Genomic DNA, 72089 nt, shown 5'->3' with positions numbered 1-72089 from the left:
TCCTCCCAGCCCTGGAGTTCCCCTCCCTCTCTCCACCCAGACCCACCTCACTTCCTGCCCCCAGACTCCCCTGCTACCTGGATAGGGATAGGTGCTATGTGCTCCCTCTTGGGGGAAATATGGCTCCTCTAATAAACCTTATAATAATCTTTCTTCTGTGCCTGCCTGCCTGCCTACCTCCGCATGGTCCCCTGGGATAGATGTGAAGGATCCTTTCAAGCGTCCCAGCCTCCTCTACGTAGCTATATCCTAAGTCTGGAAAAGTCACTTTGCATTGTTTCCATGTGCTGAACTTGGCCTGTGTACCTAGGATGGCATGGATTAGAATGTTAAAACCCTTCCCTGTCCTTTTGTGTTCTGAAAAAAGATTCTTACACATTCTGAGAGGAGTCTCACCACCTACCTTTCCTCAAAGTATCAGGTAAAACCCATCTTCTCCTTCCCTCAGTGACTGCCTCCTCAACCCCAAGATGTTCTTGACCAGTCTGTAGTTTTTGGAAATATATTTTTATTTTCTTTAGGTAGTTATACAAAGGAGTTTTCGTTCCACAGAGCAGTTTATTAACTGACTAGACAGTCTTAATTTTAGTGAGTTTCTTTCTCACTACAAACCCTGACTTCCTTTTCTTCCAATCATTTTCTTTTTTCAAAACTGTCCATTATAACACCCTCCTGTCCCTCTTTGAACTGTAAAGACGGCCTCCTGCTGTCTTTACAGTTCAAGAGATGCCTTTTTATAATATCCTTGAAAAGCTACCCCAGAAAGCACCCCAACTTCCAGGCTCCATAAAGAGTAGATCCCTCACTTAGATGAGTGCCAACTAGCAAACACTGTGCCGAGTTACCTTGACCAGCTTTCCTGGGAACTTTCCAGAACTTTCTACTGACTCAGCCCAATGCTGAAAACCTCCCCTGCCTTTTGTTCCAGTGCACTGAATCCAGCATCTGCCCTTCTGCAAGAGCCTTCAATAAAGTCTTTTTTGCTGGTTTCATTCATCCACTGTGATTTCTCACTGCTCACTAATGAGCATTCTCCCCGAGGCAGGTGACAGGAAAACTAATAATAAACACTAAAGGGCCAAACTAAGAAATTACAGCCAGAAAATAAACTTTAAAAAAAAAAGTAGAGCAGCAAGCTCTCTTCCCTTTTCCTCTTTGTAGGTAAGTTAGAAGAATAGGGAGCCTTATATGGTGCAACCTACATCTTCCTTTCCCTTTAAGAAGCTGCTGTTCCTTGAATGGCTGGAGAGATATCAAATGGGAGGTAAGTGTCTGATTTGGATAGGCCTGGGTCACATCTCCATGTCTTAGAAGAATGAACAATACCCATCTTGGCTACTCAGAACATTGTCTCTAGATACTAGGGGCAGGTGATCCCCAGCTCAAACCATAGAGAACTCATGAAAAGTCCATTACTTTCAAGCTCAGCTCCCATCCCTGCATTTCAAGCAGGAGGTATTTTTCTCTCTCCCTTTTCATCCCTCTCTGAAGTAGACACAGTTAAACCCAGGGTCCCCCCTCTCTTGGGAGCCATACTTCTTTCTGGCATTAGCTTCACTTGAGTTACCTGCAATAAGCTTCTTTCTCTTCTCTGTGAAGTGATATTGATCTGGTCTACAATGCTGTAACATCTCTAGCTTATTCTAATACATTAAAATAAATCTTTGCTAAAAGTTCTACCTTAGGAGACTCCTTTTGGGAGATTCCTTGAAATTCCTTTCACTGTAGATCTCAAGTTCCTGTGATCTTGGGGAAAACCATCTCTTTAGCTGTTCAATGTGTTCTACCTCACACAACTTCTTTGTAGGGCTGGGAAGGTGTCTCGGTGGTAGAGCGCTTGCCTTGCATGCATGAGGCCCTGGGTTTGATTCCTCAGTACCACATAAGCAGAAGAAAAAATCAGGAAGTGGCACTGTGGCTTAAGTGGTAGAGTGCTAGCCTTGAGCTGAAGAGCTGAAGGACAGCGCCCAGGCCCAGAGTTCAGGCCCCACGACCAGACCCAAAAAAACACACACACACACACACAAACTTCCATGTCATCACGAAGAAAAGGAACTGTGGTTACATAAAGCAGAAATTTGGGGAGACATGAGAAATGGAAACAACTCTTCTCTTACTCATGCCCCTCCCCGCAATAATGCTATAATAACAACAACAACGAAAAGGAAATGAACATTCTTTCTATCACTATACATTACCGTTCATCCCACCTGAAGCTCAGAAAATTTGTGGAGTTTTTAAAGCTCCTTTCTATGATGAAGTTTGCTGGATTACAATCAGTCCCTAATAGTCTTAGATTAGTAGTGGAGGCAGGAAACTTTTATGTCCACATTCTAGATGACAAAATTTGGAATATCAACTAAAAATTCTAATGGATCCATTTGCTGGATCAGATTACTTGCTTACTTGTGAGAGACACCTATCATTACTCATAACACATCTTTAGACACAAGATAATGAAGTCTTTGATGAAATGTCAAGAGTAAATGAAGTCAAATTAGGCCATGATTCAATGTATAATTTTTTAATTGAAGAAACAAAAACTGTTCTCTGTTAACCCTTAGTGACTAGAATTGACTTCTCTTGCCAATCTTAATTAACAGTAAAGCTATTTTCTGTTGATGTGTTGCAAAGTTAACAAGTTTATTCCTTAGCATTGTTGTAAGGTAAATCATTCCAGAAGCCACATCTTAAAATATAGAATATTGTAGTCTTTATTATACAGTTAACAGGCTGCTGGCTGCCAGTTGTTACAAAGGCCTGCAGCACACAAATATACAACACAGCTAGGAAACATGCTAAAGAGGAAAGAAATAACAAAAACAATACCAACAAGCTGTCCAATGGAGAGCTGAATTGGGACTCCATGATGACTGGAGAAAAGCCAGGAGACAGGACACAAGACACGATCACAGAGACCCATGTGGAATGGAGTCCAGCGGCTAGGCTGGTCCTGGCCTAAACAGGTCAGTGCAGGGCACAAATCCTCAGGAAATTCCCAGTCCCAGGCACTGGACTGACAGATTCACTAACCTATCAACCAAGTGCCTGCCCCTGCCTCCAGGGGTCCGGGCACGTCCATTACCAGGGAGGCAGGTGATTGGGGGAGGAGGGTTCTTTCCCCCCCAGATGCCAGACCCATAATCCACCATGTGGCCAATATGGCACTAGCCAGACCTGCCCTCCTTACTTCAGTATCTTAATGAAGAAATGTTCTGTTCAATGACTCTTGGTCTAGATTTCATTATTATATTCAGTTAGCAGACACTTGAGAAAAAAATAGCTGTTGTCTGTTTTTTGGCATTTGTAAAGCCGGAAGTTAGTAAATACATTTAGCAACTAACAGGATGGAGAACGAATCACTTTTATGCTCTGTTAACTGAATCACAATTTTCAGTGCTAACAACACCAACTCTAAACTTACCTGAACTTGTATCATATTTTCAGTTTCCCTTTCAGAATTTCCCTTCCTTGGTGTGCAACATGTTTAACTTTAAAAACTTTTGTTATCTTAAAATTCAAATCTCTTTAATGGAGAGTCTATTGTTTCCTTAAGGGTCTTTTTTTTTATTTTCCGAAGATCTTAAATGATGTCCTTACTTTCCTGGGTTTTTTACATTGTAAATAACTATTTGGGATAGTTTTATTTTAATTATCTTGAAATGACAAAATATTGGGCATCTCCTAGTTTTGTAAGGTAACTTAAAAGCGAAGCCAAATTTTGAAGGATGAAATCTTCAAGTCTTTATTACAACACCAGCAGTCTGCAGGCTGCCCATTGTAAGAAAGGCCTGCAGCCCACAAATACATATAACACAGCTAGATCTACAATATACCAGGAACTCAAAAAATTAAATCCCCCAACAACAAATCCTCAAAGTAACAATTGCCCAATAAATAAGTGGGCTAAAGACTTAAAGAGAAACTTCTCTGAAGAGGAAAGAAGGATGGGCAATAGACACATGAAGAAATACTCAACCTCTCTAGCCATAAAAGAAATGCAAATCAAAACAACATTGAGATACCACCTCACCCCAGTTAGAATGGCTATCAGCAAGAACTCTAATAACAACAGATGCTAGAAGGGTTGCAGACAGAAGGGAACCTTACTGCATTGTTGTAGGAGTGTAAACTTGTTCAACCACTTTGGAAAGTAGTATGGAGGTTCCTCAAAAGACTCCACATAGAGCTCCCCTATGACCCAGCAATCCCACTTTTGGGCATTTACCCAAATGTTCACAAACAAGACCACACTAAAACTACCAGCACGACTATGTTTATTGCAGCATTATTTACCATAGCTAAGATATGGAGCCAACCCAGATGCCCTTCAGTAGATGAATGGATCAAGAAAATGTGGTATATATACACAATGGAATTCTATGCCTCCATCAGAAAGAATGACATTTCCCCATTTGTTAGGAAATGGAAAGTCTTCAAAAAAATTATATTAAGTGAAGTAAGCCAGGCCCAAAGAAACATAGGTCCCATGGTTTCCCTTATTTGCAACAACTAGTATATGTTTGAGACAAGCAGAATGGTCAGATAAGTTGATGTTAGGTGAAATGAAGCCCAAGACAAGGACTCAAATGGTGTTTCTTTCTTGCTATTGTTTCTAACATATTTATATTTCTTTGTTGCTTTGTATGTCCCTCCCCCACAGTATGACCCCTGTTTTCACTGTATTTGATGTTTGGAGGGGAAGGGAAAAAACAAATTGTTTAAATAGGGATCCAGGTGGACCCATTGCAACAATGAGATGTACAAGACGTTATGTTGAAAAACAAACTTTACAACTTTGGCAGGAGGGCGTAGAGGGAGGGGAAAGGGAGGTATGGGGGGAGGGAGGGAAATGGGAAGGGATGGGAAGGGAAACAAAGGAGGAGGCAACAATGCTTGATAAGAAATGTACCTTGCCCATGTAATTGTAAACCCTCCGTATGGTATTTTCACAATAAAAAAAAGACACACCTAGAAATCATAATTCTATGCAATGCTATTTTTATAAATATTCACATGCTTGCAAAAAAAATAACACAGCTAGGAAACAGGCCAAAGAGGAAAGAAAGAACAAAAAAAATACCAGCAAACCAATTCAACTCTAATAGAGAGTTGAATTGGGATTCCATGATGACTGGAGACTAGCTAGGAGATAGGACACAGGACCTTGATGATGGAGACACACGTGGCATGGTGTCCTGGCACCTATGTTGTTTCACGCCTAATAGGGTCAGTCCAAGGAGCTGGGTCACAGGACACTCCCAGTCCCAGGTGTTAGACTGACAGGTTCAGTAACCTATCAGCCAAATGCCTGCCCCTGTCCCCAGAAATCCAGGTATGCCCTTGATGGAGGGTGTCACCCTCCACACCCCCACCCATCAAGACAAGATGACTTGTGCATTTCTCAGAAGCAGAGCCCTCCTAGCTCACCCCCATTGAGCCAGGCATCTGCATTTCAAAGGATGGCTTATCTCACCTCTAGACCTTGGAGCTGGGTGGCCAGCACCCCCATCTCCTGCCTAGCCACCAGGATGGCTGCAAGAAATTATTTAGGCTCAGCCTCCTAACTTCAGCTTCACTACAGAAATAGCATTCTCAGAATCAAGAGACTCATGTCTCAGATAGAACTCCCTGGTACCATAGTATTCTTGCATTTCAAATCCAGTAACATTTCCATAGAGTTGACCCTTGATGTCCACTGCTATCCACTGGTCTTTGAAGGAGACCACCATTGAGGAAACACTGCGAATTCTCGGGATGCATAGCGGTCAACACTGTCCTGTGCATGCTTCATCCATTTTTTCTTGTAACACAGCCCAGTGGTCAATAAAGACACCACAGCTTCCAATAAATCTAAAATTTTTACTTTATCACTTAAACAAAGCACATTTTATGACTCTATTTTTGTTTGTTGAGGAGGGGAGAATAACTATAACTTTTACCTTGCTTACTAGGTACATTTGCTTTGGGGAAGACATTTATACAAAATTGGGGGCAGGCAAACACTGCAGGTCACCCAATGATTTAAACACAACTGACAATAATAGAGTCAATTAAAAACTTCCACAGGAGGCAAGCTGCATAATACCTGGACGGGATTTTTTTTCTTCTGAATTTCTTTTGATTTAAAAAAAATGTATCATGCTTTTTAGCATGCTTGGTCAAAAACCACCATGCAATAAATCTATAAATCGATCTACAAGCTTTCCATCAATTCTTTTGGAAGTCTGTTTTGGAATTTTGTTTGGGGGAAGAAATGTCTATCTAGTTGAAGTCAATTGGTAACAGCAGAATGCCTATTTTTATGTTATCTCTACATGAGTGTAAATAAACTCATACAAGAAAAAGTAGCATGTTGTGGGTCTGTTGGTGGTGAATCAGCTAATGACCTATAAGATGAAGAGTGGTATTAATAACTTATTATCTTTGTAAAATGGTTTGCTTTATATAACATCTAAGCATAATAACAACAATAATGATCCTCTTTCTTTGATCCCTGATGGAAACCTACAGGCTTAATTCTATCCTAATTACAAAATCTGGAGAGAAGTATATGTAGCATATATAAACTATTTATCTTAGCGTATTATTCCTGACTTCTTGAAGCATGAAAACTAGAAACAGCATTAGGCATTAAGAAAATGGTTATATCCCAAAGTGTACCAATACAAAGTTGCTGAATGCTACCACAGATTTTAGTAGAGGTCTTTTACCTGCCTTCCAGATGGAGCTGAGATAATATAGATAATTCAACATTAAAAGAGAAGTCAAGCAAGGTGGCTCATACCTGAAATCCAAGCTACTAGGGAAGTTGAGATTGAGAGGATCATGGTTTGAGGCCAATCTGCGTACAAGGTTGTCAAGATGCCCATCTCAACCAATTAAAAAACCACCAGGTGTAGTGTATACACTTGTCATCCCAAGTATGTAGGAAACATAAAGAAAAAGATCAAGATTCAGGCAAGCTGGGGCAAGAGTGAGACTTATCTGAAAAATAAGTAAAACAATAAGGGCTAGAAGTGTAGCTCAAGTAGTAGAGTAGCTGCCTAGAACATAGAAGCCCCTGAGTTCAAACCAAGTATCAGCAAATAAATAATAAATAAATGAAAATACAATTCAAGAGCATGAAGCAAACAGGAAAAGGTTTAAGTAGAAGAAAAGCAAGGTTTTTAAAGAAAAGAAAGTAAAGGAAGATATATGAGATGAGAAAGGTTAACACTAAATTACACAAGATTTTTTAGGCCTTATCAAGAACTACTGTCAAATGCTCTTAAGAGCAAATATCATGAGCAATGAGCCAAGACCATTAGTTTCAGAACCAAGGAAATCATTGGTTGACAGAGAGTAGGGGATAAAATAACAAATGCAGCAATATAGATAGTTCTTAAAAGAAATTTGACCCGCCTCATTTGGGACAAACTAGAGGCTGATAATGAAAATAACTGAAGTCTTTACGACCAAGAATTATATAGCTAGGGTTGCAATGGTAAGAGAGCTTCATTCAAGAGTATTATTAAAAGCTGGGCACTGGTGGCTCATGCCTGAAATCCTAGCTATTCAGGAGGCTGAGATCTGAAGATAGAAGTTCAAAGACAGTTTGGACAGGGAAGTCCTTGAAACTCTTAGCTTCTAATTAACCACCAAAAAGCCTGAAGTGGAAATTTGGCTCAAATGAGAGTGCTAGCATTGAGCAAAACAGATAAAGGACAGCTCCAAGCCCCAGTACACACACACACACACACACACACACACACACGCACATACACTATTAAAAATCAAAGTTAGCATTTTCTACTTGAAATCTGCCCAGAAAAATCTCATGGAAATGCAGCACAATATAGTCAGTGAATATATATTTTTATTTTGTTTCCTTTACAAAGTTGATACTTAGATGTCCTGGTTAGTGAATTCCATTCTTATATTTTTAAACAGAATCTGTTTACTCTTGTAACAGTTACCTTCACACATAGTTATAAGAAATAGAACATAAGTGAGCTTAGTACCAGAGTTCACCATTGTAATCCTAGCTAATCAAGAGGCTGAGATCTGGAGGATAATGGTTCAAAGCTATCTGGTCAAAAAAGTCTGTGAAATTTCATTTCGATGATGGCAAAAGTGAGGTTGAAAGTGTGACTTGAGAAGTAGAAGACTAGCAAAGCAAACAAGCCAAACAAGCTCAAGTCTCTTACTATCAATCCTCAGATAAAACAAATAGAACATAAGAAATCAATATAGAATCAAGCTGTGATTGGGTATGATCTCTACTTTGTGCATGAAAAGTAAAATGTTGATTCTGACATTTGTGTAATAGGTTTGGCTACTCTTTTCTCATTCTATCCAATTTTAAGAGTCTTTTCAAAAATCACTCTGAGGTAGGATAGATTAAAAAAAATGAGTCATGAGAACAGTATCCAGTATCAATGAATTGCTGTGTTAAACTCACAATACTTTTTTCTTTAAGCCTTATTCTCTCTTGTAAGAGGCCACATTTAATAAAATAAAGAAATACAATCAGCTCTCTCCCTCTTACTTTGTCTGATTTCCCAGCTGATTAGCATCCTCTGGGACTGGTCAAGAATATCTTAAAGAAGGACACTTATGGAATGAGGTGGAGAAACACTTGAGAAAAAGACTCCTCAGAGACCCAAACATGTTTTAAGAATGCTTCAAGAATGGACACTTTTCTTGAAGAGAACATGTAGCAGAATCCTTTGTTTTTTGGGACACCCCCACTTCAAGGACCACAATTTATTGAGCAGGCCAACCTTGACATCTCTGGCCCACGTGAGAAAACAGTGTACCAGCAAGAATGGTGGAGTGTGCTCACTGTCAGAACAATGTTGTGGACTAAACCTCCCTGTCCCCCCATAAATCCTGTGATGCTGAAGCATTCACTGGTTTTGTCAGCAGCTGAGCCTGCACCCATGTCTGGGTTGTTTACTATCTCTGTTTTTACTTTCTTTTCCTTTACTCAAAACCCTTTTTGGTCTCTGATTCAAATTCTGTTTGAAGAACATGAACTCAGAATCCCAGGGCCAGGCAGAGGTCCCCTTCTTTGTGGAGACCTCTTCCCTGGGCCATCACCAGTCTGGTAATCATTCTGGGGCTGACTACCAGGATGAGCATCATCAGCTCCACTAACAATTTGAGACTAGGTTCTAAGATTGAAAATGAGTTCTAAGATTGAAAATGGGTCTTTATATATTCTCTGCAGATGGCCAATCATTTCATTACTTTACAGTTCTCTTATGGACACTTCTTTACTCTCTGAGGACACATGAATATTTTACAACAGGAACATTTCACTTCCTATCCATTCTCAGACACTGTTGATGACTATTCTTCCTTTATATTTGCTTGACATGAACACCAGTTTTCATTTTACCTACTCAAGCTGTGTTCTCAACACTGCCTCATATTAGATTCATTTGTGGAATTCTAACCAATGGGAAAGCAAACAGAGGAAAGGGACTCCAAAAAGCAAGTCAGAGCCCCTAGGCCTTCCCTGGAGAGAATGATCTAGGACTCTAGGGTGGGGCCAGGCGCAGTCAGCACTGAGAATCCCTGCCCTATGTTCTCAAAAAGTTCCTGTCAAGTTTTGTATTGTCAGACATCTTCTTTGGACTGTCATGTCACTCACCCTTACTCTTCCTTCACTCATGTAGGCCAAGTCCCCAGTTACAGTGACACATGAGGCCTTACATCCTTACGTAGATCCACAGACTGCTCCTACCACCTAGAAATGATTTCAAAATAAGAGTCTGACATTTATGCTCTCAAATAGTAATTATATCCAATAATAATACATCTTCTCTGCTAAGTGGTACACTCAGTAACCATTGTTTAAATTATCACAGAAAATAAAAAGTAATTCTATAATTGATCTTCATATCTAAATTTTACTCAGACTCTAGGAAAATGTTACATAAAAATATTAAATATAAGTAATTTCTATAGGAACAAGAAGACGCTAGGGTTGTTTCAGTCAACCTAAATATAATACCACAGATTGATCAATGTCTGCATCAGGATTCAATTATTAAAGTCTATTCTTAATAACAAAGAACTTTAATATATTTTAAGAAACTCTAAGGAAGTAGAAGGGAAAATGTACAAATAGAAAAGGTACATTGAATTTAGGATTATCAATACAAAATTCAAATAGAAAGAAACCACTATTTTTCTTTATATGACCTATTTGTGATGGCCCATGGAAAACATCAAAAGCCACTTCCTCCTCTCAAAATGAATAAAATAACTAGAGGGAGGGTGACTGTCACACACCTTGAAGTTAGGGGCAGAGATTTGTTTGAGGTACTTTGGTCTACCTGCACAGTGCCAACTACATGGTAAATACTTTCTGCTCAGTATCAAATTGCTCAACAAAAGGGCCATGGTTCACCTGATATGTTCTATTTACTTTTAAATACTGCAAGGGCAAATAAATGCAGAGGCTAATTCTTTCTGTTGAAAATAAAGGAAGAGATTCACCTCCACATAACTTTTTCCATGGAACATTTACTTTTTTAAAAAGAAAAAACAAAACGTGTATATGCATGCTGTGATCCTTTGAGATGTCTGGAAATCTTTGTTAAAGTTAAATTAGCTCTTGGTCAGCTTTAGAGCTCAGGAATGATTTCATAATGACCTGGGAACTAACCCTTTGGATGTCTCACCTCAGAAAATGTTAGAACTACTTTGTCCCAATTTCACTGAGAGTGTAAGCCCCATGCTACTTTCCTTGCTTGAAAGCAACCTTTTTCCATAAAATGAGAGCTTTATATTTTTCTTTAGATAAGCCATTAAGCTAACAGAGATAGACACCTCTACTAACAAGTAAAATTGACTGCATGTGACAAATTGTGTGGTCAAATCCTCTTACTTGAGGACTAATTTCTATTTATTCTGAGAGCACAAAGTGGGTTTGATCTGTGTATGGGGCTAAAATTTCCTTCTGCCATTTTAAGTCACTCTGGCAGATTTGCCTGACTTTTTTTTCTCCCAATTTTGGCTTAATGCTTTTTCAATCATATTGTTTCTTTCTCTTCTACCTATGTGGAGAAGTTTTTTGGATAGGGAGATTGTGTGCTCTGATTACATTTTTCCCACAGTACCCATTGCAATCATCACATGATGCCCTCGGTAGTCAGTCTTAGTGAGTAAATCTTCCTTTGTACCTGCAATTCGAGATCAGTTCCAGAGCCCACTTTCTGGCTGTCTCTAAAGGTCTAGCTGGTAAATCAACCTGTCCCTTCACTTGGTGTGTCTTCAGCTGTTCCATGAGTGAACTAGAATTTTAAGTCATCACTCCTTCATTGGGAAAAAAATCTATATGATCTAAGGAAATAATGGTCATTTATTTATTCTTTCAACAAGCCTAGTATTTATCACAAATGCTCTAGACATGATTTAGATACTAAATAGAAACACAAACAAGGAAATACCTCTTTATAAACAACTTGTACTGGGCCTGGGAAGGTGGTTCAGTGGTAGAGTGCTTGCCTTGCAGCTATGAAGAAGGAAAGCAATAAGCACATAATCTAGGGAGCTTTTTTCTTATTTTAGGGATGGCATGGCTGCAATGATCCTGTGAACCAGACAGCAGGAATGAGGTGAGGGTGTTGCCTACCTGCTCAGATCTATTCATATTGCCAATATACCATTTAAGTCCAGTATAATGCTCATCTTATACATGTTGAGATGCCTTGCCATTTCAAGTGTCTTTTTGAAAGCTTATCCTTGAATTGTCTCTGAAATTAGAAGTCAGCCCAAAATACATGGAAGCAGAGCAGTAGGGATGTCACCACTTGGATTAGGAAAGGAGGCCATGTACAAGAGAAAAAAGTGGAAGGATCCGAGACACTAGGAAGACATTGACTACTTAATAGAAATTCCATAAGTGAAAATGTCTGGGTTAAGTTTTGTGGAAATGGTAGCTAAGCTTAATTCTAACCAAAATGGGAAGAGAAACTGAAGCAGCAGTGTGTTCAAAGGTCCTGATGTATTGTTTCCAGATTCAGGAAGGAAGGAAAGGAGGACAGGAAGGAAGGAGGGAAGGAAGGAAGGATAACAAAAATGATGCAGCTAAAAATTAGCAAGCAAAGAAAAAGGACTATAGTACGGTGATGGGGATAAGTAGAATTCAGACCATTATGAATATATAAATGCAAAGGGTGTCCTTAGAGGATTAGAAAAAGTATAGAATTTTTATAAAAATTTGCTCTGGGTGTCCAGAAGGGATATAAGAAAGGCAGGCAAGAGGTATCCAGGAAAGCCATTAGGAGGCTATTGGAGTAGTTACACAAATGATGAAGGCCCAGGAATAAGGTGGCTAGAAAGATAGGTAGGGAATGAAAAGATCAAAAATGGAAAGCTATGTGTCCTGTCAGGACCTCAGCTTTCCTATCTTCAGGACAAAGAATTAAAGCCAGGTGCCAGTGGTTAATGCCTTTAATCCTAGCTACTCAGGAGGCTAACAGCTGAGGATCAAGGTTAAAAGTTATCCCAGGAAGGAAAGTCTGTAAGACTCCTATCTCCAATTAATCATCAAAAAGCTGTGAGTGAGCTATGGTTCAAGTAGTAAAGCAATAGCTTTGTACAAAGAAGCTAAGGGACAGTGCCCAGGTCATGGGTTCAAATCAAATTTTATCAGCAAACACACACACACACACACACACACACACACACAATTGGTAAATTGATTACTTCATCAAATTTCTTTGAGAATTAATTGAGATAATCATGTATGGAAAGTGATTATAAGAATTTTCAGGGGTTGGGAATGTGGCTTAGTGGTAGAGTGCTTGCCTTGTATGCATGAAACCCTGGGTTCAATTCCTCTGCACCACATAAGCAGAAAAAGCCAGAAATGGCACTGTGGCCCAAGTGGTAGAGCGCTAGCTTTGAGCTGAAGAGCTAAGGGACAGTGCTCAGGCCCAGAGTTCAGGTCCCACAATAGACAAAAAAAAAAAGAGAAGTTTTCAGCTCAGAGATCCTAGATGTTTATTACTACCATTAATATAATGAATCATCTTAGAAGTAGAAATTACAGGATTTGCTGTTAGTTTTTATTAAATATATATACTTACAACTATGTGCTATTGGTTCTTGACTCTAGCTACTTAAAAAGCTGAGATTTGAAGGATCGTGGCTCAAAGCCAGGCCAGGCAGAAAAGTCTGTGATACTCTATGACAGAGTATCAGAGCACTGTCAAGCCCAGCTTTGACTTCAAACCCCAGTACTGACAACACACACACACACACACACTGTTACTATGTCTGGGCACTGTTCTCATCAGGGGCCTGTGCCATCTAGAACAAACAGTAGAGTGCAACAGAGTTAAGCTAATTCATTTTATTTGTCAGAGCATGTCCAGATATTTTTATCCAGTTGTTCACTACACTTATTTTTTTCAGATGAAGTCTTCAATTTTCAGAGACAATATTTTGTGTCTTTGTTTCTATAAATCAATAGAATCTGTTGTTAATTGCTACACTGATGATCAGAAAGAACTTTATTATCAAGGTACACCTCAAACTAGTAGACTATCACTGGAATGCAAATATACAAGGGTGGACTGCAAGCCCATGAAGCCCTCCAATACAGAGTATCTCTGCGCCACTCAGATCTATTTATGTCCTGCACTAACAAATAAGTCACAAACAGGCTACAGGCCCCACCCGATACACACCTTAGTCTATATGAGGCTATATTACTTGATTACTTTTCTTCTCCATCCTGCTCTAGGTTTCTTTCCTGATGAGATCATATAAACCTCCAAGGGAAGTCAAAGCTTCCAGTCCCATCACTGTGGTCTATTATAGCTGTCAAGATTAAGCATCAAAATACTCTTCTGGATTCTAAATGTCTTTCTTCTTCACCATATGGTGTAACAACTCCACACACATAATCAGGATTAATCATGTTCACCCAAATAGTAACTCTCTTACTCATCACAGTGGTTCATCAGCATTAGGAGTTAAGGAAATAGAGAATATCACTCCATAAGGAATCCTTGCTATGCTCTTGGGGAAAGTTCCTGATGGGAACCAGGACCTCTGTGCTAGTAGAACTAGGGGATGGCAAGCTCAGTTCCAATATGGTGACTTGGAATAGCCAGAGGTGAGGCTGGTCCTCTCCACCATCTTGGATTCTCTTGCTCACATTACTATTATTGGTCAGTACAATTTACCATGGTATATCAATACTCAGCTGAACACTGCCTTCTAAAGAACTTCTCTAAAACAAGTGGTATCTCTAAACTTACTTCTTTCCAAAATTATCTCTTGTTCTGGGCCCTTTTCAAACTTGAATGTCTTTTAAGCTAATAATAAATGAATCCAGTTGGGCACCAGTGGCTCATGACTGTAATCCTAGCTACTCATGATCTAAGGATCATGGTTCAAAGCCTGCCTGGACAGAAAAGTCTGTGAGACTTCTATCTCCAGTTAACCACCAAAGAACCAGAAGTGGAGCTGTGGCTCAAGTGGTAGAGTTCTCGCCTTGAGCTGAAGAGCTGAAATTGATTGAGTTATCTATTATGGTTATTTGTTACCATCTTGTTTGAAATCTTCACATTTGAAGTGAAAATCAGAACCTAATTTTTTGACACAGAAATCTTCTGTTTTAGATCACTAATGAACTTGAGATTAATGTATAAGAATATATACCCATGATGAAGAATAGGGAATTCTCATACACTGTGGGTGGGAATATAATTAGTGCAGTAATGATGGAAAGTAGTTTAGAAATTTCTCAAATTATTTTAAAAATTAGCTTATGTCCAGGGGTTGGTGGCTCAGATCTGTAATTCTACCTACTCAAGAGACAGAGATCTGAGGATCAAGGTTCAAAGCCAGTCTAGGAAGGATAGTTTCTTAGACTTTTATCTCAAATTAATCAAATCATACACACGCACATACACACTGAAAGAGGAGCTGTGGTTCACATGGCAGAGCACTAGCCTTGAGCAAAAGAAACTCAGGGACAGTGCTCAGGCTTGAGTTGAAGACCCAAGACCAACATACACACATATACAAATCAGCATATTATCCAACAATATCACTTCTACTACATATCCAAATAAATTAAAATTGGCATGTTAAAGAGGCATTTCTCCTGATACATTCATCTCAACATTACTCAATAGCCAAGATATGAAAGACACAATTGAACCTAAATTCTATCAAAAGATGAATATAGAGCTATTCCACAGGCTGAGATCTGAGGATCATGGTGCAGAACCAGCCCAGGAAGGAAAGTCTGTGAGATATTATGTCCAATTAATCACCAGAAAACCAGAAGTGGCACTGTGGCTCAAGTGGTAGAACGCTTGCCTTGAGCTGAAGAGCTGAGGGACAGTGCCCAGACCCAGAGATCAAGCCCCATGACTGACAAAAAAAAAGATGAATAAAAATGTGTTTATATTATACACATACATTTGTGTACATGTGATGGAATACTATTATTACCTTTAGGAAAGGGAATCCTGTCAGTCTCAACAATATGAATACCTCGAAAACATTATTTTAGGTAAAATAAGCCAAGTACAAAAGGATAAATACTCTACAATCTACTTATAGGTGGCATCCAAACTAAAACAACAAAAACAAACAAAAAAGAGAGTTGGGGGCCTGGTTTAGGGCTATTGTACTAGCCTAGTAAGCACAAGGATCTGAGTTCAAACCAAAAAAAAAAATAGATTAAACTCTTAGAAACAAAAACTAGAAAAGTGGTAAAGTACTTAACAGAGGCTGCATGGAGACATGGAAAGAGGTGATATTATTGCTCCAAGTGTTTGAAGTTGCCATTGGATTGGAAGGAATTCATTTTAATGATCTTAGGTATTAAGGAGAGTTCAGAGCATCACTGTTGTCTAACAACCATGGTGACTAATATTCACGTTTCATATTTTCACATATGCATATACTCAAATTGCCAAAAAGATTTACAACGTTCTAACTACCAAAACATGACAAATTGCTAAGGTGAAAGATATGCCAAAAAAGAAAGAAAGTGAGAGAAAGGAGAGAGAGAAAGAGAAAGTGGGAGGGAAGGAGAAATAATCACTTAAAGCCACAAACACCCATTTCATTAGGTCATTTATCAGAAAAAATGTGCTTTAATAATATAAATAAAAATTAGATGAAGGTGTTTTTTTGGACAAATTAAACCCTCCCAAGAATTCATTTCTTTCAGAGTCATTTCTTCATGTCCCCATAGATAACATCTTACAGTTTCCGGCAGCCCCAGCATCATAAAAATCTTCATGATACTGCGTTGGGAAGTGTAAAACTTAATAGCTAATAAAAGAGACAAATTTGACAGAGAAAATAACTTTTAAAATGGCCTTTCTGCCTCTTCATTTTGCTGAGAACTACCGTTGGTCAGGAGAAGCCTGATGATGGAGAAAGGAAAGAAAGGCTACAATCAAATCAGTTCTTGATCGGAAAAACAATTCCTAAAAAAGCCCACCAATTAAATACATCATGAGTAATTCTTGCTGAATATCTAGCTCTGTGCTCTTTCTGAGCCATTCTAATTGCTACAATACCAGACTTGGTCAGCAGCACTATTTGCCTTTTCCACTCACTTTTCCCCATCTGATTTACTAGAATATCTCCATGACATGTGGTGTTTTGTCAATTAAGCCACTTAAGATTATTTCCACCCAGTTTTGGAATCACAAGAAAGCAATCAGCATCTGAAGCATTATGGAGAAATAAGACTAAAAAGAGCACACTGGTGTCGACTTCCAGTTAAAAAAGATAAACACAGTCAAGACAGTGTATTTGGCAGATTGTATAGAGATTTCTCAAGAGGGCACACAAATGAGATGTTGCAATTCTTGCAACATGTAGCTTATCATTAAACACAAATGGTGATGTTGCAAAAGAAGTGATAAACTTGTATGTTGATTTTTTTAGAAGAATGGACTGTCCTTTAACCAAAAGTCATAGAGTCTAAATGTACCTCTGAATGAACTAGTCATCAGAAGTCAACTGAAAAATACTGTTAGATTAAAAATGCCTCTCTGTAAGTGTATGTATATATAAACATGTAATGTTATCTTGACCCAGAGGGAAAGAGAACTTTTAAAGATTTGTCTTTTATCTTGACCCAGAGGGAAAGAGAACTTTTTTTTAATGGAAAGAGAACTTTTAAAGATTTATCTTAGTAAGTTGAGCCTTGAATGGAATATAGCAAAAATGTCTACATTCTGTTTACCTAACTAGATACTCTCCTTGTTTTCTCTTTTAATTTTTTCTCCCTTGTCATACAGATTTTCAATGATTTTACAGACATATTTCTGATAGTTCTTGAATTCTTACCTTTTCCAGTTAGCTGCATTCTATTTTCTGAACCTATTTCATTAACAAATTTTCTATATAGTTGGAGGATCCACTAAAAAGAGGTTGGTGTGGTTTCTTTGTATCTTGGTTGACTCTGTTCATATCATTCATCTTGAATGACTCAATTAATATACATTAAATCTAAGTCCTCTCTCAGGGTGACCACTGAACAAGGTAGGGCTTAAAATCTTCCACCAAAGATGGAAGAGGCACTAGCTAGAAGAGGAAAACAGCAGCACTCATGCAAGTTACCATGTGTTACAGATATGGTGTGCTCCACAAATGGGTTCTCTTAGCCCCACAGCAATCTCTTGACAGACACTAAGCATTGTCAATGCATTACGTGGAGGAAAAGAGGCTTAGAGAGATGAATACACTTCCCAAGGTTGCACCACAATTGGAGCTGGGGAAAAATTTGATCCTTGGACCTGTATATACCACCCTTTCCCTGATCAGTGCTCAGAAAGAGGGCTAGTGCAAAAGCCAGGATCCAGTCCTAGTGAGCTCTATCTGGGCCCCTCTGGACAAGTCACAGAATTTACCTAGGACTCAGCTCTCCTTCCTATAAAATGAAGATATTTTAGATTCAACGGCTTCTGTGAGTTTTTAAGTTTATTACTATAAAATAGCATCAGCTGTGGAATAGTAGAAGAAACTTAAAATATCTGTAAGGATCCCAAAATTTTCCATGAACTTTTTATAATGGAGACAAGTCATTATCGTACTAGTTATGATTTTCCCAACTCCAAGGGCTATTCTTAATATGTATCCAGGTGTCTCAAAAGAAGAATACAGCATGTAAAAAGTACTGTGTCACCTCTCAAAATTGCCTTATAGCATTGGAATTAAAGATTTTTTCCCCTATACTACTTAAAACATCCTGTCTGTGATCATGTAAGGTAATATTTATTTGTAGCTGACAAAAACAGAAAGAGAAAAAGAGAAGAAGGAAGGAAAGAAGGAAGGAAGGAAGGAAGGAAGGAAGGAAGGAAGGAAGGAAGGAAGGAAGGAAGGAAGGAAGGAAGGGGGAAACAAGAGAGGGAGGAAAGGAAGAAAAGGAGAGTACTTTTATATAATACTTAAGATAGGTAAGAAATGTTCAAAAAAAGAAAAGAAAAGAAACAAGACCCTATAGAGATGGGGTTGTGTCCCTTGCTAAAATATCAGATTGGTTTAGCTGAAAAGAACAGTAGAAAAACAGTCTCCCTACTTTGCCTCATTTGCAGTTTGACAAAGTTAATGATTAAAATCTCCATGATTTTTCACTCTATTATTCCCAAGGTATCTATTTGTCTTGATGATGATATTATTTTATCTTTGTTGAGCCAAGGATTCCTGACTGCACCTTGCTTCTATGTACACATTAATAATTGATTAGTTCATAGTCTATTAGGCTTAGTAAAAAAAAAGAACAGGTAACTTTGGGCTTCTGCCTTTTACATGGTGAGCCGCAGGAGACAGCAGGTACTGCAGGATCCTAGTAAAAATGAAGACAGTCTTGGTTCTCCTGCTTGCTGTAGCTTTTGGGAATGCACTAGAGAGAGGTAAGATATCAATAGGGCCATTTATCATAACTCTTCCTAGTTTCATTTTCTCTCACCGCTTAAAATTTATACAAGAGATAACAAAGAACTGGTGAATATATTTGGGGACAGAAGGAAAGAAAAAGAATTCATCAGAGTTCTTCTGATTCCATATAGTTTTGGAGTGTCCCTTCATGCAAGAAAGTAGACTATACAATTCAACATTTGTCCCTCCTTCCCTCCTTCCTTTTTCTGATAAGATGTAAAGAGAATGGTTTGGAATTCGAAATTTCTTAACTGCTGAGAGAAAATGAAACTGGAGGTTGGGATCCACCGCTAAGCGTTTTTTCCAAATGTTTCTCCCTATTGAAAGTAATATGTATCATATCAATAATGTATGAACTTGGCAGAGAGAGTTCTGTGCTCTTCCTCAAGGACTCCTAGAATGTGCAATATTTGAAGATGCATTAGATGTTTTAATGCCATCCACTACTGATATAAAATTGGAATTTTCTACATTGAAGAAACACAATCATAAATAAGATGATTAAGCTATCTTTTGTTTGTGAAATTGCTCTGTAAATTGAGTCTCTATCTTTGGGCAGTATTTTATAGCTTTTGTAAATGATGCAAACTTAGATTATGTGATGTACATATACAATTTTATGAATTCTGAAGCTTGAAACTTTCTGTGTTAATTTCAATGTGCTTTGCTGGCTGATTTTTTAACACTTTATTTTCCAGTGTTAGTATTATTCTATACATTGTTCCTATGAAAAGAATAGTGCCTATCCTCTGAGTTTTCAATGGCCAGTGAAATAAAATTTGTGTTCACAAGAATTATCACTTATTAACTAGGATGTGAGTAACCTTACTCTAAATGTTACCTTACTTTTCCATTCACTTCTTTTCGTGTTAGTGTTGTCCTTCAAATTTCAATTGTGCCTAATTAACCTACAGATCCTTAAGTATATAAGTTAATAGGCCACATCTACTAAAGATTTTGCCAAGGCAGATTTGAACTTGAAAAATCCTTCTCAAGCTGAGGTCCAGATAAGGATATTCAAATGCAAAGAACTTATAATGAACAGGTCCTGGAAATATATGTGGATATGATTCCTAAGATATGTGTTGTCATCTTGCACAGTTGACTCATTAAGTGTACACTAGCTCAACCGCAGTTATAAGTATCCTCTGGAAATATACAAGACATTAGGCAATCTCTATTTTCATTCTTTCAGCTTTTCTAATCCCAGATCAAACATACCAAAAACTCCAATTTAGCAACCTTAAAGTTCAAATCTTTAGTCTTACTACCCAGATTCCTTAGGTCTGATGATATCCTGAGACATGGCAAGTAGATTTACAAGCAATAAACAAGTCAACATTTGTGACTCGAAGTTTCATGCAGCAATCCCCATTCTACAAGAATTGAGCGTGGCCCAATGGCCTAGAAGCTGAGTATGTTGCAGGAAGTTACAGGGCAAGAGTACAGGAGCTCAGCAGTCTCCTGGGTTCATAGTAGCTGGGAAGAGTGACAGCCTGCTTTGCATTGCATATATGTTGTGTTTCTAGACAGTGGATGAACCCATCTCTTTTCCTAGAGCAACAGTTCCAAGTGCATTTTGCCAGACTCATCTTGAAAAATGTTTCCCCTGCCAAACATACACAGGACATTAGTCATTCAGTGGTCCTTCTTTGATTCACAATCAATGCTTTTGCTATCTTGAAGGTTCTTATAAGTCATACAGGAAAGCTGATTTAATTCAATATTTCCCATACACATTGACTCATTCCTAAAATGCCTGAACCTATGGAACTATCCTTTGGAAACTCTAGATCTAAAATAGTTTGATATTGTTAGAAATAACTTGGGATGCTGGAGTGTCATGTAGGAATAAGGACACCAATTTGAAATGAATTTGATAAGGCAAAAGGGTGTGCCATCAACCAAAAATCTTGTAAGCAAGCAGACAGAACAGTCAGACTACTCCCTTTTTATCCCTAACCCAGCAGGTTCGTAATCTGCAAAAGGATGTGGCTTAATTCACAAGATGTAAGGAACACCTAACAAGATGTCTTAATTAAAGTGCAGCAAGAAAAGGATGTATGTAACTAAAATGTAATTAACAAGGGCCAAGCCACCTGGCCAAAGTAGAAAGCCTTCAGAAAAACCATTCTCTCAAGATTAACAGAAAGGAAGTAAACTTCTGTTATAAAAAGCTACTTTTCTCACAGTATTATAGTTAATAACAGTAGATATGTTGAAAATTAAATGCTTTAATTAAAAAGGGGATTTTTTTTGTCAGTAATGGGGCTCGAACTCTGGGCCTGTGTGCTGTCCCTCAACTCTTCAGCTCAAGGCTAGCATTCTACCACTTGAGCTACAGCACCACTTCCAGTTTTCTGGTGGTTTATTGGAGATGATAGTTTCATGGACTTTCCTGCCCAGGCTGTCTTTAATGATCCTCAGATCTCAGCCTCCTGAGTAGCTAGGATTACAGGCGTGAGCCACCAGCACCCTGCTAAAAGGGGAAAAATTTTAATAAATACTCTGTTTTTAGTAACAACTCGATCAGATTCACGCCTGGGTCATTGTCTCTTGATTTATAGGAATCTATTTTAGCAAATATTTTCATTATCTTATAGATGTATTCATCTATAACTGGTCCAGATGCTACTTCATTATTCCATGAAACACTCCAAGTCCACCTTCTTTATTTGTTAATGTGGCACTATCACATCTGAATCATTCACTCACTCCTTTAGTGTTTCCCTGAATATTATTTTATTTTCCACATCCAGTTCTATACTTTATAAAGTTTGGGCTTGTAATAAATCAACCTTCCAGAGTGGCTCCTCTACTTCTTGCACACATCTAGTGCTCAAGGCTGTGGATGATCCCTCTCATACATCCTATTTAACTTTCACACTCTGTTCTTGTTAAACCTATTCCCCTTTCTCCTGGTGATTGCATTGGCTTCCTAACCAATCCTCTACCTCTTACCTCTCCCCAGTCAATTCATATGAATAAGACAATATAAGAGGTGCAGTCCAAAACTAGTTAATTAACCACTTGTGAGATGAACAAAATAGCAGGACAAAAGGTGATCTAGGGATCAAGGGATCAAGCTGTCTGAGTCAAAGCAACCTCAGAGGTGGCCTCTGTTTGCAATCACCTGATCATGTCTATGTCATCGGCATACACATTAACTGGTAGGTTAAAAAAATGGACCTTCTTTTTACCCCCTACACCCAGCACAAAGCTGTCTAGATCCTAATTCCTGAAGCTGTGAACAGGTCACAACATGAAGACAAATTAAAGTTACAGATGAAATTAAAGTTGCTAATTGGCTGACTTATTTTTTTAAGTCGTGCCATATTATCTGTATGAGACAAATGCAATCACAAGAGTCTTTAAAAGGTGGAATGGAAAGGGAGAAAATCAGAGGTATGTCTAAGAGAAAAACAGCAAGAGAGATGTAAAATGGTTGACTGTGAAGATCGAGAAAGGAGGCCTGGAGTAACGCAATGTCGATCCACGATCTATCACAAGATCCTTCTCCAGAACCTCTGAAAGAACACAGTCCTTCTGACACCTGAATATTTAGCCCATGGGAACCTATAGATAATAGAACTCTCTGGTAACATATTGCAAAGCCTCTGCCTTTTGTGGTAATTTCTTACAGCAGCAGTGAAAACCTAAGACTCTGTTCCAGGGTCCTGAGGAGCTGAGACATCCCAAAAGAAAGGAGACAAGGCATGACCTTTCATCATTAGGCTACCATTCCATTGGCCTGATCCAGGGAGACATGAGCAGGGCGACGATGGCGGTACTGAGGTTTGAGAACAGAATCTTGAGCTTACTCAGCTAGTGCTCTAAGGTTTTTGTGGAGACGGAGTCTCAGAAATTTTTCTACCTAGGCTGGCTTCAAACTGCAGACTTCCAGATATTAGCCTTCTGAGTGGCTAAGATTATAGACATGAGACACTGGCATCTGACTAGTCAAAGTTTTATCAGTAAAAGTAATTGCCTGGTACAATTGAATATTGACCATGTGTGTGGACGATATTTCTGTCCTCTCCAGTGCCAACATGCTGAAGCCGTATCTGCACAAGTATGTGGTGGTATTTGTTGGAAGTGGGGCCTTGAAAGGGGATTAGGTTTGGATAAAGCCATGAGAATAGGGCCCCTGTAATGGAATTGGTACTCTTTACTTAAAAAGAGAAGCTCCAAGTCTTTCCATTTCCTAACAAATGGGGCAATGTCCTCCTTTCTGATGGAGGCATAGAATTCCTTTGTGTATATATACCACATTTTCTTGATCCATTCATCTACTGAGGGGCATCTGGGTTGGTTCCATATCTTAGCTATAGTAAATATGCTGCAATAAACAGAGTTGTGTTGGTAGCTTTAGTATGGTCTTGTTTGTGATCATTTGGGTAAATGCCCAAAAGTGGGATTGCTGGGTCATAGGGGAGCTCTATGTGGAGTCTTTTGAGGAACCTCCATACTACCTTCCAAAGTGGTTGAACAAGTTTACACTCCCACCAACAATGCAGTAAGGTTCCCTTCTGTCCACATCCCCTCCAGCATCTGTTGTTATTAGAGTTCTTAATTATAGCCATTCTAACTGGGGTGAGGTGGTATATCTCAATGTTATATTAAGTGAAGTAAGCCAGGCCCAAAGAAACATAGGTCCTATGGTTTCCCTTATTTGCAATTACTAGTATATGTCTGAGACAAGCAGAAAAGGTCATATAAGTTGACTAGGCGAAATGAACCCCAAGATAAGGACTCAAATGGTTTTCTTTCTTGCTATTGTCTCTAACATAGTTATAAGGTGATTGTTGCTTTGTATGTCCCTCCCCCACAGTATAATGCCTGGTTTTACTGTATTTGATGTTGGTATAATTTGTGGAGGGGAAGGGAAAAAACAAATTGTTTAAATAGGGATACAGGTGGACTCATTGAAACAATGAGATGTACAAGACATCATGTCGAAAAACGAACTTTAAAACTTTGGCACGAGGGCGGGGGAGGGAGGGGAAAGGGAGGGATAGGAGGGGGATGGGAGAAGATGGGAAGGGGAAACAAAGGAGGAGGCTACAATGCTTGATAAGAAATGTACTCATTACCTTGCCCATGTAATTGTAACCCCTCTGTATGGTATTTTCACAATAAATAAATAAGAGAGAAGCATAGTATTTCATGCCTGCAATCCCAGCTACTTGGGAAGTATTAGTGAATCATAGTTTGAAGTCAGCCTAGAATATGGCCTATATACACTAATGTGATTTATAGCAATCCACTAGCATTACAAGGAATTTAAATAGCTCAAAGCATGGTAGTACATACCCTGTAATACCAGCATCTGGACAATTGAGTAAGAACAGGAAGTTTGAGGATTGCATGGGCTACATATAGAGACCTCGTTTCAAAACAAAACAAAATAAAATATAAAATGCATTTAAATGGTTCAGAGGCTCTGCTTGACAAAAATCACATATGATGGTAGAAATAGAAATAATACCATACATATAATATATCCTTCCCATTCAATTTTGTGATTTATCTTTAGGTTATATAGAACTTTCATAACTATTTTTGGAGTGTTTAAAAAGTTAACTATCATCTCCCATAAGCAAGACAGCTTCCTAATTAATGCCCCAAGTAAAATTACTATTCTGCATTTACCAATATCTGGGCTGTTTTGAAAAAGTATTACATACCACATCCTTAAAAGGCAATACAAATATACAGACACACACTCACACACACACACACACACACACACACACACATATATATATATATATAACTTTTTCTGAAACAGATGAGACTGTCACTGAAAATGGAAATACAAATGCCAAAGCAAGGGAAATCCCCCAAATATAAATATCCAAGAGTTTCAAAATCTTGTGATTTTCCAGAACACTGTAGGAAAATAGCAACTTGAGACAGCCTCTAGTATCCTATAGAAGCATAAGTTCAAGTCAGTGATACTTAGGATCTGGTCATTGTTCCTAGTATATAAACAGGGGACCCAGGGGCCAATTAGGTTATAACAACAGTGACAGAATCCAAAATACTTTTAAAACTGTACTTATCTCTTTCATTCTTTCCCTCAGAAGGAAAGTTGCATGAGGGTAGGTTTATGTCTACATTGGCCTCCATTGTGTCTGCAAATTCAATAGTGAACCCAAGGCCTGGTACAGTGTAAGTCCTTAAAAAATGTTTGTTGCACTTATGAATAAATGTTGTCAGCTCTGTCAGGAAATGTATGTTGCATGAAGCAATAACGATTTCCTAAAATTTAACTCAACTTTGTTTCTAGAAGTCCAGAATTGAACGTGATTTGCCAGAATGTGTTTCACAACGTAGACTAAAAACTTGATATTGCAAAAAAACATGATATTGCAAAAAAATCAAAATTTTAAAGAAAGTCTTAAACATTTAGTAAGAAGATGTCATTTAATGTGACAATGATTTTGTAAGACTCACTAAAATTATGCCAATATTTACTGGCTCTGACTGAAGTCAAGTCAAGCTCTTTGTAAGTAAATGGTACATTGCAAAATAGAGCATGTCATTTCCAATTCATTTGGGACATAAATGTAACTGTATGAATCACAGTAAACTCATCTGGTACAAAATGTTTATTAAATAAGACTCATTGGAATTTGCAATAATCAAAATACAAATTAAATTCATTATTTATTTGCTGTTTTTAGTCAGATGAGAAAAATGATTAGATATTGATTAGAGATTGTCTTTTGGTAAGAATTTTATTATGACCTAATATTTTAATTTTGACCTTTCCTATTCTAAAGTCCAGCTCTTTAGTAAATGAGGAGCATTCTAATCTTCAGTACCATCTAATACCATCAATGATTAATGAAAACTTTCTGTCTTACTGACCTTTTAAACTTGTTACAATATCCAGCTAGGAAACTAATCAATAAATTTTAGAAAGTGAACTGGACCTGAAAGTTATCTATCTTCTTTCCCTGACCTAGTTTTCGGGGTAATGGTGCTGAATACTGAATGTGAGTTTTTTTCCCATCCTGGCATATTCAATCTTCCCAGAACTGTATATGTTAAAGAGGAGACAATATCTTGGGAATAAAACCACGTGAGAGTAGTTACTGTCATAACCTTTGAGATTACTTTCCCAATATTGGAAGACATGAAGGTCAATCACCAAAAGATGAAGCCACTTAGAAAAGAAACTGGGTCACTCTTCAAATTTTTAACCATTTATCAAAAGGAGTTGGCAGGTCATTTCCTGGACTTAAATACATGGTGAATGAGAGAAGTACACTGATTGACTTCCATGTGCCCAGCCAGTGACACAGGTAGTAGACATGTTGAACGAATGGGTGTCAGCTATTTTGGGAGAATAGCAATTCCCTGCTGCTTGAATGGACTAAAGAATAGCTCATACAATTTTTCTGTTCATCCTTGAATACCTTTAAAAAAGTCCTAAGTTCTTTTTAACCCTGAAACGACAGCTTTGTTTAAGTCATGAGGATATGTCTGATTGTCTTTAATACTCAACAATCCATCCATTCATTGAAAGGTAAAGCTATTCTTTCCATACAGGAGTACTTGAAACATGTGGTAGGAAAGATGGAATTGGACATTTCTCTATTTTTCTCTACCTACTCCTTATTTTTCACCTTCTCATTCTCTGAGATGTTTCTAGAATGTCAAAGGCTAACAAGGAGGGAGAAGCTAGCAGGAGAGATATCAGTTAGTGAAAAGGAATACCATGAGCAGTACAGCAAGCAACTATCATTCTTTTGATTATAAAGATGTGCAAAGCTGGTATGTTCTCTTAGCTGATTCTTACTATCATTCGCAGAATATTCACATACTCATCTGGCATCTTAGCACTCCCTTGAGGACTCTGATTTCTAGATTATCTCCCTCTACACAGAAGTATTTCATTCTTGGATACGCTCCAAATAACCTTTGCTGCTTGCTCTCCATCAGATCTATAGGCCACACCACTACTTTCCATCTTGGACCTCTTCTTTGTTCTCCAGGCTGCTTACCTCTTTCAATATCTCCAATCTGAATCAGACACCTGTTAATATTGTACCCCAAGATCCAGGTACTACCTATCTAGGTCATTATGTGGTTTCTTTTTAAAAGAAAGGCTTAAGTCCTTACTAGCTGTGAGGGGAAGTGCTTTCCACTTAACATGTTTACTATACTAGCAATTTGCCATACTAACAACTTTCTTTAAAAAAAAAAAAAACCCTTGTCTGAAAGAATGACGTCACCTCATTTGTTAGGAAATGGAAAGACTTGGAAAAACATTGTATTAAGTGAAGTAAGCAGGCCCAAAGAAACATAGGTCCCATGGTTTCCCTTATGTGCAATAACTAATATATATCTAGGACAAGCAGAAAAGATCAAAAGCTATGTACATATCACCATATAAGATGATGTTAAATGAAATGAACCCCAAGACAGGGACACAAGTTCTTGCTATTGTTTTTAATGTACTTATAATGTACTATGTGATTTTTTGTTGTTGTTTCTTTGGTATGTTCCTCCCTCTATGTTATAACCCGTTTTCATGATATTTGATTCTGGTGCCCTGCATCTTGTATATACATTGTTCTAATTTGGGGAGGGGAAGGGAAAAAAATGCTTAAATAGGGATGCAGGTTGACCCATTTTAACAATGAGATGTACAAGACACTATGTTGAAAACGAGCTTTACAACTTGTGGAGGGGAGGAGTTGGGGTGGTGGAGAGGGAAGGGATGGTAGGGGAAAAACAAAGGCAGAGGTAACAATGCTCATAAGAAATGTACTAATTACCTTACTCATGCAACTGTAACCCCTCTGTATACTATTTTTGTAATAAAAAAGTATAAAAAAGAAAATGAAAAAAAGGCCCACTTGTCTAATTTCCATCTTTTCTTCAACTGAATAGCTGGCCTTCCCTTATGGGGCCTAAGGTGGCACCCCTCACTCATACACCTCTCAAGTATTGCGTTAGTGAAGCTGACCTTATTTTGTAATGGAAAACCTTTTCCACTTTTTGTCGTTGTTATTTTGCCGGTTGAAGCTTAGGTTAAACTGAGACGATGAAAAGGAGGAAGAGAAAGAAGAGAGAGGAAGAGGAAAGGAAAAGAAGGAGAGAAGGGGAAAGATGAAGAAAGGGAGACAAAATAAAGAGAATAAGAGAGAAATGAGAGAAACAAAAGATAGATCAACAGAAAGGGAGAAAGAAGGGAGAGGAGGAAGGAAAGGAGAAAAAAGAGAAAAGGGAGAATAAGAAAGAAAAGAGAGAAAGAAGAACAAGAGGGAAAGAGGGAAGGGAGAAGAGAAAAAAGAGAGGAAAGAGGAAGTAGGAGAAGAGAGGTGGAGAAGGAGAAGCATGGAGAACCTAAAAGGATGATGTTCATATAAACACATTCTTATTCACTAGCTGACACATATTCGTTGACCTACTTTCAGTATCAGTTCACTTTCTCTTGTTTTTCCTATTGTCTAATTAAATTAATTTGTAATTTTTTAGTTATTGTTGGTGTTGTTAATTGCTTTTGCTTTTCAGATTCTTCTGTCTTTTAGGGCAGGGGCAAAAGAGGGGCACCAAAATGGAGGGAAGAAGGGTGAACCAAAACAATCAAGATATTCAATATACACTATGTAAAAAACGAACTATTCAACTTGCAGGCAGGGATGGGAGGGGGGAAACTGGGGGAAAGCGAAGGATGGGGTGACATTATAAAAAAAGAAGAGTTATACTCATTGCCTGACTTATAGAATGGTAACCCCTCGTACAACACTTTAATAATAACAATAAAATTATATTTTTTAAAGTATAGCCTACAGAGAGAAAGACATTACCCAAATATAGTACATATAGATATTGAGAAAATGCCTTTTCTACTACAGATCAGATGAATGATTACATTATACATATATATTAAAAGGGAAAAAAATACACTTTCCTATTTTTGGTTTCTAGGTCGAGATTATGAAAAGGATAAAGTCTGCAAAGAGCTTGCCATGCTTGGAAAAGAGGACTTCAGATCTTTGTAAGTGTGCAGAATTTACTTGTTCAGTGCCCTTGATTTGTTGACCTTGAACAAAACCAAGGCAAGTTCATTTCCATTCAGCATAGAAGGCTGAATACAATGAAGAAGATAAGCATCAGAGGCATAGAGTCAGGCAAATATCAGTCAGAATTTCCCGTTAGTGCAGTAACCATAGAATTAATCACTAGAAACTTTAGAGATGAGTTTAGAGTGAATATGTACAGTATTTTGCAATAAGTGTGAAATACAATGGTATATTCTAGTACAATGGCAAACAAAGGAACAGAGTCTTCTGGGAAGGTTCAAAGTAGAACTCAATCTGGTTTGATGTTACCTCCAAACCAATTTCTACTGTTTACAAGTAAATTTGCCCCCAACAACAACAAAAAAATTCATTTTAATGTGATATTTTTTTCAGGTCAGTCAAAAGTTTTTTTCAAAAGGAATATATTTTAAAGATGTATTTAAGGGGTATATTGGAAACATTCCATTTTTTACCATTTATTCTATAATTTATTTTTAAAAATTTTTAGCAAAATATAAAACTATCTTTAAGCAGTTGTATAGAAGGGTTCCAACTCAATGTGTCAATTTATGAATACAATGCATCTTGATCAAAGTACTACCTTCCTCTGTTCTCCCAACCTTACCACCCCCTCAAGTGGACATCTGTTTTTTAATATGTGTTTTTATTTGTTTGCAAACTAATCTGACAACTTGAATGCCCTCTGTACCTTATTCTAAGATTTTGTGATCATTCACACATATACAAAAATCAATGACAACATATCCTTGTGAAACATTCCATTTTAAAGTGTAATTTTAATAGATGTCAAAACCTGAAAAACAAATGCGATTCTAAGTAACACACTGACTTGCATCCTCCCCCCAGAGCTCTCGTCTTATACAGCAGAAAATTTTCAAGAGGCACATTTGAACAGGTCAGCCAGCTTGTGAAGGATGTTGTCTCCTTGACTGAAGAATGTTGTGCAAAAGGAGCTGACCCTGATTGCTATGACACCAGGGTAAGTGCCCGTGGCTGCCATCTCTACGGTGGCTCAGAGAAGAAGGTCTTTCTAGGAAACTTTAGGCACCCTCTCTACCTATGTTTGGATCTCAGGTTTATTTCAATGAAGTGTGCCCATTTAATTCATGATTTTTACAAGTTTCAAAGAAGAAAACTGGATGAAAGTTCACTTACTGACTAAAAATGCTTGGCAAAGTAAGAAGAGGGTGTAGGATTTAAATTGAGATTTGACTCTAAAATCCATATAATTTTTATCGTCACTGTAAATAGGAACCTTACACATATATCGACTCATGGATTTCTTAACTTTAAAGCATGCTTCTTCATTTAAAAGCCTGCCTGTACCTTTATCACTAGGTTAGGACTGGTACTGCCAGCTCCAGGATAGTTTAGTATTGGCCTTAAATTGTTTGGAGTGTTCAAAACTTTCCCTATATACATTTATGAGGTTCTGGCTTTTCTCTTCTACAGTTTACATATATAGAGAATTTGAGGTTCTGAAATGGCAGGGTGCTATGTACAGGAAATAACTGTAGAGGTGAAAGCTGGATAGATTCAATAATTCAATAATGCAGCTGACCCAACACAAATGATAAGTGTATTTTACTAAAGGCAAATCAGTCTGCCTTCTCAAGCCTCATAGCTCACAGATCCAGTGCTCCAAAAGTGTAATATGCACAGCTTATAGACAATGAATATGCTTACCCATTAATTTCTTTATTTGACCCTTATTAACTTTCCAAGATATTTATAATCATTTTATTCCACCACCAAGTTTATAAACACCTGTCATTTCATGTGGTCAAAACACATTGGTATTTAATGTCTATTTTCCATTTCTATTTCCTGATGTCTATCTCGATCAGATATGCAATCTATGTGTAAAATTCTAGAGCTAAAGAAAGAGAATTGGCATTTTTTGCATGACACCTTCCTTTCTCGTGTTTATTACCAATTTTTGATTTTTTTAAAAAATTTATCAAAACTTTTAACCCTTTACTTTTATTTCATCATTTTTTTAAAAAAGAAAAACTGAAAAACTGCCAGGGAAATAAATGAAAAGGCAAACAGCGATTGATGGAAAAGGTGTAAAAAAATTAAGGTTAAAATTTTAAGTTCTGAAAGCCTAATGTAAGGTAGGTGTGAAAGGAAATGAAAAGTTGGTTGACATTCTTCATTCTTCACACTGATTCTCTTCAGCGATAGGAAAGGTTTTTATATGCATTACCCCAAAAAGATGACTATAAGGATATCACTTATTTTTTCACACATACTAAGTAGTTTTTTCCATGATGACTATTTCTCATCTTTTTTTTATAGGATATCTATTTCTTTTCTACAGTTGTATCTCAAGGATCAATGTATTCTAAAAATAATATCCCGTTGCTGAAATTTAATTCCTATGCCGGTACTTCCTGCACTCACCTGTATTGGAGTATCAGTGTTGAAGCTATAATCCATATTGGTTTTCAATTTATGCAGTACCTGAGGATAAATCTTCGGAAGAAAAAAAAGATTTTTCCGACCTTATTTTTAACCTTGTGGATCAGAATTGCTTAGTTGTATAATACATGCATTCTCTGTTCTTCTCATACCCTATAAATAATTCCTGTGCAAAAGCATATTCTGGAATTGCTCAGTTAGATGCAAACCGAGGTAGAAGGTTAAAGCGTGTCAAGAACCTGCTCATCTATGAAGGGAAGACAGGAGGGACAGGAAGCTCCTCATACCTCATGACTAACTGTAGCAGAAAGCAAGGGAAGATTGTATTGTAAGAGCCTGCAGCACTTTGTCCAGTGACTCATCTTTGGAGATGCTAAAATCCCCATGGAGATATACCAGCTAAGGTTTAACAATTTAGTGATTTCAATCAGAAACAGGGGCTATGTAGAAATTCTGTGTTTTGATCTTCTTTTAGAAGAGTTGTTTATTGATGTAAATCATCACCTATACTTGCCTATAACCATACAACTTTTCTTGTTCAAAAATCACACCACAGAGCCTTCACATGGACACGAGTACTGGTTGAGACTTTGCATTATGCGCTAAGATAGTATACTGAATGGAGAAATTAATGCCTAGAAATTTATGCCATCTCCCCTCCCCGCTTTATTCTCCTTCTCTTATTCCAGACCTCAGAGCTGTCTGTGAAGTCCTGTGAAACTGACTCTCCTTTTCCAGTGCACCCGGGAACTTCGGAGTGCTGCTCCAAAGAGGGCCTGGAGCGGAAGCTCTGCATGGCCGCCCTCCATCACCAGCCACAAGAATTCCCCACCTATGTGGAGCCAACCAATGAGGAAATCTGTGAGGCGTTCAGGAAGGATCCAAAGGGATTTGCTGACCAGTAAGCTCTTTTCATTATCAGCAGAACCTGTGGCTATTAAAAACATCTGACACGAATCTAATCGAATCCCATACTGTATGCAAAGACCTTGGTAGCAACTCAGATGTGTACAAATAATAAATAATGGGAATTTGACTCTCACCCATCCCATCTCTCTGTTAGTGCTGGGTGTTGAGAGATTAGAACAACTACCCCAAGCTCCCATCACTAGCTTTAGTTCCGTCATCTGCAGTGGAATCAATTGGATCTCCTATTCACCAATCTATCTTCACATATGCTACAGCCCCTGTTGCGACTCCCATTATGTTGGGGAGCCTTGTGTACTCCCTACAGTAAAAGCAATTTTACTCTTGTGCACATTTTAAAAATTTGCCAATCAAGCATAGAAATGAAGACACTTTTCTTCCCATGCTTACACATCTTCAGAAGCAGCATATCAACATGATAGATGCAACTGTGACCTTCTTATTGTTCAGTGTGCACAAGGAGCCAGATTATACTCTGATTATGCTAGTCTTAGAAGGTCATGGAAAAAATGGAGGCAAAATCAATTCATAATAATGAAAAAATTAAACTTCAGAAAAACAATGTCCTTCAAAATGATCATAAATTCATTAAAAAATTGGTTGGCTTGACTATTCCTATAAATTTTCAGAGATTTTTGTTACCATATCGAGTCTCAGTAAGCCCCATAGGGACAGTTTAATTCTAACAATTAAAATGATTCTCTTAAAAAATAAGTGAACTTGTACAGTCATCATCTAGAATAGTAAGCAGAGGTAGATAATGAATAGTAAACCCCTAATTACCTTCACTGGAATTTAACAGCTACTATAGGTGATATACTTGGCTAGACACTGAGTGAATAAAAGGGCAAATAGTCTTTCTCTTCAAGAAGATCCCATAGGATTAAAGAATCTATATTTAATATGGACATATTTCTTTAAAGTTTTAGTATTATTCTTCTCTAAATCCTTAGTAATTCTTAGACATTAAAACTATAAATTAATATAACAAGTATCCTTCAAAATCCATCAAAATACTTACAAAAATTGGCTTTGCTTTCCTACAATGTTTTGACCAATTCTGTTTTCCCCCCACAGATTTTTGTATGAATATTCCAGTAGTTATGGACAGGCTCCTCTGCCACTTTTAGTCAGTTATACCAAGAGTTATCTCTCTATGGTAGGATCCTGCTGTACCTCTGCAAACCCAACTGTATGCTTTCTGAGAGAGGTAGGTTCTATTGTGCTTCTTACACAGTTACATGCTTCTTTTCTCTTCTTGTAATGACATTTCTTTTTAAATGATGGTAGTAGTTGAGGTTTTGCAAAAGTTTCTAAAATGCCTCCTTGCATTTTATTCTGTAAGCTTGTGCACTGTGTATGTATGTGTGTGTACATGCACAAGTGTGCATGCGTGCACACACTCATCTCTACTGGGGCTTGAACTCAGAGTCTAGGAACTGTCCCTTAACTTCTTTTTTGTTTATGTGGTACTAGGCAAGCCCTCTACCACTAAGCCATATTCTCAGCCCTTCCTTAGTTTCCTTTGCTCAAGGTGGGCTTTCTATTGCTTGAGCCACAGTTCAAGTGTGTTTTTTCCAGTGTCTCTTGATCATCTATCTAATGACATTCTATTACTTATTTTCTAGAGACTCCAGATTAAACAATTATCACTTCTTACCAGTATGTCAAATCGAGTCTGTTCACAATATGCTGTTTATGGAAAGGAGAAATTGAGGCTCAGGTAAATATTAAGTGTTATAATCATGTTTAGCAGTTTTGTTCTATACTATCTATTCCTCACATTAGGGTTCCTTAAAGTATTAAAAAAATGAAAACACACACCATAGTCTACTGGAGAGCTACTGAAACACTCTATTGACATTTCCTTTAGTCCTTCTTTTAGTTTTTCCTTTTCATTGAGATAATGTGTTTGCCAAGTTAAACATGGGATTTTATATCAAACTGTATCTAGGGCTTAAGGGTAGAGTGCTTGCCTAGGATGCATGAAGCCCTGGGTTTAATTCCTCAACACCACATAAACAAAAAGCTGGAAGTGGTGCTGTGGCTCAAGTGGTAGAGAGCTAACAAGCACTGAGAGGCTCAGGGACAGTGCCAGGCCCAGAGTGCAAGCCCTAGGATTGTCAAAAACAAACAAAAAACTAATTGTATCTATTGTTTAATTAATCGTTATCTGTACTTGCATTAGGGCTGCTTGAGGTGAACAAAGATTAAGGCACAAAATATTTCTGCTATATTCTAACAAGAAAAAAATAGAAATTTCTTCAATGTCTCCCAAATAGGAAATATTCAAATTATAATACACACATACAAAAGAACATCAGTCTGTCAGAATTATGAGCACTTAACCAAAAGCACAAAAACTGGTAACAGGAATCAAATAATATAGGATAAGTAGAAAGCCATTCTGTGTGGCTTAGAAGATTTAATACTATTACAAAGTCCATACTATTCAAAGAAATCCACAGAATCACAGTATTTCTCTCAAAACCCAAATAGGGTGTTAGACATGTCTGCCACTATCACAAACACCTGAGATAATCAGCTTATAAAGAGAAAAGGATTATTTGAGACCACAGCTTTAGAGTCTTCAGTCCACCATTAGTTAGTCCCTTGCTCTGGGCCTATGGCATAACATCATGGTAAGAACATGGGAGAGAACAAACTGTTCATCTTATTAAGCAGGGGCAAAAGAAAAAAGAGGGAAGTACCAGGGCTCCACTACTTTCTTCAAAGCATCCCCCAGAATATAAAGATACCCCCTGATATGTGAGCCCCATCTGTTAAAGGCCGCACCACCTTCCAATACTACCATCCAACATCAAGCATTTAACACTGAGCCTTTGGAGGCAGTCCTGATCCAAACAACAGTGCCATCCTGAAACAACGAGGGAATTTCAAGGATCTCAAGGGACTCCAAATAGCCAACACAATCTACAAAAGAACAAGTTGGAGGTTTAAAACTTCCTGATTACAGAAGATACTGCAAAGCAACAATCATTAGTATGATGTGACACTGGCATGAAGGCAGAAATATAAACCATAGGGAGTAAATAGGAAGTGCAGAAGGGAACTCTTGTATGTGTGGCCAAGTGATTTTCAACAAGATTACAAAGACTACACAACAGAGAACAGGCAGTTACTGCAACAAATAGTGTGAAGAAAATGGAATTTCATTTGTGAAAGAATTAAGTTAGAACCTTGTACCATATGCAAATGTTCATTCAAAAATAGGAGAAAGAACTAAATAAAAAAATCTAAAACTATAAAATGACCTAGAAGAAAACACAGAGTAGAAGCTTCAGGTTGCTGGGATTTGTCAAGAATCCTTAGATTTGACACCAAACAAGGAAGACAAGCAAAAATAAACAAATGGAATTACATCAAAATATTAAATTTCTGGTCAAAAGACTCGATCAACAGTAAAAGTCAATCTATAGAATGGGAGAAAGATTTGCAAACCATCATGTTTGATACTTTTCAGAATACATAAAGATCTATAACTCAACCACAAAAACAGAACTAAAAATGAACAAAGGACTTGAATAAACAATTCTTCAGAGAAAATATCCAACAACATATGAAAGAGGTTCAATGCCACTAATCATAAGAGACATGCAAAGCAAAACAACAATGAGCTATTACCCACACCCATTAAGATAGACGCTGTAAAAAACAGGAAATAGCAAATATTGACAAGAATACAGGGAAAAAATTAGAATATTTGTGCACTATTAGTGGGAATGGAAAATATCTCAATCATTAAAAAATTTATGGATTCCCCCTAAAATTTAAAAATAGAATTACAGTAATGACCCAGGAATTTTTCTTCAAGTCTTATAGGCAAAAACTGGAAAGCAACTCTCCAAAAGGTATTTCTAATGCTGTATTCATCACTGCATTATTCCCAATAGCTAACAAGTGGAATCTGTTGTGCATTGAGAGATGAATGGATAAACAAAACATTGTATACTTATATAATGGAATATAGCATAGTCTTTCAAAAGACAACCCTGGCTAGCTTTGGAAGAGCACCTTGTAATCCCAGCACTCAGGAGGATCATAAATTTTGTCCCTTACTACAACATAAATCTGTTAGATTAATAATACTGAGAAAGTATATTTAATAGCATTCCTGTTATAGTCAGCGAAAGAACAAAAGAGAATCAAAGGACAAATCCTAGTCATGTGTGTAAGTCTTATAAATACTTAAGAAGTTTTCTACACAGGAAGCATCTGCATTTACTAGCATTGGTGTATAGAGCTATACCTGTTCCATTACTTTTTAAAAGAGCTCTTTAGTTCTTTATTCAACTCAATACGTTTTCTTTCTTTCTCTCTTTTGTGGTAGTGGAGTTTGAACCCAACGCTTCTTGTACTCACTAAACAAGCATTCAATCATTAGAACCACACCCCCTGCATTATCAACTCTTATTTTGCAATTTAAGTACCAAATACCAAAGGAAAAATGTACTGCCACAGCCAGGAAAACATAGAAGAACCTTGTTTAAAACATTGGGGGGGGGGAGAAGGATTGGGACTGGGGCGGGGGGAGGGAGGAAGCTGGGAAGGGATGTGAAGGGTGAACAAAGGAGGAGGCTGCAATGCTTGGTAAGAAATGTAAGCATTATCCTGCCCATGTAATTGTAACCCCTCTGTACAGTATGTTCACAAATAAAATAAAATAAATTAAAAAAAGTTATTAGATAAAAAAAACATTATCCCAAGTTAAAGCTAGAGAAAATACAGAGTGAAGAAGAAACTTGGCCCCAATGTACAGAAACTCTTTTTACCTCTAGTTTTTAATTTCATCTTTTTAAAAAGACTTTTGAGAGGCCACAAAAACAATTTGATCTCATGAATACAAAGATGAAAGTGCTTTCTTCCTCACTGTTTTAGACCCAACATTTTAAAGGCATGCTTTAACTACATAGACCTGGTCAGAAGAGAAACTTCATTTACATACTGAAATGTAGAAATGATTCATTGAGGATGTTGAATTTGGGGTATGTGGCTCTGGCTTACAAGGTCAGATATATTTCATGCATCTTTTGTGGCCAGAGTTAAAACTACAGAATTCCTTTAGGCAGTGTGTTTACGATGAAATCAAGAAAACTAAGAATGCAAGCTAACAAATTCATCTTGAACTATTTAGTCACCTCATAAAACTAGCTCAAAAAGCACCTGCTGCTGAACTAGACCATGTTTTGCCACTAGCTGAAGATGCTACTAACATCCTTGCAAGATGCTGTGAATCTACCTCTGAAGACTGCATGGCTAAAGAGGTAAGGCTATTACCATGTGGTTAGACTTGCTGAGTGCTGAGGAATGTGGACTGATTGGCAGGCATTTTGCATATGTGTTATTGTAATGATTCTTACATGCATCTTTAAAATTCATAAATAGTAATAGAGAGAGAGAGACTGTGTGTGTGTGTGTGTGTGTGTGTGTGTGTGTGTGTGTGCTTATACTATGGCTTGAACCCAGGGCCTCACACTCTTACTTGGCTTTTTCACTATTTCAGCCATACCTCCACTTCTGGCTATTTGCTAGTTATTTGAGATAAATCTCAGACTTTTCTGCCTGGGCTGGCTTAAGCAAGTGATCCTGAGATCTCCACCTCCCTAGTACCTAGGATTATAGCCATCAGTCACCAATACCCAGCCATAAGTAAATAAATACTTACATTTTATGCCAGCCTTAGGGCTTGAACTCAGGGCCTGGTACTGTCCGTGAGCTTTTTTGCTCAAGACTACATCCTGCATTTTTTGGTGGGTAAATTGGAGGTAAGAGTTTCAAGGACTTTCCTGCCCAGGTTGGCTTCAAATCCTGATCTTCAGATCTCAGATTTCCAAATAGCTAGGATTACAGGCATGTGCAACAGCACCTGGCCATAAATGTATTTTTTAAATCCAATTTACAGAAGAGAAAATAGATGAACAATGGTAAATAATTTGAGTCCAAAAGAGTGACAATCAATATGCCATAATTAGATTACTTGATTCCCAGACTTTGCACTACCTGTGCTGTAGAGTATCTGTTAACAAACAGTATAGTTAATTTAATTGTAATTATAATTAAGCATATTTTTATGCAATTTAAACCTCAGTTCTTCAGTCACATTCTAATGCACAATACTACTAGCAGTGCAGATAAATGTCATTATTGCCTGCAACCTTTATATGATTGCAGTGTATTGATGCACTTATTATACATTTTGTCATTTGATAGGCACCTTGAATTTTTCCTTGATCTCCAATTTGTGTGATTCTCTCATATAGAAATAAATTTGAAGAACTACTACTATAGCTGAGGATCAGCTTCCAAGATCCCATTGCCCATTTTATTAAGAGATACATTGAGTTTCTTGCTCTTTCTCCTTCAAAAGTACATGACTGTATTCATATGTTTTATCTATAATCATACATAATGCCTAAACAGGACTCTGTTTTAAATAACTGTTGTTTACATTAAAAACCTATCCCCCAATATATCAGATTTTATTTAATTAATCTTCTTATTATAGTATTAGGTTGCTTTTTTGGGGGGGGGGTCTGGTCAAGGGGAACTCTGGGCCTGGGCACTGTCCCTCAGCTCTTCAGCTCAAGGCTAGCGCTCTACCACTTGAGCCACAGCGCCACTTCTGGCTTTTTTTCTTTTTGCTTATGTGGTGCTGAGGAATCGAACCCTGGGCCTCATGCATGCAAGGCAAGTGCTCTACCACTGAGCCACCTTCCCAGCCCTAGGTTGCATTTTTAAAATTTTAAGTAATACTGTGCTTTATCACCTTCTGTATTTTCTAAGTATAAATTCTTACAAATGAAATCATACTTCAGATACAAAAAACATAGTGTGCATTGACAAATTATCTTCCCAAATATTAAATCAACTTACTTTTTCTCCCAGTGCTGGGAGGGTAGGGATTGAACCCAGAGCTTCATGAGTATTGGACAACCGCTCTGGAAGTACTAGAGTTTGAACTCAGAAACTTGCACTTGGCAGGTAGGCAGGCCCTCTACCACCTGGGCTGTGTGAGGGCCCTTTTTTGCTTTGATTCCTTTTCAAATAGGGTCTCATGCTTATCCTTAGGCCAGAATGTACCATGATCCTCCCTTAGGATGGCAGGTGAATGCTACAGCACCCGGAATTTCATGGTTGAAATCATGAAATTTAGCCTGGGCTGGCTTTAAACCAGTCTCCCAATCTTTCCCTTCCAAATAGCTAGACTTAAGGCATCACCATACCTATCTCCAATTTTCTAATAGCATTCACATTGAATTTTATAAACATGATGCCAGAGCTTGTATGCCTTATTGTTTTCTTAAAAGCTCCAATAAGGAAACTAACCACACACAAATACACCAATAAATTGCACTCTTCTTTTTTATAGCTGCCTGAATACACAGTAAAAATCTGTGACAACTTATCCTCAGTGAGTGCTAAGATTAAAGACTGTTGTCAAGAAAAGACACCCATGGACATTTTTGTGTGCACTTACTTCATGCCAGCTCTCCAACCAGCCCAACTGCTACCTGTTAAGTTGCCTGTAACTCAAGACCTGTGTAATCAACAAAACACCAAAGCTGTGGCTCGGTAAGTAGAGGTGATATGAAATATATTTCTGTTTTATTTTCACCTTGACCAAAGGAATCTCACTACCAGCCAGATTGTGAGAAGGTATATAAGTTAGGAGAAAAGTATACATACATTGCTTGTAGCTGGAAAAGTAGATTGATAGCAAAACCTGCCAGACAACAATGTGGAGAAAGCAGGGCTACAAAGAATGAGGAAATAAGGATGAGATGTGACATCACATGCTTTCAGGAAACAGAAAAGGAGACCCACTAATCAGAAAGCCTTCCCATTTTCACTGTTTAACCCTAGGCCAAGCTCTGTAATGAGGAAGATGGCTCAAGCAGCCCAGACGGCAGACATAAGCTAAAAATACTGCCTTCCACATGACATGTCTATGCCAGAGGCTCTCCATCTCTGCCATATGTCTTTTCTAATGAACTTTTCTATCATCTTTACTTATATTTGCATCTTTCCTGAATTCTCTCACCAGATGCAAGCACCAAGGTTGTTTAGCTATTCTAAACTTTCCACTAACAGACTTGGTGCATTGGCCAGGAACTTAAACACTATGTTTGCTTCTGATTTGGACTTAATCATATGGCTATATATTTTGGTACTGTGACTTTCAAATGGCTACATTAACATCCACCTTAAACTCAAGCAAAGTTTTCTTTACAATTTTGTTTTTGTGGACTTTCAGTATCATATCATATAGCATGGTGACTAAAATGTTATTATTAACTAGTTTCATTTTATTACTTGTAATAATACTATGTCACAAATCAATAGCCTAAACTTATCAAACTTGCAGAAAGTAAATATTTGGTACAAATGAAGCACAGCCAAGATAGAATAATTTTCTTGAAAGTAGCAATATTCATGCCATTGGAAGATAAAAAGAGATTAGCTAGACTTTAGCAGCTCACGCCTGTAAATCCTAACTACTTAGAGGTGGCGATCAGGAGGATCAGAGTTTGAAGCTGCCTATAAAAAATGATCACAAGACCTCATCTCAACTATTAGCTAGTGTTACTGGCAAAGACCTGACATCCCAGCTATGAAAAAAAGCATAAATAGGTGGATGTTAGTCCAGTCCAGCTTGAGTATACATGCAAGATACTATCCGAAAATTTACCATAGCAAAAAGAGCTGGGAGTTAGCTGCCGGCACCTTATGCCTATAATACTACCTACTTAGAAGGCTCGGATCCGAAGATCATGGTTCAAAGCCATCCCTGACAAAAAGGTACCCATGAGACTCTCATCTTCAATTAGCCACTCAAAAAATGAAGTGGAGCTGTGGCTAAAAGTAGTAGAGTGCTAGCCTTGAGCAAAAGTGCTCAGGTACAGTGCTCAGGCCCGGAGTTCAAGCCCCAACAACTGACAAAAAAAAGAGCTGAGGGTGTGGCTTAACTGATAGATTGCCTTTGAGTCCAAGGGCCTTTGAGTACAATCCCTAGGAACACAAAAGAGACACACACATAAAGAGAGAATAAAGGGAGAGCAATAGTGAATTTTTATTTTGTTTTTTTTGTTTTCTGTTTTCTTCTAAATATTTTAACAAGGGTTTATTCTTAGTGTAATAGGCTACTTACTTAGGGAGAAATGAAGGAAGAGTAAGAGAGGTAGAGGGGAGAGAGAGAGAGAGAAACATTTCTGTTTCCCTTGCAGAAAATGTAAGGTAAAGGCTCCAATAGCAGCTGTTATCTGCTGCCTTTATTCTTTTGGAGCTGGGAGAATGTATGTAGTCATGTGATCCAGCAACCTCCAATCAGTAGACAGTGGCTTTGGATGGCCAAGATGGGTGCTGCATATAATAATAAAATATGGAGATGTTTCTGGGCCCACCCAAACCATAAGACAATAGAGTTTGAGGACTTCTTTTCCCCAGGTTTGCTTCCCACCTTTCTGTCTCTATCCCTTTACAGAGAGTTAGTAGACTTTACCATTTCAAAGGAGTGGACAGATCAAAATAGCCTCCCTTAGCACCCGAAAGTATGGTGAGAGGGCACATGAATTGCTCTTTCCATTTGCTTCTGATTGTAACTTCTAGGTTGTCCCTTCTTATATCTGTTTAAAAAAATAACATAATTTTCCCATCTTTTAATCCATCTTCAGCTATCTATCTTGACTCATTTTCCTATTAAACACTTTGGTTCTTTACATCTTAAAAGGGAGGAAGAGAACAGATGGCCCATCTCAGTAACTGCTCCATGTTGGTTGGGTACTATTATTGGCTCTGCAGAATGGACTGTTGGCCTGCATCCCATTTCATATAACTGAAAAAAGAATTGAATACAACATGAGGAAAAAAAAGATTAGTCAAACTGTTTGTTGTTGTTTTTGTGTTTTACAAAAAGCTGCCTAAAATATTTAATAGATGTTATGCATAGGGTCAATTGTTTTACACATCAAGGGTAAGTCCCATATGAACTTAAATTCACAGGTTTTTATATAATTTATAAATATTCATTACACTCTTCCAAACAAGCAACTTGTGCTTTAATGAAAAGATTATTCCTTTTGAAAGCAAGTTTTTACAGCATTGTACTTTGACAAAATATTGTCTCATCCAAATCCCATTGAAATGGAGGTAATTTGGGCTCTCTTTTTAAATGAAGATCCACAAACCGGGTACTCTGCCATTGTACTAGGTATGTCCTGCTTGAAAACATGAACATACACCTTAAAGGATATAGTCTCCATTTCTCTCTGATTCTAGGTACACATTTGAGCTAAATAAAAGGACGAATATTCCAGAAGTGTTCCTCAGCAAAATACTTGAGCCAACCCTGAAAAGCCTCAGTGAGTGCTGTGACTTACAAGACCCCAGCACGTGTTTTAATGATAAGGTACCTGGTCCATGTCAACCACGTAGGTCAGGAGTGAAACCTCTTGTATTACTGATGTATTCCAATTCCCAAGAAAATTGGAATTACAGTTCATGGGCAAACCCTGTCCCACTGCCTGCTTTTCTGTGACCTATAAGTACAGAATGAAAATACACTTTCAATGACTGGGGGGGAGGGGGTGGGCAAAGAACACCAAAAGGAGTTTAAATTTCATGATATATGAAAATTAAGTGAAATTCAAATTCAGCCTTCATATTTAATTTGAACACAGTCATCCTAATTGTTTATACACTATTTATGATTGCTTTTGTATACAGTGAAGTGGTTCTAAACAAGAGCATCTAATGACCTTCAGAGTCTATAATATTTACTATTTGGACTTATACAGAAAAATGCCTAGAGTAACTAGGACTCAGAATTCTTGTTTAACAATCTCTTACAACAATGTTTCCAAACACAATATGTAATTTCTTTTACAGAACCCTCAACTGACAGTGGTACTAAATTCTTTCCTTGGAAAGGTCCATGAACTATGTGCCGATTATTCAGAAAACACATTTACGGAGTACAAGAAAAAGTAAGATACTTGTTTTGGTTGTAGTCTCCAAATGTATTAATACCATGTATCTAGTATTATGATTTAAAGGTATAATTGGAAACTTAGGCTGTGCTAAGCAAAGAACAATAAAAGGAGGTAAGATTAGAAGAGTTTAAAAAGTAGTCAGAATTAAATGTCCATATCAAAACCCACTGAGGTCTATTCTGGGAGGGGGTGGGGAATCTGTTTGGTGTACAATTAGAACCTAGACAAAAAATAGCAAGTACAGAAATTTGTCAGCAAGGACTTGATTCAAAATGGCAACAAACACATAACTTATAAACAATTTTGATCAAAGTGTTCTGTGACTATTACTATAAATATTGAGAAACTATGAAACTACTGAAAAATATTATCTAGCTTCACTACATATTGCCTGACAAAAAGACCTAAACTTTTTTTCTTTGTTTGTCGGTCATGGTGTTAAATTCTGGGCCTGGGTGCTGTCCCTCAGCTCTTCAGCTCAAGGCAAGCACTCTACCACCTGAGCCACAGCGCCACTTTTGGTTTCCTGGTGGTTAATTGGAGATAAGAGTCTTTCCTGAGCTAGCTGGCTTTGAACCTCGATCCTCAGATCTCAGCCTCCCAAGTAGCTGGGATTACAGGAGTGAACCACCAGTGCCTGGCAAGACCTAAACCTTTTATCTGATATAGTGTTAGTCATTCCCTTTAAGTTGAAAGTTTTATCAGTTAAGAGGAGAAAGCATTTCTTTATAAATAGGCATTAATACTACATAATAACAAAAGACACAGTATTTTTGGGAGGGGAGGGATACCTTCATTGAGAAGTTGTATAATTTCCATTTAAATTTATTTAGTCAATGTCTCAGATCCATTTCAAATCATCTTGGGCAAGCGAGGCCTCAAGTAAGCACAAATAGTAATCCACAATAAGATTTTCTGAAGAAACTTCCCCAAAGTAAGACATGTCTTCCAGTGACCTCCATGAAGTACCTTAGAATGTACTATAAGAACATGAAAATTTATGAAACTTGTTTGAAATAGTTCTTTCTCAGTTATCAGAAATCTGACCAATGGTGTGATCTAGAAGAGTATTACAGAGACAGTCTTAACCACCAGTTTTGAGTTGTAAAATTTCATGGAAGAACAATTGAGACATGCCACCAACCCTTACAGGAAATATTTTTAAGTTGCTTTTACTCTAAAACTGAAGAGAAGGGGAAAGGAAGTTATTCATGTTGAAATAATAAGCAAATTAGAGAGAAACTTTCAGTTCAGCTGCGATTTCTATGTTTACTTTCAGGATGCCGAATGAGGCATCGATCTCGCTTTGCAATCTCAGATTGACTCACCAAAAATCATCCGCAGAGTTAGACTTTTCTTAAGAATAGCAAGTATTTCTGGTTTTATTTTATTTACTCTGTGAGTTATGAAGGGGCCTGTCACTTTGTTTTAGCTATGTTTCTAAAATACACCTATAACACCTTACATATGAAATGATCTTTCAGACTCACAGAGCGACTAAGAGCAAAATATCCTGATGTGATGCCTGATTATTTGGAAGCGCTAGTTCACAGAAACTCAGACTTCGCCTCCAAGTGCTGCTCCATGAACTCACCTCCGCTCTACTGTGACTCTCTGGTAGGTAACCTTTTCATCACTGCAGAATATTGGAAGAGCTAATGCACTCCGTTCTTTCTTTCTGTTGAAACCTGTTATGTGATAAGCATCTCATGTTGCTCTTGTAGCTTTCTTACCTTAGAAATGACATGGTCACTTAAGAACTAATAGAAATGGAATGAGCAAAAGTGATGGAGAAATGAGTGCAATCAAGGCACATTGTATGCACATATGAACATGTCAACTAATAGGTGCAACTAGTTGATGCTGTGGGAAAAATAAGAAACCGAGGCATTACCAAATCTCTAAAATGTTGTAAGAAACAAAAGTGTGAATACAGATAGCTATGTACAGTATTTTTTTAGTCTGTAGATGGTAACCTATTCACAGCTTTTAATAAACAGAAGAATATAGTAGAGAGTCCATCTAATATAAATACTGCTTCAGGAAAATTCTATCTTGAACATAGGTATGTGTGTCTATGTAGATATATTCATATCTATGCAAATAGGCAGGTGAATTGATAAACAGAATGCTTTTAGAAAAATGAGATCATACCATAACTTTCATTTTAACTATAAAAATATTTTGGTTTTGTATGATGCAAGAAAAAAACTGAAGGTCACACCAATATTCTTTACCATAGCAGTTTATTTTAGAGTAAAAGATATTTTAATATTAAAGTTGTGAGTTTCATATTAAATGTGAGACATTCATAATTGTGATTTTTTCTTTTAAAAATGTTTTGGCTCCCAATTCAGAAATATAATGAAATTTGAACTCTGATACATCTTTCAATTTCCCTCTACACCTCATACTTCAGGAAAAAATAGCAACCATATTCATGCTAGTTGATTATGTCTTTCAGTACATAGAGACTTTGTGATATAGGAAGCAGAATATTAATAGTTTTGGATGCCTATGTTTATAGAATAACCTAAAACAACTCTATATGTTAAATGCCATTTAATTTCCCTCTGTAACTGTTGAACAAGAGATTTTATGTAATATTGGGAAATTGTAAGCTTATTCTAAGTTGGTCTGTTCCCCTCTGGATCATGGTCTTCAGACTTAATTTGGCTAATAATGAAAAAGGCTAAGTTTCGATAGCAAGACTACTACCATTGACTGAAAATTGAAGTTACGTTTGTTCAAACAGCAGTTCACCAGATTGGAAGTTTGTCACTCTGAACTCCATCTATCTCTCTTCCTTGGAATCTTTCTCCATCTATTATACTTTCTTTTTTAATTTCATTGCTTTTTTTGTGCTCACAAAATCTCCCTCTCTTCCTTCAATTCCTTTCTCCTTCTTTCATGTGCAGAACTGGTTAAGGTAGAGTCTGGCAAACTTTTGCTTTGAATGGCCTGGAACCAAATTCCTTCAGATCTTTGTCCCTCAAATAGCTAAGTTTACAGGTTTGTGCCACCCAGCCCAGCACAGTGACATTTTTGAGAGAATAGAGTTATCTTCTGATTTCTCATTCTTCTTTGTAATTTCTCAATCTTTTGAAGTCTAGCTTCTGATAGTACCATGATACCATCAACAAGTTTATACCACTAGTTTCCTTCTTGCTAAACCTAACAATGTTAATTAGTCCATAATAGAATTATGCACAAAACATTTAATACTCAAAACTATCCTTGAAACAGTTTCTATAACATCTATGTTAGCATTTACTACTCTTTTGGGCCTATAACGTGTTCTTATTTATCTTATCTTTTCCTCCTCCTCTACCGTTTCATTAAACTTCTCTTTCCAGTATTTTGTCCTTGCTCTTCAACTCCATGATACTACATTTTTCTGAGTGTTCTTGCACTCGTGTTTTTAATGTGCAAGTGTCTACCTCTCCTTTTATCACCAGACTTATCAGCCAGTTCTACATGCGGACTTTTATATGATTTCTTGTCCTATTAGAAGTATGACCAAAGTCTTTCTCCTAAAACCTCCTCTTAATGTTTCCCAAATGTCTCAACAACACCTCATTCCACCCATTGTCTCCAAATAAAAATTTAATGATATTTAACTTTTCCTTTTTATATATACACACACATACATATGCATACACACATATCCTATCAATTCTAATGCCTCAATACATCTTAGTACTCTACCTATCATCTACATGTGCATTTCCTAATTTTGGATTGCAATTTCCCAACTGGGACATACTCTGGCCTATCCACTGTCCATCTTAGTACTGAGATTAAAAAATAAAATCTCTGTGAAAATAGGCAAAGTAGATACAGTATCTTTATATCCAACTTTATATAACATGCCTTTATATTAAATAAATATATGTATCTATAAATAAATATGTGCTATATTAAATAAGTATATTTATATAATATTTATTAATAATTGTGTAACAAATATTTATTTAAATACCCTTATTAAATAAATTCATTTATACAATACTTAATCATTATTATTTAAGGAAAATGTGTTTTGTGGCTGTCCTTTTGTTTGATTCTAAGTTGAAGTTCAATTTTCAATTGGATGGTTTTTAATGTCAGAAGATTTTGGATACTTGAGTCTCTTTCCTGTCTGACCTCTAGCTCTATTTCTTGTGCATTCTTCCAAGGTTCTCCTGAACCACTTGTGCTCTTTCAGTCCCATTCCTTAAACTTGGTCTGACCTCAGAGCCTCTGCTGATGCTCACTGAGCCTGCTGTCCTCACCCATAGGTTTTGGGGAGCCCTTCAGATATCACCACCTCCAGGAACCCTTCAGCACTCAAGCTTTTTCTGTTATGCCATAACATTTTCTATTTACTCCATAATTAGCTCTTTTTAAATTCTATTGTCCTTTTTCTCATTTATTTTGTCCCCACAGACTAGAAACTCTTTAAGAGAGGGGACAATGTAGAGCGAAATAACTGTGGTGTGTAGCCAATAAAACGGCAATATAAAATCACATTTTGGCAATACTCTCATCATAAGACTGTTGTTCTAAGCAAGGTTTCAGATGCATATCTTCTGGATGATCTCATAGTCTTCGAATAAAATGCTTCATAAATCACAGAGAGTGCCACTTTTGCTTTCAGATTGATAATGAAATGAAAGACGTCCTGCAGTTCTGATGTGTATAGTATCTTTGGTAAGTACATTTTTAAACATGTAACACCAAAGACTCCAGCATTATATACTGCATTTTAAAAAATCACAGCCAACAGAGGAGATTGTACTCAAGTTATTTATCCTACTTATAATCAATTCAAATGCATTCACAATTGAGAATATAAAGCATCTAGACAACTTGGCTGTTTGTGCACAGTCAACATCTGACATGTTTAGGACTAAGTCCACATTTACTGGTCACATAATAACTTCACATCGAGGCTAATAATACCATAAAGATCATTTAAGGAATAATAAGATTGAGGCCAGACTGGGCAAAACTAGCAAAACCATAAGCAAAAAAAGGGATGTTGAGAGCTGGAAGCATAATCAAATGGTAGGTCGCTTGACTAGGAAGCCTGCATGAGGCCCTAGGCTTAGTCACCTTACTGTTAAACCATAGGATAATGACACTAGAGTCCCGGTTCTAAAACACAAACGAGTGCATTGTAATTTCTGGGTTCTAAGGAGAATTGTGGAATTCTGTTGAACCCAGATTCATCCATTATCTGTAGCATTGCCCCCAGGTCTTCATTTATGATTCCAGACTAACTGCTACTTTTCCCTCATATAAACTAGCATTTCTACCACATTCTAAGACATTTCTTCTATGATTTTTTTCCCTCCCTACAATAACCGAATAAGCATAATGCCATTCCTAAAACTGCTAATCCAACTTTGGTTGGCCATATATATTTTTTTTTCAATCAAAGCCTGTCTTGCTTAGAAATTTGAACTTGTAGACACTGAATCCTTTTGCTTTTTGGTGATCTGATCCTTAGGAACATGGCCAGTTTGTGCCTTGTATAATTAACAGTTTCGTGTGCTTTACTTTTAACTAAAGTGTTATTATAAGCTTTAGTTGTCACCTTGACAAGATCCAGCTTTATTCCCATTAGAGAAGGAATTACTCAGGTTCACAAAGCCAGTCATTTTTACTTTTTCTTTTCAGGCTTGTATTGTAGCGTTGCCTGAATTACCATGAGACAGAATTTTCCACACCATGTAGGACCAAGCTGGGTGAAAAATGTTTTAGAGACCAGATTCACATCAGGCACAGGCAGCTCACAGTGTGAGAGAAACATGAAACCAAGACAAACAGTAAGGAAGAGGACAACATATTCAAATCTTTCATCTCATCCTCACTCGAAGGCATAAACTTATGAACACAGTAAAATAGATGTTTTTGCACTGGGCTAGCAGAATTCAATTTTTAAAATAAGTAGAAATGCATTTGCTATAAGTATGATGATATTTTGTTTATTTTTCAGCTTTAACTGGCGTTTGAACTCAGGGCCTTGTACTTGCTAATCAGGTGCTTTGCCACTGAGCCATCCCGTCAGCCCTGTTTGGCACAATTATTTTGCAATAGAGTTTTACTTTTTGTCCAGCCTGCACCAAGACCTCAATTCTCCTATTTTGCATCCCACCATAGATGGCATAACAGTTATGAACCAACACATCTAGCTCCTCCTGTTGAGCTTGAGTTTTATAGGTTCGCTTTGTTTGTTTTTGCCCAGGTTGACCTGAAACTGCAATCCTCTAGAGTCCAGCCTCCAAAGTAGGTGGGACGAAAGGCACTTTATCACTATGCCCATAGGGAGTGTCTACAAACTTGTTGCCTGGGCTAGCTTTGAACTGTGATCCTCTTGATTTCAGTTCTCCAAAGAGGTAGAACTAGAGGCATAAACTATGTCCAGCAATAATTTTATTTTTTAAAAAAGGGGGACAAGTTTATCTGTGGCATAACCATAAAGTAGCATGATTTTACTTGCATCTAGTAAGAAGCATTATCATTGATGTCCATTAGCTGCTTTTCCAACATGTCACTAATTGCCTTTTCTCTAACAGACCTAGAGCTGAAACTTTCCCAGAGAACGACATCTGATGGCCCAAACTAAGCAAAACCACTGAAGCTTCTAGTGAGATTACTTAGATACTCCCTACCTCTTCCACCTATAACATGTTCATTCAACGGTCAGCATGATGATCTCCTCTAAAAATAAATTGAAATATAATGCAAACTCTAAACTCAATTGAGAATGGTGTTGATCTTGAGGACTGCACAAAGATGTGATGGTAGGCAGCTTCAACTGCACAAGCTATCCTCTTTTCTAGCTCTCTACTGATTCTGAAAGACTCAGAGCACTAGGCATGCACTTTATGATCCTAATGAGTGTTCACATCCATTCTGATTGCTACTCAGGATTAATAGACATCATTAAGGGAAAGCTAGTCTGCCTTCTATTGTGAACAGCCTGGGATATCTCACGTCTCAAAAAACAAAGCAAAACAAAAACACCCTCTTGCTTTCAGCTGAGAGTGCTAGCACTAATTAAGTACTATCTATTTTGCAAAAAGGAAAGTCTTTGTGGCTTTCATGTTTGCTAAAAACTCTTAAGAGCAACTTACTGAGATAAATTTTCAACTAAGCTCAATCTACCATATATAAAAAATAGATGATATTCAAAAAAGTGAAGATTCCCTAATCTTATTTTTAGAAAGTTTTCTGAAACAAATAATACAAGCCAAGAAATCTCTTGTATATGTAGAGCTAATTGAATCAAATAATATAAATTCACCTCATGAGAACTATCAATATAGAGATCAAACATTTTGTGGCCAATATGATGAGAACCAACTTAACTAAAACCAGCCCTGTAACTTCTCAAAATTCTAAGTCTCAACAAGGAACAAATGTTTACCATGGAAATAAAATGCTTACTCCCTTGCAGTATATGTGGTATAAGCTGCAGCCCTACCATCCACAAAATTTCCAAAATAGAAAATTAACCTGGAATAACAAGTTCTTCAGATGTCACAATGTCAAAAAGCAACAAACTATCCACTGCATGATAAAATAGCATCATAGGTAACATTTTAAATTGCTGTATTGAAAATACCTTTCCTGACACTTCAAGCAAATACTTCTGATAAAATACGAGAAGGTAAACCACTGAGCTTGTAAAGAATAAAGAGACTTGCCTTTCCATCCGGGCATTCCATGGAAGATTAATGGGCATGGCTAAAAAACCATGTGTGTTTGGCGGATCTCATTTGAAGAGTCATAATTTTCTGTTTCTAATTCAACATTTTCCAAAGGTATTTAATCATAAGCCTCCTTCTGTTTGTATTGCTCAGAATCATTGCAGTGTGAAAGTTTGGGAAATTCTGCTGTATTTTTTTTATGAGAAATGACATTTACAAATCATTCCTGAACTACTGAGAAGTGGTTCATTTGAGCAAGTACTTTTATGCTTGATTAGGTAGAACTGGATATTGGATTGACTGAACTTTGAACATCTTTCACTATTTTTTCTTATGCTAAGAATAATCAATCCAAATATCCTCTTGTTTTAGTATGAGTTTTAATATTAAATTTTACTTACATAATCATATCCATATATTTTCAATTTTCTAAGAAGCAGAAGTCTTTTGATAGAATAACTAACATATGCTTACTTCTTAAGTGCTACTTAATATTGAGATGCTTGTGAATTTTCATCTACTGTTAATCATAGTTGGTTCCAACAGGTTAATTTCAAGTCTTCAACTTTTTTGTAATACTTTAGAGATCACTTTTATCCAAAATCCTCGATCCTTCCCATGATAGGAAAAAAATGTACTCTGCTGTCTACTGTGTTTAAGAATGACAGGGTTCTCCTAATGAACAGGTTCCTTCACAAGATCAAGGCTCTCCAGGTAAACAAACAGGAGAGAGATTTCTTTTAAGGCATTTATTCACTCCATTGTGGAGCTGACAAGTCTGAAATCCACAGAGTAGCCCCCCAGACTCAAGCAGGATTTCTATGCTATAGCTTTTAAGTAGTTTTCTTTCTGTAAAAGCTCTCTCTCTCTTTCTCTTTCTCTTTTCCACTCTTCCTCTCTCTCCCTCTCTCTCATCTCCCTCTCCATTTTCCCTCTCTCTCTCCCTCCCTCTTTCCCTTTCTCTTTCTCTCTCCCGTTCCCCCCTCTCTGTTTGCAACTGATTGAAGTGCTCTAACATCAATTTATGGTAAATATGAACCACAGCTACAAAATATATTTTCAGCAACATCTAGATGGATGTTTTACCAAACAAATGAATAACTTCTGGGTAAAAATAACTTCTAGGTTCCCCCCCCTCAGATTCCTGGGTTATCTTCACAGGATTATGGTATTATTTTATCAAATAGAAATACTTCAGAAACATAATCCCTTCATGGAATATTCCTTTATGGGTATTTTGATTTTATAACAAAAGTAAGGGAAAACCCATTCTAGGATGTCATTTAATTCAGTAACAGTCCAGGTTTCCCAGTTTCTGTTGGGGAATAATTAAAAATAAGCAAGAAGACTCTGAAGATTGCTTTCTATGTCTCTGGTGTGCACACCTGTTCTCAGCAGGGAGCTTTCACCCCCACCCAACCTGTGGACAGCCTCTGCCTGCACAATACACTCCAATGGTGCACCTTAAAGAAAATACTAGCACTCAAAGGCTCAGAGTTAACCAGTCTTAGTAACATCTGCTGTGTAGGAAAGCCTGAAAAGTCACTCTTTAACAGCTTGGTCTTCTCACCCAAATTAGGAAAGAATCTGAGATCAGGCAATGGGTTCACCTGTTGGCTGAGTGACTGATCACACTCTGGCAATGATAAATGTCTAACCCTGCATTACTGCAATCTGTCACTACACTTTGATCAACATTTTTTTTTTGGTCCATTGTGGGGCTTGAACTCTGGGCTTGGGCGCTGTCCCTACGCTCTTCAGCTCAAGGCTAGCGCTCTACCGCTGGAGCTACGGGGCCACTTCCGGTTTTCTAGTGGTTTATTGGAAATAAGAGTCTCAAGGACTTTCCTGCCCTGGCTGGCTTTGAACCCTGATCCTCAGATCTCAGCCTCCTGAGTAGCTAGGATTACAGACGTGAGCCACCGGCCCGGCTACACTTTGGATATTTGATCTTAACTAGATAATGCATGAAACTTCTTTATCTTCCCCTAAGGAAATCGTAGTCATAAGTAATCAAATGACAAGCTTTTCCTTATCCACTCTCCCTGGGTGTGATATGAATTCTTTTTTCCCCAATCAGGCTGAGAGAACACCTAATTGTCCCTCCACCATATCTACTACCTCAAGATTCCTATTTCATAACATATGCCGCTTGCCAGGTTGTAGCCGGCAGTGAACAACAGCAGTGCCTACTCAATCATTCATAGATCAGGGGCAGGGGATTCCTATATGGTAAATTCTTTTTAGTGTCTGTGTCCGGTCTTCAATGTATAAAGATAAGATCTTTCATATGCTGTGCCATGAAGTCTCAGAACACATAAAATAAAATAAAAACCTTTGCCTCCACCTTGTGGGTAAACATCTTAATGCAGATTGTTGCACAGAAATAGATTCTAAAATCAGATCTTAATGAAATTCCTACTAGATTGCCTGAATATGCCTGGTACAACTGCTCTATGCAGAACAACATGGAAAGTGGATTAAGAAACAGAAGTTCCAACTTTTATTGAAAGACTCTGATTCATTTTAACAACTCTGTCAGTCTAACAGGTTTGTACACAACAGACCAAATGTTTGTGCAAATTTTTCATTTTATTCCTGAAAAATGTTTATATAGATATTATATATAATCAGATTTATATCTTAAGAGACAGTGTTGGCAATAGAGTATGGATATATTCTCTCTATAAAAGTCTTGCTAAGAATAAAACAGTATTTTAAATATATTCATCAAACATATAAAATATTAATAAAAAGCAGTAATGGTGTACTTTTAGCCACTTTCTAGGTTTTCAAATGACTTGCTAATGTATGATGTCAGCTTGTCTTCATCATAACCACATGGGCACATAATTCAGGTCCAATTAACACAAAATTTGCAGATAAATTGACTCCATGAGATAAAGTCTATCAATGTCATATGCTGTTGGACAGCCAGGACTGAACTTGACAATAGAGAGCACTTAGCACTTTCCCTAAATCCTGTGTAGTACTTAGTCATTTGCTAGATAAAATGTCACCTGAAACTGTTGAAGATAGGACCAATCATTAAGGGGTGCTCACAAATCTGGGATTATCTGGGCCTCACTGTTTCTCATCCAGGTGCAGGCAGTGGCTGGTGCAGGGCCCATCTTAAAAGCTTTTCCATTTCACATCTGTAGCTCTGGCATTGGAAGGAATCAAACAGCTGGGGTCTAGAGTAAGCGGAGCTCCCTGGTGATCTTCCCACATAGCATTCTCTGGTAGTCGGGCTTTTCACTTGGTGGCTGAAGGCTTTCCAGAGTGAATTTTCCTTCCCAAAAGGTATGAAGAAGTATGAAAGACATTTCACACTGACTCTCTGAAGTTATGCAACATTCTTTCCACTTTGTTGTATTTACCAAACAAGTTTAAAAGCTCAACAGGAAGGGACACAGACTGTAACCTTTTTTTGTGTGTGTGTGCTTTGTGCTGGTACTGAGGATGGAACTCAGGGCTTAGGCACTGTCCATCAGTTTTTTGTTCAGACTAGGGCTCTACCACTTGAGCCACATCTCCATTTCTGGCTTTTTGATGGTTAATTGCAGGTAAAAGTCTTAACGGTTTTCCTGCCTGGAACAGTTTCAAACCATAATCCTCAGATCTCAGCTTCCTGAGTAGCTAGGATTACAGGCATCAATCACTGGCGCCTGGACACAGGTTATTTCTTAAGATGCAATTTTGTTGGGAAAGGGATGGGATCAAAGGCTCTTTTCAGATGGAGATTCAAAATATTTGGCAATTGATATGTTATATTCCCGCACCATATAAGGAAAATAGGACACTAGTTAATAAGGATGTAAGGACCATGAAGGGCTAGCATTTGGTTCAGCTTGAGGTGGAAGAGCATATCACAATACTTTCTGGCTAATAGAGAATAGAATAACTGAGCTAGTGAGGAAGGGCTTTGGAGAAAATGAAGGAGTTGCAAAAGAAAACAAAGCAAGAAAGTCAGAGGTAATTTTTTTTACTTGGAAGGCCCTCAGAAGATGACAAAGCATTCCAGGGCATATAAAATAATTTGAATAGAATTCTAAATCAGATGAAATGTCCTATACATATACAAAGACATCAATGGTAAAAAAAAAACAGCAATTCAAGAGGTAGTTTCGTTTATAACAATAAGTTGAGATATTATCAAATGAAATAATAAACTCAAAATAAAGGGGGAAGAGCACAGGAGGAAATAACTCATTTTAATCTGCAGAATGTTTTTCTCATCTAGACTATCAAATATATGATTTGTTGTCATTCATAAGATCTCAATTATGGTATCCAAAAGTGAAATCAACAATTACCCTCAACCATTACTCCAATTGTTTCTGTGAGAAAAGCAGAGAATTACATTGTGAAGAATCATCAGCTATTGACTTGAATGCTAATGAAACCAGTTATTTTGATTCAAATAAAATCAATACTTTCATCAACTGAAAATTACAAAAGTCAATTTGTAACAAACAGCACATGTTCTCTCTGATATATGGAAATTAGTTTTAAAATATACTGGGATATAATAAATTATACAGGATTCTAGACACCCACACACATTAAGACCAAAAAAGGATACTCTTAAGGGAGAAAAACAAAGGTACAAGCCTATATGCCTCCTTATATTTATATAAAAGTATACATATACATATATATATATATGAACTCCCAGATAGGAAAACAAGAGATCTCTCTTTTTTATTCATAATTCCTTTTACATGGTTCTCTTCTTTTCTTTTTGTATGGTTCATTTGCATGTATAGCTTTGGAAGGGTCAGGGTGAGGGTATAGAACTCAAGGGATAAAGGGTGAAAAAGTACAGCAGTGGAGCTCACTGGGCATTGATGAAAGTGAACGAAACAACTCCTGAGCAGAGACAGGAGGGAGGGACTGCAAGAGAATGAGGGAAAAGAAGACACTATATGAGAGAAAGTTACCTGAGTCGTGTAACTGCAATCCCTCTGTACATCATTTCTATAACAATAAAGTAAATAATAAATATGAATGAATAAATGATATATCTCCTAGACATTCTTGACTTCAAACATTCCATTCTTTTCTCTTTGAAACCTGACCAATCAGCAAAATCATTTGCCACTATTCATGAAACATATACATTTATCTTTCTACACACAAAAATAAATGTATGATTGGGCTACTGGTGTGGCTGAAGTGGCAGAACTCCTGCTCATCAAGTAGAAGGCCAAGAGTTCAAATCTAGTACCATCTGCCTCCAAAGGAAGTGGGTATCCATGGGGCACTCTATCCATTGTGGGAATCCTTCTTCACCTGCTATGTTTTAATGTTACCATTGAGCCAAGATATGGCATGTCCCTCCATCACCGCTATAAAAACCACAAGTTGTTTTCTTTTTAATTTAGAACAACTATACTTTAAAATACTATTCCTCTAAGTATTTCTAGGGCCCTCTACCATAAATATTGAGGGCAAATTTCTGACAGGTCAAAACAAACTTTCCAGAAGTATTAGTTTTATCATTTTTAAGGTATAACACTATTCATAAAAAAGTAGATCCAGCCTTTTCCTCTATTTCTTAGCTATTTCTGAAATACAACAATGATACCAGAGCTTGCTGTAGTTAAAATACATGAATAAAAAGGAGCTATCTGTGAGGTTGGCCACTCTACCCTCTGATGGAATCCATGAGCAGAATAGGGAATGACAAATGACAGGACTTCTCCCCAGAAAGGCACCCTGTCACAAATGTGTCAGCCACCTGCAATCTCCTTTTGTGCTCCAAGTGACATGAGTCCATTGTTATCAATCATTCAAATACCTTGAAAGAATTAGGCACTGGAAAGCTAATAAATGGCCCTATACCAGACATACTGATGCATGCCTGTAATCCTAGCACTTGGAAGACTAAGGCTGGAGGATTATAAATTCAGGGGCGAACAGGGCTACATTGTAAGATCTTGTTTCAAATAAACACACCCATTAGCTTCACTGTCTCTCCAGCTTGCAAGTCTATAAAATACAGTTCTGTTGACTCAATAATGTTTGTTTTGTCTTTGTAGTATAGAATTTGAAATCAGAGCCTCATACTTGATCTCTGAGCTATGCCTCTGGTGTAGGGTACAATCTAGCAATACAGATGTAGGATACCAGTTAGGAATAAGGTTCAGAATGTGCCCTGCATCCTCACTGTTCAATTTAGCAAAAGACTCATTGCACCGCTTGAATAAAATATCAAGAACATCCTTAATGTGGGCTTATCGGAACTGGGTTCTATTATCCATACACAGACAACTAAATAAACATTTTCTTTTAAACCGGTGTATCATCTCATTTCCAATCAACTACCCTTCCCATATTAAGAGAACTTGGTTAGAAGGTGGTTTCTCCTCACTTGCCTTTCACATTTTCCAGCCTCTATTTTAAGCTGTTCCATCCTCAGCAAATAGGATGGACTGAGAAAGAAGGAGTTTATGATTCCAATCTGTATTATATAGGATAGAACAGAATGAAAGGGGACTTCAAGGAGCTGTCTCTTGTTATAATACATGGCTCATTTTACTCCCCAAATAGAAAACTTACCTCTGTACAATCTTAGTCAGCAACTGTGCCTCTTGGAAATGAAAGGAAAGCAATTGTATGTCTTTCTTTAGGAGACATCTAAAGGAAACATTAGTACTTTCTTTTCTCTTACACATTGCAGCTCTGGGCACCACATTTTAGGTAGTCTTATCTAGTCTTCTAGCCAGGGTCCCTCCTCTTGATCCAAGCAGCCATAGGACCAAAGTTTTCTTTCAGAGTCCACTCTCCCTCCTTTTGTGATACTATCCAGAATTCCAAACAAACTTTATAAACAGACCCCACTGCCTCTGAACCATGGTGCAGATACCAAGGAGAGCCAAAAGGCCGCTGTTTGTGAAGTACATAGCTAGTGTGTGGGTCAAAGTCTACTCGTGCATTACATTGGAGATCTCTCAATTAGAGCTGGAGAGGAAGACAGGCTGGGAGTTGAGAGTTGATCATACACTTTCTGTTAAGAGCTTGGAGTCTAGAATTTTAAACATGAACCTGGATTTCCAAATTGTTGTGAAAGTATATTTAGCAACTTATAAGAATAGAACATATTTAAGAGCTTGCCAGGTTGATCTGAAAGATTTAAGTATTTAGACATGTGTCATGTGGGCCTTTATTTGTGTTCTTATGCTGCAACTGCAGAATCAGGGTAAGGTCTGTAGTTTAGAGATACTGAAATAAGCCAAATAAGTCACTTATGCATTTTATTCACATCCCTGGACTAAAGCAATATAAAACCCTACCAAAGCCTGATGATACAACTCAGTGACAAATGCTCACCTAGCACATATGAGACAGAGACAAAGACAGGCAGACAGAGAGACAGAAACAGACAGACGAGAGAGAAAGAGAGAGAGAGACAGAGAAAGAGAGAGAGAAATTTAACAAATTCACACTGGCCTTTTAGGATGCTTGCTAATTTGAAATAGGCTACTGGTTCTCTTACCCAAATAAAAAGTCTGAAAAACCTGAACTTGTGATATAAATGATATACATATTATTTAATTGTTCAGTTTTGGACAATTGAATGAATGAAGAGGAGTGAATAGTTTCTTAGGACTGTATACAGGGGAGTATACTGTATAAATTACAGCTAGAGTGTGGTCAATACATACCATGGAATATCATGAAGTTAATACTCAGAAGTTATCTATGTTAGCAAAATGGATAGATCTTAAGATCACAGTGTTGATAAAAATAAGAAACAACATTTTTTGTTTTGTTTTGTTTAAATGAGTTTTTTATTGTGAAAATACTGTACAGCGGAGTTACAATTACATTAGCAAGGTAATGAGTACATTTCTTATCAAGCATTGTTGCCTCCTCCTTTGTTTCCCCTACCATCCCTTCCCTCCCATTTCTATAACTACACTCCTCCCCCACCTCACACCTAAATGTTCGTTTTTCAATATAGCGTCTTGTACATCTCATTGTTGTAGTGGGTCAACCTGTATCCCTATTTTAACAATTTGTTTTTTTCCTTCCCCTCCCCAAGTTATACCAACATCAAATACAATGAAAACAGGGGTTATACAAAACAAAAAAAAATCACATGGTACCTTATAAATACGTTAGAAACAATTTCATTTCACTTAGAAACAACGTTTTTATACAAATTAAAAATATGTATTAATGGCTGGGAATGTTTCTTAGTAGTAGAGTGCCTGCCTAGTATGCATGAAGCCCTGGGTTTGATTCTTTTACATAAACAGGAAAAAATTAAAAGCCAGAAGTGGGTCTGTGGCTCAAATGGTAGAGTACTAACCTTGCCCAAAAGAAGCACAGGGACAGTGCCCAGACTCTGAGTTCAAGGCCCAGGACTGGCAAAAATATGTGTTAAATAAGACTAGATTTAACAAGAACACATACAATGAAAGTAGATATAGAGAGCATGCAAAATAGTTACTTTTGGACAGAGGTAAATAACATTTGAAAAATGGGGAAAATTTAAATACAAAAAAAGATATGATAGTGTACCTAACTAAAGAGAATCAATAAACCAGCCAGCTATATTTCATCCAGCCACTAAGAAAGGCAAAGTAGTCTACAGAATACCAATAGCTACAGAAAATTTCCCCAAACTAGTATTAAAATTTACACCTTTAAGAAATAAGTGATTGAGGAGTTGTATTTTTCTTGATGTAAACATTATGCAGTGTATTCATATACTATAACATAACATTGCAAACCATCAATAGGTACATTTTTTCTGGTTTATGTATCAGCTTAAAATAAGTTTTAAGATAGAAATTAGAGAGACAAAGAAATTTTTCTGTGCTAGAATTCTGTCATTCCATGCCTACATGCAGCATAATTCAGGTACAAACTTTCCATAGCTCCCCCCCCCCAAATCTCCCTTAGTTTAAGACACTAACTGAGAGAAAGGAAGAGAATATGATTTCCTAAGGAATCCTCCCATGTAACTCCCACCCTACAGCGGCAATGCCCATGACTTCTTGGCCCAAGTCCTTCCGGTCACAAAGGCAGGACTCCTGAGAGACCAGTTTTGTTTATAGTCATCTGCCCAGCAATCTGCAAGCCAAGGATGAGGCCAGAAATTAGTGTTGCCCTTTTACATTTAAAGACTAGTTTATTTCATCTTTTCCTCTTAGAATGCCAAAACAACTCCGATGTTTTCTGAGAAGCTGTCAGGATAATGGCTCCCCCTAGGTTAGTCCAATTTTGGTCTCACTGTGATAGGATAGCCCTACACAGAACAGAACAGAGGCAGATCTGACATACTCAGAGTAACTCTGCCTTGTCCAAGACATTGAGAAACCAATCCTCCAGGGACAAGATTACTAGCAAATGAAAGATTGGGAGATATTATCTGACTCATGATCCACTGAGCTAAGCCTACACTTAGTTTCAGAATCTCTAACAGAGACAATAATAATCATTTTAATAGCTGCATAGGCAACACACAAAGAACACACACAATGAGATAGCCACAATAATCATGCCAATTTTATAAATCAGAAAAGTGACAGAAAGAAATTAAATGGCTGGCTACAGTTTGGTCAATGTCAGAAGTGCTGGAACTTCAATTGGGCAATCTGATTTAGAGCCTTTGAACTTACACAGAACCAATCAATCATTGTCCCAACGGACATGGTAGTTACTGAAAGCAATTTTACTCAAGTTGGGCTGTGGTTGTAATGGAAGGAATTTTGCTTGGTTTGGTCAGAAAGGTAATTTTCTATTGTCACAACCTAACAGCCAGGCTCCTTTCATATATTTTTGTTTAGATGGAATTAATGATTTTTTAATTAATGATTTTTTTCCTCTTTTCCCATTGGTCAAAAGTGGTTCAAATTTGTGGAGGGGAAGGGGAAAAATCATTTAAATAGGGATACAGATGGACCCATTGCAACAATGGGTCGTTATGTCAAAAAACGAACTTTATAATTTTGGTGGGGGGGGGAGGAGGTATGGGTGTGTGTGGGGGGGAATGGGAAAAGATGGGAAGGGGAAACAAAGGAGGAGGCTACAATGCTTGCCAATGTAATTGTAACCCCTCTGTACAGTATTTTCACAATAAAAAAGTAGTTACAAAAAAGTGGTTCAACATATGGTAAATGTTTAAAATGTGTTCAGAATTTTGTAGAATTAAAGATGATTATGAGTTAGCACTGTGGTAATGGTTCTGATTGATGACTAGAATTCCATTGTGTGTGTGTATGTATATATATAATGTTTTCTTGATCCATTCATCCACCAAGGGGCATCTGGGTTGATTCTATAACTTGGTAATGCTGCAATGAGCATGGTTGTGCTGGTAGCTTTAGTGTGGTGGTGTTTGTGTTCTATTGGATAAATACTCAATAAGCCAAACCCAAAGAGACATAGATTACATGGTTTCCTCATTTGTGGTAACTAGAATGTGCCTATAAATCTAAATAAATACACTGGATGATAAAAGAAAAATACACTGTGACATGATAAAGTATACACGTCTCTAAACATTCACATAGTGAGAGCAAAAGAGGCTATCCTGAGGAGAGGATCACAAAGGCTCAATATCTATGTGCACATAATCATAATGATGTTTATCAAAATGAACACCAAGAAATGGAAACAGAGTTTTTTTGTTACTTTGTTTTTTTTATTTTTCTCCTTTGTCTCTGTTTTTGTTTTCTGTATCTTTTGTCTTGTATGTAAGTTTATCTGTTTGCGGGAGGGTAAGGGAAAGCACAGAAATGGTAGAACAAAGTGTGAACAAATGTGGCAGTGATGCTCACCAGACACTATGTTGAAAATGAACTATTCAACCTGTGAGGAGGTCAGTAGGGAAAAACTGGGAGAAAATGAGGGGAAATGTGACACTGTTTAAAAAAAAAAGGAATGTATTCATTACCTGACTTATGTAACTATAACCCCTGTGTACATAGGAGCAGATCCCAAAGGCTCAGTAGCTGTGTGTATATGATTATATAAAATAATGGTCTGAATACCTAAGGCATTGCATACATTCATAAAACAGTCCTTAAAACTATTAAAAAGTTCATCATGGTAGATCTCGTATGCTACTTAATATAAAATATTAACTTATCAAAGGTAAAATATGCTTTTAAAACTCTATGTGAAACTTATTATGAAATTCCTCTACTGGTGTGATTGTAATGACATAAATATATGTTATACATTGGATATAGAATACTTATACTCTGTTAACATTTACTAATCATTTTGAAAAATACTAGCCAGCAATATACTGCCATCACACATACTTCTCGGCTTTTACAACTCATTGGGAGACCAAGCAAGGGAAATTTATTCTTTTAATATAAAAAAAGACTGGATACAGTGATAAAAAGACATGAATGTATACAGATATGGACTTATATATGCATTCATATTATACACACACAAGATTTTTCCTTTCACTAACAATTACTAAGAGATGACTGCCAAAATACTGGACTAATAGTTCATACACTAAAAACATCTCACAATATTTAGACAAATACTTTGATTTTTTTGATTCTGGAATTGAAAGGATCTATTTATAGACTAGAAGAAAAGAGCAGTGAACCAAAGGTAAAAGGATTTGGGGTCTTACTTTTAATTTTGGCTTATACTGTGTGATCTTGAAGATGTAATTCAGTGTATATAACATGAACTACAAAGTAATAGACTTAAGAATTTGTATAATTTCTCCTCACGTAAGTCCTATGATACTCTGTGTATGTTTCTGTACCTGTGCAGGAAGGAGGGAGAGAGGGAGAGAGATTCTCTAAATGTAGTAGCTGGGACTTGAACCAGCAATTACTCAGTTGACCCACTAGATGGTAGCAAATTCCTGATTACTGAATGATTTTGAAGAGCCAACAACTAACAATATTCTAATTCTGTTGTCAAAAAGTTAATGGAAATTAGGAGAAAAATGAGGGAAGGGGTAACATGTTTGGCAAGAAATATACTTATTATGTAACTGTAACCCCCTCTGTACATCACCTTGACAATTAAAAATATCTATTAATTATTTTTTTTTACAAGTTAGTGGAAGGACCATGCCTTGCTTATCCAAACCTTCAGTTTTACTTTCAGCGCTCTCATTTACTACTTGGATGATCTTGGACAAATGAACCTTTCAAAGTTTCTGATTCCATCATAAAATCACAGAGTCTCAAAGAGACAAAACTATGGATATTGTTACCATTGCAAGAACAAGACCCATTTAAATAGCAATGTCCTCTTGCTAGCATGAGCTAGGTAAAGAGTTTAAAATGGACACAAAGAGAAATTCCGTGAGCCACTGAGCCACTGATAATTATGAGTTTCCTCATCTATAAAATGGGAAAGTAACAGTACATTTTATAAAGGTCAATAAGATAAGTAAGATATCTCAAGTAAAGCAGTTAATAAATATTAACTACTATTGTTACTGGATTTTATCCCACAATATTTAGACCCCCCTCCCCCTGTTGTTGGATGGCCTTCTCTTTGGAGGTTTGTAGGCATTGGGTCAATAGTTGCAGTCTGACTGTGATTTTGTGTGTTCCAAGTTCACAAACTCTAGTGTAAGATGCTGTGAAAAGTATCTCCAATTAACCACTAGAAAAATCAGTAGTAGAGCTTGGCTCAAAGATCTGTAAGTCCAGGAGTCTATGTCATTTGTTCTAACATAGCCTCACCAAACTCCCTGGGCAAGGTGTTCTTAGGGCTTAATGATCTGAATTTGCAGCCATTAGATTCCTCCTTAAGGAGGGAGGAGTCAGCTCCAAGGCCTCTAGGGATTCCAATCTTAGCACTACGACAAAACAAAACAAACAGACGAACAAAACACTCTACCAAGATGAGTAACTATAAAAGAAACCTAACTTTAATCACAGAAGTCAGCGCATCTGGTTCTTCTTAGAACTAGCTCTGTTTGCCTATCACAATCATCAGTTAAAAGCATTGTTACATACTATTTGACTCCAGCTGCCATTTCTACTTAGGTTAAGGATACAGGTGGACCTGTTGCAACAATGAGAAGTACAAGTTGTCATGTCAAAAATGAACTTTACAACGTTGGTGGGGGGGGAGGATTGGGGGGGGAGGCTGGGAAGGGATGTGAAGGGTAAACAAAGGAGGAGGCTGCAATGCTTGATAAGAAATGTACGCATTATCTTGCCCATGTAATTGTAACCCCTCTGTACAGTATGTTCACAAAAAATTAAAATTAAAAAAAAATAAAGACTTGAAGATGTGAAATACTGAAAAGGTCAAAGGAACCAAGTTCTTGAAATAAACCAAATTCACAGGATCTACCTTGCTCCTTTGTTCTGATTCGTTATCATTACTTTGACAATATTGTTATGAAAACCTTGCAGCATGAAAGTGAAAAGCAAAACTAGCTTGTGCTTATAACCAGAACCATGTCCTTACTCACCCCTCACTTCTTTTCCTAAGGAATTATCACACCACAACTTTTTTCCTCTTCTGTTACAATTCAGTGTTTGGCATGCAACTTACTGAGTAGTGATACAGGTGAACGGAGATATCATGTCCCGGGGAACAGGGTGAACCCACGTCAAGATACCATTGCTGACAGGGAGTGGTGAGTCAGAGAACATGGCCCAGCCCAGGGCAAATGAGGTTGAGGATGAAGACTAGAAACTCAAGAGCAAAGCAGGTCATGAGAAAGCAGAAGCAGGCATGAGAGTCTGGAAACACCTCCCATCTTTTATCCTTAGCTGTTCAAAGGTATGAAAACAAGAACTTAAGAGACTCAGCAGTGCTCCAAGACTTGAGATTGCTGGCGTGGTTTTGGCAGTGTAAAAGAATCCATAGCATGTGGTTGTCCATTTAATGATGCAATACTAATAATCTGTCTGCTTACACCTTAATTCTTATTTAGAAGATATCTCAGGACTTTGAAAAAGGCAGATGAAATGTTATTGTTGTTTTTTAAATTCTTCAAGCCAGACACTGTCTCTGCCTGTAATCCTAGCTATTCAAGAGACTGAGATCTGAGGACCACATATTACAGTCAGCTGGGGTAGTAGAGTCTGTAAGACACTTATCTCTGATTAATCAAAAAAATTGGGAGTGGAACTGTGGCTCAAGTGATAGGACACTATCCTTGAGCAAAATGAGCTCAAGGACAGCTCCCAGACCTAGAGTTCAAGCCCCAGGACCTAAAAAAAAAAAAAAAAGAAAAAAGTCAGAGCATTAGATTACACACCTATAATTCAAGATACTCAGGAGACTGAGATCTGAGGATTGCAGTTTGAAGCCAGCTGGGGCAGGAAAGTCCATGAGACAGTATCTCCAATTAACCACCAGAAAAACCAGTAGTAGAGCTGTGGCTCAAAATGGTACAGTGCTAGCCTTGAACAAAAATTGCTCAAGAACAGCGCCTATGCACTGAGTTCAAGCTTCATGACCACTACCACCATCACCAACAACGCATCTTCACTTATGTTCCCATGGCTCATGCAATGTAATCCTAGCTATGCAGGAGGCTAAGATCTTAGAATCAGTGGTTTAAAACCAGCCTGGACTGGAAAGCTCCAAAGTCTTTATCTCCAATTAACTATCAAAAAGCTGGAAGTAGAGCTATGGCTCAAGTGATAGAGCTCCAGCCCTGAGTGAAAAAAACTAAAGACAATGCCCAGGCTTTGAGTTCAAGCCCCAGTACCAGCGTACACACATGTAGTTCTTCATTGCTTCTGCCACTTTGAAAAAGAGTAATGCAAAATAATACATTTCTATATAAAAAGTGAAAAAAAATTGTAAAAGAAAGAAAAACCAACCTCTCTTTATCTCTCATTATGTATTCCGTAGCTCAGGGAAAATTCTGCAATGTAGACTCATTACACTGTAAACTCACTGAGGTCAAAGACCCACCTGATATAGCCTTCTTATTATCAGTGACAAGCCTAGTGCTGGGCACATATGCTCTCAGAAATGTTTGCTTTCATTGCTATTGTGGACCATACAAGTAAAGCTTGTGATGTTGTCCAGCTGTGTGACCAAAGTGCATGATCATGCATGAATCCCTGACCTGTTCACCTTCTCGTGACCTCCAAGCTAGATATGTGTATGAGAGTGTGAAAGAATTCAAGCATCCAAAACAGAAACTAGTGCCAAGTTACAGGACTCAAAGAAATATAAACTCCCAGTGTATCTGTTATAGTTGGTGGCTGTGTTAATCTGAATTCAATTCCAGCTAATGGTAAATTTTATAGAATCACTTTGTACACATAGTACAATTAGTTTGAAAATCAGAATATATGTATATATGTGTATGCTTGTGTGTCTGTGTGTAAGTAGAGAGAAGAAAATAAGAAAGAGATGGGGAAAAAGAAAGAAAGGATATCTCAAGACCTACTCTTAGCACATACTATCCATGTCACCTGAAGCTTTCAATTAATGTTACTTATTTCTCTTCCATACGTTAATTGTCATAATATCCGTTTTAGGATAATATACTTATTCTGCACTGATCATCAAGAGTAGAAAATTAGATTCAACAGAGCCAGCCAGAGTTCTTGATCTTTAGAAATTCCCACACAGTCTTTTCCCTCCCTAATCCACATACTTTGCAGTGTGTGAACAACTAAACTGCTTACAAGAGATTTACTGGTAACATAAATGCAAGAAGGATTCCAGTCAATTACATGCAATCATCTCTTTTTTGAGTACTTCAGCATAGCATTAAACACCATTCTAACACCCTCCTGAACTGGTTAACAATTTTTTAAAAAAGAATATTTTCAAAATTAAAGGGAAACTATAAAATGCAAGAATTTTTATGCTTCATCCAACAAATCTTACATGAAATGGTCTTTTATGCTTACCACAAGTGTCACAAGAAAGGATGATGAAATTAGCAAATGTTGACAAATTAAAACATCACAAGGCAACTGACTGGCAAAGTAGGTCAACAGAGGTAGGGTTCTGTGAGACTGTGCATAGTCTTGTGACACCAAGACTTGTGGCAAGTGGTTTCTCTTTCTCTGAGTTAAAAAGAAGCCCACTCTTAAATAAAACTCCTTCAAGGAGAGGTGTCAGGGGGCAGTGGATGTGTTTAACAGTTGGAACAGCCTCCATAGAACCTGTGGAGAAGCTACTTAACTCTAATCCTTGAACAATCCCATCAGCAAACCATCCACTGAGGCCTTCCATATCCACATCAGATTTGTAGGTATAAAGATCCTTCTGTCCAAAGTGCATCATCACCTTCCAATCAAAACTTGACTATGCGGTTTCAGTTTAAAGTATATTCTCTCACATATCTCCCATCAAATGTAGTTGGACAAGTGTGGAGTATATGATTGATATTTAGAAGACTTAGTAGATATTTGAAGATTCAACAAAGGATGTAACATCAGACAAATCAAAGAACACAAGATTTAAAATACCATTGAACCAGTAATGCATGGTCCCCTGTACTAAACTTACAGCAGAAGAAATCTAAAAGTAGGACCAGTGAAAACAGAAAAATATGAGTGAAGTCCTCCTCTCTTACAGGATTGAGAAGGAGGCAAAGGGGTCATATAGCAAAATTTCTAAAACTCTGAAGAAAAATTCCTCTCTACTTGAGAGAGCTCTGCTCCTCTCCCCAAGACATGTCTTTTAACTTCCACTATTATTTTACTGCTTATCTATGGACATTGGTAGTGTCATGAAGAAATTTTTAAATAAAACAGAATAAACACTGAATGGCTAGCATTCTGGAAACTGGAAAGTAGTGTTAGAACCCTGGAAAGGGAGGAACTCAGGAAAAGCAGTTCCTTTAAGGTGAGTCTGAATTGCTATGTTGATCTCGATAATACACATGCATGAATCTTAAAAGACAAAAAAAAACCCACCCAAAACAAAAAAACAACTCTCCTAGAACTGAGTGAAAAAGTTATAATATGCAAGACGAATGCACAAAATCAGTCAGATTTCTTTTGAGCATCCATGAACAACTGAAAAAAGCACTTTTAAGCAATTTGCAATAACTACAAAATAAAATAAAAACAAAAGACATATAAGGCAAATATTACAAATATTGATAAAAGAAAACAAAAACAAAAAATTCTCAAAAATGAAATGGTGCTGGAAAATTCATTGCTTGGCAAATTTAATATAGTCACAATGGGCAATTGTCCCTAACATACACTAACACAATGCAATTTTAACCAAAATCTCACCAGGATGTTTTGACAGACACAATCTGGTTCTCTAATTTATGTGTAAACCAAAAGTACTAGAGTTGCCTAATTTTTTTAAACAGAATAAATTTGCAGAAATCATACTACCTTGTTTTTAAGTTTTATTATAAAGCTACTATCATCAAAGCAGAGTGATTGGCAAAGTGAAAGACACATAAATCAAAGGACTGAAACTACAGACTGAAACATTAGACTTAGCTATGACCAATTAATTTTCAACAAGACATAAGGATAAATCAAAAGAGACAAAAGGTATTAAGCATTCAGTATTGCAACAATTATATATCCAAAGGCAAAACAAAAAAATTAACCTTTACTGAAACCTCAAAAGTTATATATCAATTAGTCAAAAATCAATCATGCATTGAAACATTGAATGTATACCTATAAAATTTTTGCAAATAAAAGAAATGCAAATCAAGACAACGCTGAGATTCCACCTCCCCCCAGCTAGAATGGCTATAATCAAGAAATCTAATAACAACAGATGCTGGAGGGGATGTGGCCAAAAGGGAACGCTACTGCATTGTTGGTGGGAGTGTAAACTTGTTCAACCACTTTGAAAAGTAGTATGGAGGTTCCTCAAAAGACTCCACATAGAGCTCCCTTATAACCCAGCAATCCCACTTTGGGGCAGTTACCCAAAGGATCACAAACAAAGTCATACCCAAACTACCAGCACAACCATGTTTATCACAGCATTATTTACCATAGCTAACATATGAAATCAACCAAGATGCCCTTCAGTAGATGAATGGATCAAGAAAATGTGATATAATATATGTGTGTGTGTGTGTGTGTATATACACACACAATGTAATTCTACGCCTCCGTCAGAAAAAATGACATTGCTTCTTTTGTTAAGAAATGGAAAGACTTGGAAAAAATCATAGTAAGTGAAGCAAGCCAGGCCCAAAGAAACATAGGTCCCATGGTTTCCCTTGTTTGCAATGAGTAGTACATGCCTAGGACAAGCAGAGTAGGTCAAAGGCTATGTACATACGACCATATGAGATAATGTTAAGCAAAGTGTAACCCAAGACAGGGACACAAGAGGGTTTTTTTTTTCTTTTTCTCTTTCTTACTAGTGTTTTTAATGTACTTACAATACACTATGTGATTCTTTTGTTTCTATTGTATGTTCTTCCCCCATGGTATAATCCCTGTTTTCACTGGCTTTGATGCTGGTGCTCTGCACCTTGTATATTTGGAGAGGGGAAGGGATATTGCAGAACGCTTAAATGAGGATGCAGGCTGACCCACTGTGACAACGAGATGTACAGGACATTATATTGAAAACAAACTTTACAATGTCGGGGTGGGGAGGGTGGGAGGAGTTGGGGAGCTGGGGAGGAAGTCATGATAGGGGGAAAATAAAGGAGGAGGTAACAATGCTCGCTATGAAATGTATGTACTCATTACCCTGCTCCTGTAACTGTAACCCCTCTGCACAACATTTTTATAATAAAAATTAATAATAAAAAACTTTTAGCAATAGGCATAAATGTAATTTTTAAAATTAATTTTACTTCATGCTAATTTAAAAAATGATACAAGCTCTTATCCTTTGATTTATGCTCATAACAATTAGATAATAGGTAGTAAAGGATTATGTAAGTTTTAGTACAGTCTTAAACTTTGGCTCCCCAAAGAACAGAAATGCCAACTTTCACTGAACCCTGGTTATGTCTTTCTCAATTCATACCACTACATTCACTATGCTTATGAATAGGTATCTATTATGAGCTTATGGGCATGGGTCATAAGAAGTTACTATCAGGAAAGGTGGCTTACAGATGACCCAGAGAATCAAAGGCTGCATAGTTTCTCCCATTAGTGGTCAATATAATGTAAAGATAAATCTATAAGTAAACACAGTGTGTGGTATGCAAGTGGTTTCCAAATGAATTAATTGAATTATAATGGACTCTATGGAAAGCACAAATATTACAACATTTTAGAAAGACTAAGTGCAAAGCTCAACAAGAAACTTTAAGAAATGTGTATTTGCAAGTATGAGGAGGAGCAAGAGGAGAGGGGTAGACAAATGAGATGGGCAAGAAAGGAGAATGCAGTCAAGAATTTATTATATATACCAAGAATTTATTGTATATTAAGAAATGAATGGGTCAAAGGGATGAAATGTTGAAGGGAGTGACACACTTCAAGATGCATTGTATTCCTGTGCTGCTTTGGTAAATGACACCTCCCTTGTGCAGCTAGTTAAAGATGATGAAAATAAAAATAAAAACGGAAAGTTGGCTTAGTCATATTTAACAAGCTATAATGTCAGAGGCGACCAGAGCATGGCTGCTGCCACTTGTACTCTAACGCACACCCACCTATCTCTACCTCCACTGGGGGTCTTGCTAATGGCAGATGTATCCGTTATCCACTGATTCCAACAAATTATCAGAAACTTCCAGGTTGAAAGCAATACCATTCCTTATGTTAACCATTATGTAGTTCAGAAGTCTAATACAAATCCCTTTGACAAAATCTGTTAGCACAACTGCCCTCCCTTGTTTGTTCCAGTTTTTAGAGACCACCCACATTTCTTGGCTCTTGGGCCTTTTCATCCACCTTCAAAGCCAGAAACATCTGCATCTTCCCTGAACTTCTTGTTCTTAATTTCATTTCCCTCTGACTCTCCTCTTCTGCTTCCCTTCCTTTGTTTTTCAAGGACCTTTATGCACTGGCCCACAAAGATAATGCAGGCAATCTTCCTCTCTTAAAGTCAGCTGATTAGCAACATTAATTTCCTTCTAACATGCAATCAAACATATGTACATGTCTCTATAATTAGGATGTGGACATTTTTGAAAAATCGTTATTGTGCCTTCTATCACAGCCCTTACTAAATGGCATTTAAAAAAAATCTGACATGAATGGAAAAATGTAATGAAATGTTTTAGTTTTAGTTTTTTTTAAGCTAAATTAGCTGGGTGCCAATGGCTTACATCTGTAACTTGGGAGACTGAGATTTGAGGATCACAATTCAAAGCCAGCCTGGGCAGAAAAAGTCCAAGAGACTATTCCCAATTAACCAGCAAGAAAGCTGGATGAGAGGCAGGGCTCAAGTGGCAGATTGCTAGCCATGAACAAAAAAGAACAAGGCCCTGAATTAATGCCCTGGTACCAGCACAATAAGGCATGGAGGGGTGAGGAGTGGAGTGGGGCGAAGGGGAGGGGAGGGCAGGGAGAAGAAGGAGGCAGAGAGGCAGGCAGGCTAAATTAAGAACGAATTTCATAAGCCATGGAAACTTTTATGTATATGTTACTAAATGTTCAAATGATTTTATTTTGTTCTTTTGAGTTCCCATATCTCATTATTACCTAGAAGTCTATTCTCTGTGTTTTAGGTCAAGAACTCCAAGAGCATGAAGTTGGATTAAAAGTTTAGTTCATATTCTATATTGTTTGGAAAACCAAATGAATGTGTCACATACTATTAAATATAGGCCTAAACTGAATTTGGAAGTGCATCTTAATATAAATGTAATAAAAGAACATCAAAAGAGAATACTTATTGATTTACTTGGAATAAAATAAATGTAATTATATTAGTGGGAATAGTCTGGAAACTAAATTGAGTAATGGATGAGAAAATGTTCTAATAGCTATAATTATTCTAATTTTTGTTTTTAAAGAACAATCACTTGATTAATCATGCAACTATTATCATATATTGAAAAATATTTACCAAAGCAATGCCTTGTATTGAAAGTAAAATCATATATCTATAGCTAATGAGAAGTATAACAGGATTTTATTAGATAAAAGATATCTGTGTGGCTTCTTGATCAATTATAGTGACAAGTAGCTTTGCTCAATGCT

The 72089-nt window shown here is 37.3% G+C and overlaps 1 protein-coding gene across 1 annotated transcript; it reads left to right on the top strand.

Moving 5' to 3' along the window:
- The first annotated feature begins 18735 nt into the window (after positions 1-18735).
- Positions 18736-50064, top strand: Gc (group-specific component (vitamin D binding protein)). Its single transcript, XM_013020155.1, has 13 exons — positions 18736-18896; positions 28870-28939; positions 29832-29964; positions 32099-32310; positions 33414-33546; positions 33965-34059; positions 37492-37621; positions 39727-39929; positions 42633-42762; positions 43242-43339; positions 44830-44962; positions 47985-48037; positions 49909-50064. The coding sequence occupies exons 1-12, from the start codon at positions 18839-18841 to the stop codon at positions 48018-48020; spliced, it is 1431 nt and encodes a 476-aa protein (XP_012875609.1). The 5' UTR covers positions 18736-18838; the 3' UTR covers positions 48021-48037; positions 49909-50064.
- Positions 50065-72089: the final 22025 nt, after the last annotated feature.

This window comes from Dipodomys ordii, unplaced genomic scaffold (assembly GCF_000151885.1).
Source record: "Dipodomys ordii isolate 6190 unplaced genomic scaffold, Dord_2.0 Scaffold49, whole genome shotgun sequence".
NCBI lineage: Eukaryota > Metazoa > Chordata > Mammalia > Rodentia > Heteromyidae > Dipodomys > Dipodomys ordii.
Note: the sequence above shows the minus strand (reverse complement) of the source record. Positions and strands in the feature narration are given on the sequence as shown.

What these genes read in the sequence shown, in the direction of transcription:
- Gc (XM_013020155.1), top strand. Translation starts at nt 18,839, where the DNA reads ATGAAGACAGTCTTGGTTCTCCTGCTTGCTGTAGCTTTTGGGAATGCA. An exon ending in CTGATTGCTATGACACCAGG is followed by an intron (nt 29,965 to 32,098) that starts GTAAGTGCCCGT and finishes CTCTTATTCCAG; the next exon opens with ACCTCAGAGCTGTCTGTGAA. An exon ending in CTGTATGCTTTCTGAGAGAG is followed by an intron (nt 33,547 to 33,964) that starts GTAGGTTCTATT and finishes CTTATTTTCTAG; the next exon opens with AGACTCCAGATTAAACAATT.